The sequence below is a fragment of the Daucus carota genome, chromosome 8, assembly GCF_001625215.2.
Source record: "Daucus carota subsp. sativus chromosome 8, DH1 v3.0, whole genome shotgun sequence".
NCBI classification, from domain to species: Eukaryota; Viridiplantae; Streptophyta; class Magnoliopsida; order Apiales; family Apiaceae; genus Daucus; species Daucus carota.
Window position 1 is genome coordinate 20,617,789 of NC_030388.2, and position 72,089 is coordinate 20,689,877.

General features: G+C 33.3%; 5 protein-coding genes across 13 annotated transcripts; 3 read left to right on the top strand and 2 right to left on the bottom strand.

Moving 5' to 3' along the window:
• Positions 1-684: 684 nt before the first annotated feature.
• Positions 685-5,558, bottom strand: LOC108200029 (flavin-containing monooxygenase FMO GS-OX-like 4). Its single transcript, XM_017368086.2, has 7 exons — positions 4,921-5,558; positions 4,418-4,488; positions 3,887-4,036; positions 3,692-3,774; positions 3,434-3,569; positions 3,147-3,320; positions 685-1,112 (listed from the first exon to the last, which is right to left on the bottom strand). The coding sequence occupies exons 1-7, from the start codon at positions 5,519-5,521 to the stop codon at positions 906-908; spliced, it is 1,422 nt and encodes a 473-aa protein (XP_017223575.1). The 5' UTR covers positions 5,522-5,558; the 3' UTR covers positions 685-905.
• Positions 5,559-10,272: 4,714 nt separating this feature from the next.
• Positions 10,273-15,104, top strand: LOC108197445 (uncharacterized). 6 transcript variants are annotated; one of them, XM_064083512.1, is made up of 7 exons: positions 10,273-10,464; positions 11,781-11,942; positions 12,516-12,698; positions 12,998-13,040; positions 13,128-13,529; positions 13,634-13,801; positions 13,903-15,104. In XM_064083512.1, exons 2-7 carry the CDS (start codon positions 11,832-11,834, stop codon positions 14,940-14,942), a joined length of 1,947 nt encoding a protein of 648 aa, XP_063939582.1. In that variant the 5' UTR covers positions 10,273-10,464; positions 11,781-11,831; the 3' UTR covers positions 14,943-15,104. The 6 variants fall into 6 exon arrangements, with proteins under 6 accessions (XP_063939582.1, XP_017220557.1, XP_063939580.1 ...); XM_017365068.2 differs by having other exon boundaries at positions 12,998-13,490; XM_064083510.1 differs by having other exon boundaries at positions 10,274-10,464; positions 11,670-11,942; positions 12,998-13,529.
• A 12,841-nt stretch (positions 15,105-27,945) lies between these two features.
• On the top strand, positions 27,946-35,034 carry LOC108197743 (adenine phosphoribosyltransferase 3). 3 transcript variants are annotated; one of them, XM_064082382.1, is made up of 6 exons: positions 27,948-28,273; positions 28,394-28,504; positions 30,536-30,628; positions 30,860-31,009; positions 32,577-32,635; positions 33,257-33,594. In XM_064082382.1, exons 1-6 carry the CDS (start codon positions 28,192-28,194, stop codon positions 33,260-33,262), a joined length of 501 nt encoding a protein of 166 aa, XP_063938452.1. In that variant the 5' UTR covers positions 27,948-28,191; the 3' UTR covers positions 33,263-33,594. The 3 variants fall into 3 exon arrangements, with proteins under 3 accessions (XP_017220929.1, XP_063938452.1, XP_017220928.1); XM_017365439.2 differs by lacking the exon at positions 33,257-33,594 and adding an exon at positions 34,775-35,034 and having other exon boundaries at positions 27,953-28,273; XM_017365440.2 differs by lacking the exons at positions 30,536-30,628; positions 33,257-33,594 and adding an exon at positions 34,775-35,034 and having other exon boundaries at positions 27,946-28,273.
• Positions 35,035-54,890: 19,856 nt separating this feature from the next.
• Positions 54,891-64,078, top strand: LOC108197244 (oxysterol-binding protein-related protein 2A). Of its 2 annotated transcripts, none has more exons than XM_017364806.2 (11): positions 54,891-55,509; positions 57,331-57,693; positions 58,471-58,552; positions 59,548-59,981; positions 60,956-61,111; positions 61,487-61,654; positions 61,745-61,885; positions 62,042-62,263; positions 62,374-62,487; positions 62,960-63,149; positions 63,637-64,078. In XM_017364806.2, exons 1-10 carry the CDS (start codon positions 55,129-55,131, stop codon positions 63,137-63,139), a joined length of 2,241 nt encoding a protein of 746 aa, XP_017220295.1. In that variant the 5' UTR covers positions 54,891-55,128; the 3' UTR covers positions 63,140-63,149; positions 63,637-64,078. The 2 variants fall into 2 exon arrangements, with proteins under 2 accessions (XP_017220295.1, XP_017220296.1); XM_017364807.2 differs by having other exon boundaries at positions 54,892-55,509; positions 57,334-57,693.
• A 141-nt stretch (positions 64,079-64,219) lies between these two features.
• Positions 64,220-67,911, bottom strand: LOC108197246 (protein NRT1/ PTR FAMILY 6.3). Its single transcript, XM_017364809.2, has 5 exons — positions 67,797-67,911; positions 67,521-67,698; positions 67,146-67,185; positions 66,447-67,018; positions 64,220-65,107 (listed from the first exon to the last, which is right to left on the bottom strand). The coding sequence occupies exons 1-5, from the start codon at positions 67,909-67,911 to the stop codon at positions 64,231-64,233; spliced, it is 1,782 nt and encodes a 593-aa protein (XP_017220298.2). The 3' UTR covers positions 64,220-64,230.
• Positions 67,912-72,089: the final 4,178 nt, after the last annotated feature.

Consider the following 72,089-nt stretch of genomic DNA (forward strand, 5'->3'; position numbering starts at 1 on the left):
ACTATTTATGGTAACGTAAAGAAATGAGAGGGACATCCCAAAATAGTAACGGTAAAGAAATGAGAGAGACAGAGGGAGTACTAGTCTTAAGAAAGAAGTAATTATAAATCTTATCCTCGATCTCTAGTACTGATTTTGACATTTACGTGAGTATAGTGTGCTCTAAAAGCAGTTAGCTCAACTACTCGACTGCGCAGCCTTACATACACATGTACTACTAACTACGCCATGTAGGTCTTTATTTTTATTTAGATTTTCTGGATCCGCTGCTAAATCAAGGTCAAGTGCAGTGTTAATTTAGTTTGATGGCACAATACAACTGAGATTATAGTTTTGGACAAGAGCCCACTTTTAAAGTACAGTAGCTTTTAAGAAATGAGGATAAAAACTTTTTCGAGATTGGAATCAGTATTAATAATGGACCCCCTGCATATAATATAATCACATCAATTAAAATTAGTCAAAAATATAAAATTTAGTGCTTAACCGTGCTCATATGCACATACTAGACAAACTCAATCAAAACTAGTCAAAAATATAGAATTTAGTGATTAGCCGTGCACATGCTACTATACTAGACAAATCCTTTAATGAATTTAACGGTACTAGTAGAAATGAAATAAAATTTACAAAAAAGAGAACCTTGTTGGATATGTGTACGAGCTTCACTTACTACAACTCAAATTTTCTAACAAACACACACTTTTATATATACGAAATAAGGGTACAGCTTAATGTTATGTTACACAGTAGCCAGGCTTCGGCCTTTCGTGTTTCACACAGAGCTTCAGCTCTTGTTCTTGGGTAAAATTTTGCAGCAACCTATATGGGGTCATGGCCATTTGAAGATCCCACCCCTCGTACAATTCACAACAATATACAATGGTTTATTGATGACATAATGATCATCCCTTAATAAGATTCTTTGCCACCTTGAAGTTCTTGTTGAAGTCTTCATGAGCTTGCATGATTAAGTGTTCGTCATCCCATTCATCGCGATATGTTTCTGGTCGAACTATCTTGCTCTTTGATGCCGAGACATACATTTCCTTTCTCCATTCTTCAGATGGTGCAGATTTGCACTCGGCAGCAACCCAATCATTATATTCATACTGTAAGAAATTGGAATTAAAAAGTTTAAAATGTCTGTCATGTAATACCTCGGCTTTTATATTCAAGAAAACAGATTAAAAAGTAAAAAACAACAAATTTAAGGAATGTATGATGCAAATATGTAAATGCACCCAACAAAGTTGGTAGACAGAAATAAAATATGATGGATGATATGTTACTGATTATTGAGCAAAAGCAATCAACCCCTGGAGTAAGGAGTAAAAATGTAGCAGGAAAGTCTTGCTCAAATAACTATAGCTACAAAGCTAACTGCATAAAGTAACTTCAGGTGTGCGCTATCAGAATGTTTCAAACGAAAAGATTCCGAGGGTTTGCCACACTTAGGAAAAGAGGTCTTGTGACTACTTCTTTCCTGCTAATTAACTGTAGAAATTAAAATACTCACACACACTATAACTCCATTAGAGTACACTTTTATACTTATAGAGTGCTGGTGCAACTGTATGCCACAGGGAACGTGTAGCTAATTGGTTGGAATGCATACTGCATTCAGTAATCACTTGTCTCTAAGGCCTATATGTATCAGTATCTGCCAAGTAAATTCCCTTCTCTTACTTTGACTACATTGGGATGCCTTGCTCCTCAGACAGAGTTAGGTACACGTAGGTGAAAAAAACACAAATGCACAAGTATTGTACTTTATCTTGAAAGCAATATATAAAACAAAATTAACCATGGATAGAGCTTAATACTTGCTAATTGCTACATTCTCAAGGACGGTGGCGCTACAAATTAACAAATCTACATTTGAGCAGCGTTGGACATTTGGCGAATCTAAATCAAAATTGTTGAGTGATTCTGAATGTCCAACATGCTCAAATATCTTTCCATTGTTATAATTTATGGCAAGATCTAAATGTATTAGAAATCTGAATCTTGATATAGATATAGATATATATTACCATTGTAATAATCTATATTCCTAGAAACATAATCACTGTTACAATACTCTGAATGTATATAACTCATGCATTTAGAAGTTGAAGTTAAATTTTGACGTTTTATGGACCCGATAAAAGCCCATTCATTTTGTAAAGAACGTTTGTGCACTGTATTTCCCCTACATTTATTCAATTTAACGAAATCTAAAATAATTCATTCATTTCTTAATAAAAAAAAAGTTAAAAACTAGAAGCGTGCGAAGCGGGCAATAATCCTAGTAATCTATATTCCTAGAAACATAATCACTGTTACAATACTCTGAATGTATATAACTCATGCATTTAGAAGTTGAAGTTAAATTTTGAAGTTTTGGAGATGTATTAAGAATAAAATTGTCACAATCATCAGAAGTACAAAATATACCTCTAGTTCACAAAACATTCCTTTTACATTTAGTCAGTATTACAGGTGAGTACCAATGTTCTAAAAGTCACGACTAATCGGGATTAATCGCTAGATTTTAGCTCACTGACTAGATTAAGCAAAAATAAGCTCAAAATTCTTTTGTTTTAAACCCGTCAAGAATCGGTCAAAGACTCAAAAATCTCCCAAAATCAGCCCGATCAGTTTTAATTAGTAGAACTTGTGGGGAAAAAAAATATAATTAAAAAGGTAGAAACTTGAATAAAAAGATAAGAAAAGTATTATTCTCGTATATATTAAGTCCTATTCCCGCTTTTAACAATGGGACTGTAAATCAAACAATAAAAGATTTATAATTTTTTATATTTAAACATTAAACTCAACTAAAGAGTATACTTAACTACAAGAGCAAAAACTGTGTATAATTAACTAGAAATGAAAAAGCTGAAGGTCATAAATACACAGAATACATCCATGGATTTTTGTTTGCCTTTTATTATTGTTATATACAATTATAATCTTTTATGCTTATTATTATAGTTATATCACGGCTAGCTACATATCTACTTACCAAGTGACATAAGATATTGAGATGAACATTCCTATCAAAAAGAAGTTTATTTCTACCGCTTGCTTTCAATCCAAATATAAAAATGTTCACAGCTAAGAAGATAACTTGAGCAGCCTCTATTTTAATGGAAGCATACCTGACAACTAGCCAAGTTATGGGTGTATCGTTTGGGAATGCCAGCTGTTTCCATTGATGAGTAGAAATTTTCAACATCTTTCATCATCTCCTCCGGAGAAGGAAGTGAAAATTTGCCAGATAAAGCACCTGCTATCCACTTACTCTGATATTCAAACAATGGAAAAGGCACAACCTGGCACAAAATTAAAAAAAATGTAATTATTCTCATTGAAAAACATAGTGCAGTAAGCTGAAGAAATCAAACAAACTCTACGTAGAACAAGATAATGCAAAGAAGAAATTAACCTTCCAAGGCAGGCCAACAAAAGATAGCCAAGGGGCTAATGTAGGTGGGAATATGTGCTTGTAAAGTGGCCCAACACGATTGTCATCAACAGTCACAATGTTATTGGTTTTAAGGAAAGGAAAATGATACTTGTACCTAATATTTATAAAAAAAAAACTGCAGTTGGCCTCTAAACACGTGTGCGCAATAAATTCACAATTCATCCAATGTATACAATAATTGGCAAGCTTAACCGCTGCCTAGTGATTAAGACATACCCAGTGCAGTGCAAAATAATGCTTGCACGGACTTCACTTCCATCTTGAAATGTGACACTTCCTTCTTCTCTCACACTTTCTATCTGCAGTGGCATGGTCGATATCAGCTATTGGTATCAAGTGATGTCCTGGCATCAAGTTTCAAACAGATATCCTTTATAGTCTTCCAAATTCATGTGAGTATTAGACTAATACCATTGGATGAAGCCAAATATTGTTATGGCCGGGCAACTTGCTCGCCCCGTTGTTATATGATCTAGATGCTATATGGACTTCTTTAGCAACCGTGGAAACATCACGAGAGATGTCAACAGCACTTGCAGCACTTCCTATCATAATTACAACCTGACAATGCATCCAGATAGATTATCCACCCAAATAACATGTTGGCTAAGAAAACTTGTACCATAGATTCATAATTACAAATGAAACTAAGCGTAGCTCATAACAAAACCCATGCATGTATCTAAACGTCATGCGGCCCACTTTCCTACATGATAAGCATGAGCAGGAAGCTCGCTGGTTGAGTATATTCAGTTGTGATAGAGGTAGTCATTTTCTACATCATTCTTATATTTTAAAATCAACTATCAACTGATTATGGCAATCAATCTCCAGCATGGCAGCATCAAACATCGGAGGTGACTAATAAACATGTAAACTTGAAACATACAAAATCTACATAAAACAGGAGGAAATTAAAAAGGAATATGACTAGATACCTACCTGATTCCGATAGGGATCAGGAACGCGATAATTGTGACTATGAATTTGCTTCCCCGGCCAAGAATCAATTCCTAATCAAATTTTGGTATAAAACAATTAAAAGGCAAATCGATGTATGATAACCAGTGGCAATATCATCATACATACTGTGACAACTTCACAAATTCAACTGCAGTACCATATCCCCGGAATGACTCAATAACACAACTCGGTTTCGACACAAATGTGGAGACGATTCCAAAATGAGAGCTAACATTTAACCGGACCATGACCCCCCATAATTTGCTTTTAAAAATTTTACCTTTCAAGATCACATGTTCCTTTATAAAATTTTACTATACTAGCTTCTAAAACAACGCGAAACTGACACATTACAATTTACAAATATCAAGCAAAATTAACAACTCAAACAAATATTTAAAAGCTCAATTTCAAAAAAGACATCTTCCAAAATTAATCATACATTCAAGTATACTAGTGTTCATCTATAAATAAACATATACCGGGTATATCCGCGATCCGGGGCTCCGTGTAATGCCCATTACACACAACCACAGCATCATAAACCTCATCATCAACTTTCCCATTTTTACCATATTTTACTTTCCACTTTCCATTTTCTACAATCCCCACTTCAAGAACCTCAGTTTCGAATCTCACCAACTCACCGAGTCCAAACTCGGTAGCATAATCATTCAAATACTCCATCACTTCCTTATGACCCGGGTACCTTCTCGGATCCCTTCCGGGTCGGGTCGATGCCACAAACGGGTAATCTCGATAACCCATCACTTCTCTCGGCAAATTTGTCCTCAAAGAGGCGTAGAGACTGCCGTGGACTATGTTCCGGGTCGGGTCGGGTCCTAGAGGATCCGACTCGGTTCTTGGGTCATAAACCCAGGTACCGCCGATATTGTTTTCTCGCTCAAAGACGACGACGGTGTGGCCTTCGCGTCGGAGCTCGCGCGCGGCAGCGAGACCGCCGGCTCCGGCGCCGATGACGGCGACGTGGCGGAGCCGGGTCGGGTTTGGGATGGGGATGGGCATGGTTGGGTAAGTTGTGAGATGAGAGTTAATCGGAGGTGGTGATACATGGGCGATCATTGTTCAATCATTTTAATAGATTTTGTTGTTTCTAAATTCACGTTTATTATTGTATTTTTTTGTTTTTTATGATTTACTTTTCTGTTTCTCAACATTGACAGCTGAAAAAACAGCTTTTAATACGACACAGCATTGTCATCTTCCAAAGCGTTTCTGAATCAAAGACACACATGTGGTGTTTGTTTGCAAGCAGAAGTTGTTTCTGCCTTTTGCTTTTCTTGACCTGTTTGTATAAAGAAGTAGAAGCATATTTAAAAATAAGCTGAAAATGTTAGCTTATCTCTCACAGCTTCTGCTTCTTTTCCAAACACTTTCTTTATTTATTTACTTATCACTTCTACTCCACTTCTTTACTATAAGTAAGAAGTCACTTCTTTTAAGTTAACCCAAACGGCCCCGTAGTTAAAGAATAATTATGAGAAGTAGTTTTTCAAAAGAGAAATGTCCAATTACTAGAGACATAATAGTGCCTATTTGGGGTTAAGAAGTTAAGGGTTTTTTTTAGTAGAAGCTAAAAATAAAAGTTTTGCTTGCGTTTGGGAAAAAGAGCGGAGCGCTTAAAATGGGCTTCGGAAGCGGAAAATCAGAAGTTAGAACAGGTCCAGCGTGGGCTTAACTCCGCTGAAGTGGACAAAAGTGTCAAGCCGCTTTTCATTTTTACCACTGCATGATTGTGAATTAGTTGGCTAGGCTCGGGAAGGTGGGCCGACCAACTTTGCTCCTTTCTGTTCCTTTTAAATTACTTTTTAATTTTATATGTTTTGGTTATCAGCTCACTTGCTTGAATGTATTGAAAGATGTATCGAAAGAAATATCCAAATTCGCGACAAACAAAAATTTCGTCAGCTACAATCTGATTTGGTTGAGCATATTTCAAGGTTTCACAATAGTCGTTAATTTGTTTGAATGTAACCTTTTTTTATGTAATGCATTTAATTTGTAAGACATGTTTTATTTTAATAATTAATTTTTTTATTGAAAAATAAAAAACATGACAAAATTATAATCTACTTATATATAATATAAAAACTATTTGAAACAATCACGTAAAAAAAGGTATATTTACTACTTAAATATAGTATATAAATTATTTTGGTTTAATAAAATGGGGTCTACTAAAAATGGGACTTGGGTTGTGTGCATTGGAGTTGGTTGTCCAGTTTTTTAAACAACCCACTTTTTGATGAGTTGGCCTGCCGAAAGTTGAGCTTGCCAGTGGACTTGGGCTCGTCCACTGGACTTGCTCTTAAAAATCCATGCTTCTTTTCTTCACTTTTCACCTTATCCAAAACATATCCGGTACTAACAGACGGGCCTGTAGTACGTCAACTGCAGCTAAACTGGTGACATAGATTGCTGGCTGCAGAAGAATATAATGAATAAACTAATTAATCTAATGTCATAATCAATATGCCCATGACAGCCTCTTGTCATATGGGCCTAGGCCATGCGAGTACGGGCCTCACTTGACAGCGGCTTTCACGGTCCTACGGGCCTGGACCCTGATGGTCGGATTGACACCTAGCCCGCGCTAGGAAGTTTGGCCCGAAAGAACAACGTGGTAGCTTGAACCCCTATAAATAGGGTACGTAGGCCTCTTGTGCCTCATAACTTGATTCTTGCTGAGAAATGTCTGAGAACACTTTCTCTCTGTCTCTCAAGGATCAAACACAAGATCAGCTACATCATCCATCGCTTCCCGTCCCGTGTTCTTCGCAATTCCTCCTATAATCACTCGGATACCCACATCTATTGTTAACCAGTTTCTCCCGTTAACACTAATATTATCAATTTAAACTCTTTTAAAAATAATATCACAATGTACCAAACACTGCATGAACTTATAAGTCAAATCATCCAAACACTAAAAAAAACTTATAGGTTTAAGTAACCAAACACTTAACAACTTAAAAATTTTATTTCTGCTTCTCACTTCTACTCCATTTTTTATTTAAAGTATAAAGTCATTTTTTTAAAACTTAGCCAAACGGCCCCATAATTAAGGAATATCATATTTTATATATTGAAAATTTTAAGTTTTAGATTGAGTTAAATCTGAATATTTTACCAATTCTTGAGCACCGGACAACAGACCTATGCCTTTAAAACACCCAAGTTGTATCCCAGAAAATATAAGTCTTGTTTAAAAGTTAGAGATTTTGTACAAAATTATAGGCTTGAGGTGATTTAGAAGTTTGACCACTAAAATCTGATAATATTAATGTTTGGTAGTCAGTGGATTGAAATAAAGGTTTGGATAAAAAGGCTGTTTTGAAGAGTTTTTAAATTAGAGATTTTGGTTTGTGTTGAAAAAATTAATGAGTTAGTTATATATCAAATAGTTTTATGAGAAACTGCTGATACAAACCGCTAATTAGAATATTTATTTCAATCAATTAATCAAAACATCTAATTCAATTCGCTAATCGTTAATCGCTAATTTCGGAATCATAATCTCATAATCGCTTTTTGCAACATAGTCGCAGAGATGCCCAAAACTGCAAATGTGACAATGTGCTTGTGCGTGCTTTTTAACCTTGCAGGTTTTTCCAAGTGTACGCGCCTATAAATATTTTTACGCCAAACTACTTTAGTCAAAAGTCTGTAAATTAATTGCTTATATTTTATAGGCTTAAATCTTGTGAAGATCATGTTTCTTTGGAATATTGGAGACTCTCATCCCGGTCCTCCATTTTGTTATAATCTAATGGCGGTCATAATTGATATTTATTTTTTAAAAAAAAATCCTACATCAATATACATTTGTATACACAACAGTTAATACTTTTAGGCAGTTACAAGCACACAACTGGAAATCAGGGCGTGTTTATTTAGTTTTGTACTTTATATAATATTCTGCACTTTCATGCATATCATCCTAGAGTTGTTTATATTGTGTTTTAATCAATTATCGTTCATCTTTACCGCTTGCAGAACACCCAACAATAAACGTGCTGCTTATACAGTGGTTAATTTAATTGGTGCAAACAAATTTAATATGATTTATGTCGAAAAATCGTCAGGTTGGTCATGAGCAAAAGAGATGGGCAGAGTTTTCCAACTTACCTCTAAACATGATAGTTGATGATGAAGAAAAAGCCCTTTGTCCCCAAATCCGGGTGAATAAGATGATCGTGTTACACTAATCTCTCTCTTTGAAGGATAATGATTGTTCTGTAACTAATAATTTTGAATTAAAAACAAGAACTCGTGTCAACTGTCTTGCAGCAACTGAAGCCCTGTTGTCCCGAAAATCTTTCCTACAAACTACAATGTTCTGCAATTGGTGTTTACCAGAAATGCTGGACATGAACAATGTAAATTATAGCAGTAGTTTTGATTTAAAAACTAGCACTCATGTCCACGGTCTTGCAGTAATTAAAACCTTGCTATACCAAGAATCTATCTTACAAACTACAATGTTCTGCAATTGTTGTTTGGATGATATATCTGTAGTGTTTGTTATGATTATGTCACAGAAGGAAGTACGGAATATGCTTCCCAAAATATGTCGTATTTTAATACGTATAGGTATAAAATTGTATGTATGGATCAGTTTTTAAAAATTGCATATGGTCTCTTAATTATGTGACTTCTGTCCATTGATTGCTAGATTATTTTAACGGTAGATGTTGCGGTCTTTAAGAGCAAGTCCAATAGGTTACCTATCTCATTACTTATTAATAATATAAAATAATGATTCCTAGTGAGTCTTAGTGATTTAGGTAATCTATTTTTAGTGTCAACTCCAATAGCAATCCCTGTATTTGTTCTCCTAAGATTATTTTAATAATAAATTTGAGAGAGAAAAGGGGAAAGTGAGGGAAAAGACAAAGAAAGAATGAGAGAGATGATTATTTTATTCATAAATATTAAATAGGTAATGGCTAGGGGTTACTTATAAATAGATAATGGCTAAGAGATTTGAGATTTGAGGTTGTGCTAGGGTTTAGGTAAACTATTGGCCTGGCTAAGGACTCCAAAATTTTGTGGTCTCCGTAGAGCTCAACTCTATCCGATTCAAGCTTGACTTTAAGAGATTTTATCAATATTAAAGGAGGAGTTGTGGTCTATCAAAACATTAACGGATTTTCTGGCACACACTAACAACAATTTTTTAGATAAGTGTTGCATTTCTATTGGTTCCAATCTTAGTAAGAATAATAATGTCACCGCACAAAAGTTCACACCAATCAAAATTTTCCACCTAAATTAAAAATTGTTGTTAGTGTGTGTTCATGAACACGTATTAGAAAGACCCAAACATTAAACAACAGTAGGAAGATGTATTCAGTTTAAATGTTTAATGATAATTTATGATTTTGCATAAATTGTAACTAATTTTAATTTTATATGAATTTTATATTATTAAAGAAGGAAAATATTCGTAAGATTCATTGATAATATTTTAAAACCTCATGATTTTGCATATATCTCACAACACATAAATATACTGACAAATCTAAATATCTTATATCTTGTAACATACACAAAGACTTCTCCTTTTAGATATTATCATATTCTAATAAATTTTTAATAATTTTAATTAAAAATCTCCAATAAGTAAATATCATAATATCTCCGCGTTTCAAATATTTGTATGGGTATAAATTAATTCATCAATTAAAAATTCATTGAAATTCGTAAAATACTATCCGAAGCCTGTAGTGTATGTATGCATGTAGATACACATCCATGTATGCATATGGGTATGGGTATGATAAGGATAATAGATCCAAAGTCGTAAAAAAATCACACCAGTGTTGTGCACATTAAACAACACTACAGACACACCCTCGGAGAATTACTTCCTCTCTCTCCTCAACACCTCTCTCTCTCTCTCTCACCCTGTGTAACTACATTTATTTATACAGAGAGAATGGGGAGACGAAATCGTTGATCCTCTCCGGAAAATCACCACAGACAGCCTTTTGTTCTTCCAGGTGAGAACTTTTGTGACGCTGCTGTGTATCTTTTAATTTTTCGTTGATAAACCCGAACTTTGACAAGGTTCGAATTCTCGACATCTTCGTTAGAGCGAGAGATACCATTGAATCAAGAGTGGTATAAATATTTTTGTTGATATTAATGTTTATTTTTCATGATTTTGTTTTAAAAAATTTGTTACATGTGAGTATTTGTTGTTATATATTTCTCAGTTTTCGAGAAAAGACTCTTGTGGAGATGGGTGTGATTGAAAAATTCATGAAAATGAATTTCTTGAATATAATTGAGTTAAAAATTGGATCTTTTTTCAGATACATTAGATTTTAAAAGCCACTTTGTTGTCATTGATATGCATACTTTGTGGTATATATAGGCTATTTCTTTTTAATGTCTGTAGAAATCTACATGTTCTTCATTTTAGCATTGCATGAAATTTGCATTTGGTTTTTTAATTTGTTGATCATGGAAATAAATTTATAGTCGATGATGATATTTGGTGTGGCGCTAAGTGTCAGTCAATTATTGGTTCTCTGCATTGGCATTGCGACACCGAAGAGGATATTTTGGGTCCTGAGCAACTGTTCTGTACCCCATTTGTATGAATAGGAGATTTCTGGATCAAGATACTTCATATATTAGTCATGGTTCTTTTGTGATGTAACGCGATTATTCTAGCATTTGTCGATTGTTAAAAATTTTTTTGTCAGAAATTCTAATGTCAGCACTAAGTAATTGTTAACAAACTAAAACAAATGTACTCTTGCTATCTCACACGGAAGTAGGGTCAGTGGAAGTGTATCCCACTCAGAAGAAGGGTTTGACGAGGATGAGATGTTTCCATGTGGACCCTGGTTATTGTGAAAAATCTAGGAAATTTTAAAAATGTAGAAAAACTATGTACATTTTGAACTTTGAAGATTCCTAAGATGCTGCAAAAACAAACGGATGGTTAGCAACCAATGTCATCATTTGTATTACACCATGCATATGACACTTATATATAGGGACACTAGCACTGTTCATGTGATAATTGTGATGACATTTTAGCAAGAAAAGCATGCCATGCTGTAAAACAAATGTGGCACTATTAAGCTATTTCATCATGAATGTGTGTTTGGTATAAGGTTGTCATTTATCTTTGCTTCCGGTTCATGTTGAACTTATTACATAATTCTTATGAACCTCTATGATTTTAATTTAGGTAAGTTACAGCAGTGCTGCCTTGTACTGGGGAAATTTGGCTAAAAGCTATGCAGAATTGTGATAACTAGAATTTTTTGAATTTTCACTAAGGTTTTTTTTTCCCCCTTAGATTGCATGACTTGATTTGATATTCAAGAAGGAATTATACTTGGAAAAACAGATGATCATGGGAGGTGATTTTAACTTAAATTCTTCACAAGTCTATACTGATTCTTTTAAAGAAATTTTGAGGCAGACAATGCTCAATCATGAGGTTACATTCCAAAAACAGGTATTTGTACCCTCTGCATTACTCAATCTTGTGGTCACAACCAATTTACTTTCTTCATCTAAGGAATTACAGATATATTCTTAAAAACAATGATTTTAAGGAAGGTTTGAACTTCTGATATTCCTCCATCATTTTGCAGAATCATGGTAATTGACTGTGTTGATTTGCAGTGGTAACATGTTCGGAGACTTTTGAATATAACTCTCCCTCTCTATATAAACATTGAAACTTAAGCTATGATATAGTCTAAAACCAAAAATGCATCTGAATTTTCAAAGCAAAACAAGAAAAAATGTCTCAATAATTTTAGAACAGACATTTCATATGAAGAGAAAATCATCTTTTTTGTATAATGCATTTTAGTACTTCATAATTTGTCTTCCTAAAGATCAGGGAATCAGGGTACGTGACCTCAGAAGTGTAGAAATTCATAGGATTTTTGTTTTGTTTTTTAGTTTTAATAATTTTATACGGATTGCTGTTTTTCTTAATTATAATAATTCTATATAGATCGCTGTAAAAAGTTATGCTGTGGTGCTGCTATAAATACATATCTTGATCTTCATTTTGTAGGTCCATGAACTCCACCGGATTTATATCACGCAAAAGACCCTGATGAAAGATTGTTACTCGAGAGAGTTGAATTGGCTCCAATCAGAAAATGCAGCAAGCACACAGTTGAATCGTCATCCCTTTTCAGATCAACTTGGGCAGGAACCTCATTCGACTGAGAAAACACATTCCACAATCTTCTTGGTAAAAGAATTTTCCAACTTTAAGAAATCTTGTTATAAATGGATATTTCATGCCTTTGGAAATATGCTATTTCAGTGACTAGGATGATGAGGTTGAAAGTTGGCCTTGTTGTAGACTTGTAGAGTTGTGGTATAATCAATCATCAGAACATGTGAAGTAATATGCCCTAGCTTTTTAGGAATCTAAACTTTCTAATGATGCAACTACAGATGGAATAAATATGCATTTTGTAGTTTTTATATTAGATGACTCCCTTAGATATCTTGTCTCCTGATTTTGTGGTGAGCATTCTCTTTCAGGGGGGTTCAACACAATCGTTTCAGCGTAGTGCTACTCAAGAAGGTGGAGATTTCTGCCATAGACTTTACCAGAGGCCAAATTTTTCCACCAACTGCATGAGTTACACTGACACAGACATTTTAGTAGCAGGTTGCAACCAGGATTTTATTGGAAAATCTAATGAAAGAAAAAACTGCTTTTCTGAAGATGGTTCTTGCTGTCCAGATGAGGTAAAGCTTTCCCTGAGCATCGGTGGGAGCAGTAAGAAGAAGGCTGCTCGCAGGAATTTTTTAACTGATAAGAATAGGTGTGTTTCCTCCCAAGAAATCATTGATTTAGAGGAACCAGCAGAGATGTCAGGTTATGACAATCAGCCTGGCTTTCCAATACATGATCAAGTCACTTCTGGACCTAGGAAAGATTCTCAATCTTCTTCAAAATTTTATCAAAAGATCAATGACATCACGGTAAAAGATCCAGCTGATTCGTTCTCGACGCCCCACTCTGGTATAGGTAGCAACATCTCTCAGGAGAGATACTCTTTTAAAATAGGTTGGCATGCTTCGTAGTTAAGCATTTGAAGAAATTATGTTAAGCATTGAAAAAATATCATCTGTTTACTATTTCTGATTTTAGTTGTATACTTGTATTTACAGGACTTAATGAACGCGATGATGATAGGCCAGGTGACAGTATGTTCACCAAAGACAAACTGTTGAGTAATGTTGCTCTAAGTTTGGACCTTAACAAGATCCAACTTGATGAATCTTCGACTCGGTCAAATAATTCACTGTTGGGATATACTTCAGCGGGCAGCTCTACAGGTATTTCTGGGTTCTGTCAGAGGAAGTGGTAATTTTTACGTTTACGTATTGCCTGATTTACTGATTAAATTATAAACGTTTTCTCGTTCCTGTTCAACTAGGTGATGCAATTCTAGGTTTGAGGGATCCCAATGGGAAAAATAGTGCTAATGTATCAAAAACAATCTTCAAGTCAAAAGGAAAGGATAAAAATATTCCATGCAGTACCGATCTTGAGTCTATATCTAAGTTGCTGTCATGTGATCAACCAAGCAATCATTTATTGAACATAGACACCCGCATAAATCTTCATTGTGGAAAAATTAGAGATATTGCTAAGTTTGAAGAGAATGTCAGAAAGTTAAATGAAGATGTTAATCTTGTACCATCAAATAGAAGTCAAAGTGCAACTGGAGATACAGATTGCTGCAGACGTTCTTCTCCATGCGACTTTGATTGCGTTGTTAATGACACTCTGGACGCTGCCAGAACCATGCATTCTGGAACTGATTTGGAAAGAGGTCTTTCTTCTTCCTGTCTAATCCAAAATGCTGAGTCATCTCAGGTAGCAGAAAATGCTTGCCAGCTAGACCTGAGCTCTTCTAGCATCAGCAAAACAGAACTTCAAGTCCGTGACAAGATGAAAAGAGAGTCAACAGATATAGATACTTTCATCCAAGAAGCAGCTGCATCGCTAATTAGTATTTCATTGGAAAGTCGAACTGAGAACCATCATAGTCCAGCCAAATTTAGATCAGACCGAATCAATGGTGATGAAGCTGACCGAAACATTATGCGAGACCAGCCTGAGAGTTCTTCTGATTCCTACGAATCAATGGTGATGAAGCTGACCGAAACAGGTGCAGACGATTATTGTGTTTCATCGAATCCTTTTGAAGTGCATGAACTGTGTAATAAGGATACTGGAATTAAATTGAGAAGGGGAAGGAGGCTAAAGGATTTCCGAAAAGACATACTTCCCGGCATGGCAACTCTTTCACGGCATGAAATACGTGAGGATATAAACATCATGGAAGGAGTATTGAGATCGAGGGAATACAAAAGACTGCGATCAAAGGCGGGCAACACAGGGAACTGGTTTACACCTGTTAAAAGCAGGCGATCGCGACGCAATCACGGTGGCCAGAAAAACTATCAGTAGTAGAAGTTTTACCAATCCTTTTAAATTTTATCCTAGTATTGAACATGCAATAGAAGTTTTTCTCAATCCTTTTTAACTTATACCTTTAAGTTGATCATGAGTATTGTGTTTTTAGATGTTCTTGTTATACTGATTTGGTGGTAATCAAGTTTCTTTGCTGGATTTGTTGCTTAGAAATGGCGTCTGGATTAGACCCTTTCTTGCATTTCAATTGCATATCTTACAGATGCCACCTCATATAAAGTTTACTCATATTGTAAATACCACAACTCCTGTGCTCAATATTCAGTTCTGAGTTAAGAAAGCCGGTCCAGAACATGCGAACAATAGTAGCATACGTCCAGCACGGAAAAAAACGTTTGACATGAAAAATATTAGAATGAGGTAATTTTTCGCTGAATGATACCGTGGCACCCCCTTGTATATCAAAGACTTAGGATTAAGCTATCCGGCACACATTTTCCGCTAAAAATATGCTACTAACATACGTGTGGATTAATATGGACACAGGAGTACGAAAATAAATGAGTCTTGAAGAAATATTATGAGTAATAATCATTTCTTAATAAAATATTTCAATGTGAAAATAACAGATTATGTTTAAGCTGTCGGTTTAGTTGAGATAATCATAAAGGCAGTGACCAAGTTATGGGCTGTGATATGACCAACTAGATTCTGAACTTGTTTCCACCCCACCACGAAATAAATGCCACCATACAAATATAAATAACATCAACTTGACAACCAACAATTTTAGAATCTTTATTTTAACATCAATCAAGTTCTAGAAAAATATATGCAGCATGACCTGTCTGTCTTTTCTGCCGTGGAATTCAAGTTAAATAAATCCCATTTCGACTAGGAAGAGAACAAAGAATTATATTGTTATTTAAATCGAATTTCAAATTGTTAACTGATGAAACCGAACTCAAATGTTGATGAATATGATTGACAGGCCTTTTGCTATAAAATTCAATTCAAATCCACCACAATTAAGAGATTAAATACATATACTCCCTCATTTCTAAAGGTCAGCATTGACTTTTAAAAATCTAACTTAACAAGCTGATCTAAAGTTATCTTCTCCCTAGAACATTAATGGTTTGAAATTTGTCAATCTTTCCGTTTAAATATCAATGTGTCTACTCGCTTGAATATCAAGGATATAAAATTTCAATCCAGGTGTCTTTAATTATAATAAAAAAAAACTTGATAAATATAGTGATGAATAAATAATATATATAATAATCTTTTTATTTAATTACTATTATCTCTGTCCCTCTCATTTGATTACAAATATATTGATTATAAAAATAATAAAAAATGTATAAAATACTGGAAAAGAGGAAGAATACCGATAAAGTGACAAGATCAATTCATATTTAACATCTAGTATAGGAGAGGAAACTAATGGATGTAGTTAAATTTATATTATTAAATTTATTAGTAAAATTTATAAAAAAATGAAAAAAACATCCACAAACTGTAAAAAAAGGGGTCCAGAAAGACCTAGAGGGCCCGACAGCAAATACAAAATACTACTGTATTTGATTTGTGATCAAAGTTCGATAATTTTGACTTTAGAAAGCCAAAGCATAGCAATATTGTCGGAGGAAGCACTACAAATTTGTAAATCTAGGTTAGTTATAGAAATGAATAATACTCCAACATAAATTAAGCAGAATTTTAAAAATATAATGAATAACATATAGGGCTAGTTTTTTGAACAAAAATCACTCAAATTAATATTGGGTTAATAATCGTCACCTGGACTCAATATATCAAGTTGATCACCGAACTCAAAACGGTTTCAAATTGATTACTCAGATCTGTTACATATACCATTCTAAATATGAGTTGAAGGAATAAAAATATTATTCAAGATTTTTGCCGGTTCTATATTTGAAACATTTTGATGATAGATGTCGATCTGTATTTGATCTGTATTTGTGTGAGAGAGTTTTATATATAATATTAACTCGCATTATGGTATTTTAATGACTCTCTCTTAATAATTAGTTGAAAAGCCGCGCGTTGCGGCGGCCTATAAAAATTATATTAATGATTCAAAATTAATATTTGTAGAATAAAATCAATTTGCGGCGACTTATAAAAATTATATTAATGATTTAAAATTAATATTCATAGAATAAAATAAATTTTATATTATAAACATCTCGATGCACTACCAATATTAATATTTAAAATTGCAAAATTAGACTATAATTCATGAGTAAAAAAATGATAATAAATTTTTACATGTAATTAATGATTTAAAGCATGACGAATCTTAATTTTAATTGTGTTTTTTTTTAAAAGTAATCATGTTCTTGACTAACATTGTGAGTTAACTTTCTCAAACACTACTTCTTAGAAATATACACCACTCCCTACATATAAAAGCATACAGCTCTTTGAACTGATTGATGACATCTAGCCATATACATCGATGGTCCAATAAAATAAAACAGACACAAAACTTGCAAACAATAACAAATGCGTCCGATGAACAAAACAAATATTATAAAAGAATAGTTAACAAACATATGTCACTAACAGTTAATTTTATTGATCTTTTCATCCATCAATATCATGTCAAGAGTATATTTTTCTCCCGTGTTTGGATTTGTCAACTCCCACATACGACAAAGTCTTACTCTTGTCAATCAATCATCTCTATCGCCATTAGCGAGTAGGGTGATGGTATTAAGAGAGAGTGTAGTTGTTTTTAGATGATCCAAAACACTACAACTATAAGAATATTTATAGGTGCCGAGAGACTTATGTGCTACTCTTTTTCATAATTAAATAATCTGAAACAAAATCAGATTAAAAAATTTGCAACCTACTATATTTCATAAATAATATGAAACACAATCAGATTAATATTTGCAAGGAATACTATATTCCATAAATAATCTGAAACAGAATCAGATTAATTTATGCCAAGATATATACCATATCAATTAATCTGAAATAAAAAAAGCAGTTTTTATTTTTTAAAATCTTTCATCCAAAAATTCCAGAAAATTAGAAATATAGAACGTATCTATCCGAGAGGCGCCACATACATGAAACACAATCAAGTTAATATTTGCAAGGAATACTATATTCCATAAATAATCTGAAACAGAATCAGATTAATTTATGCCAAGATATATACCATATCAATTAATCTGAAATAAAAAAAGCAGTTTTTATTTTTTAAAATCTTTCATCCAAAAATTCCAGAAAATTAGAAATATAGAACGTATCTATCCGAGAGGCGCCACATACACGCCCTTCGCTTCTCCTTTATATAAATATATCGATTGTAAGCCGATTCTAAATTATTAAATAAATAAAAATTTTCTAGTTTAAAGTTCAAATTAATTTAAGACCCGGATTGCTCACACAATAAGATACTGCTGCAGATACAAAGAGTGGCGGAGGCCGAACAAAAAGAGCATCTCCAATTTTATAGAAGGGCAGATTTTAGGTACCCAAAATCATATTCTTGAGAATGTTTTGAAATAGGTGATGTGTTGGTAAGGCGGATGTAACCGCAAAGGATCCATGTCAATTTAATGACTTGATATCTAATCAAAAGATGACACATAAAATTTTGAGAAAATTTCCTGAAGTACCTAATATTTTCCTTTATAAAATCACTAGCTGAGAAGCCGCGTGTTGCGACGGCTTATAAAAATTATATTAATGATTCAATATTAATATTTGTAGAATAAAATAATTTTGTGGCTGTCTATAAAAATTATATTAGTGTTTCAAAATTAATATCTGTAGGATAAAATCAATATATATTATAAATATCTTGATATAATATCAATACTAATATATAAAATTGCAAAATTGGACTATAATTCATGGTGAAAAAATGAAAATAAATTTATACACGTAATTAACAGTTTAAAGCATGACGAATCTTAATTTTTTTGTTTTTTTTTGAAGTAATCATGTTCTTACATTGTCACCTTTCTCCAATTTTTTTGGATTGATTGTGCACAAAAATATCTAACTTAAATCTGTGAGACAACAGTCTATAATTACCATTGCTTGTAACGACCTTTATTTTTAAATACTGTATAAACAACCTTTACTTAAAAGTTGCTTGAACGGAGCAAACCGATGATGCATGAATAATTTTTTCCTTTAAACAAAGTAAATCATATAAAAATTAACAACAAAAAACATGTCCGATGAACAAAACAAATATTATAAAATAATTGTTAATCAGACAATTCAAACAATAAGTTAGATTGTAGAGGGGGGGTTGAATACAATCTACAAAAATTCAAACTCTTTTTGTATGACAGATCATATTCAAAATACAAGAGAATATAAAAACTAAAACAGAAATTCCAAAGAACAAGGATCTTAAAAATTTCAGGTGGATTGTTTGATCCACCTGAGAGATTTTTATATCAAGAACCTTCCAAGTAAGAATACTTGGCTGCTTACAAAAGAATGAAGAGCAGAAGCTTACAGTTGCTTGCTAATTTTCTCTAAAATGCTTTGCTCTTCAGTTCTTGGTGTTTGATACATTTCAATGTGAAATCACAAAGTGAATATATACTACTACAAACAAAACTAGTCTGTAAAAGTATTTTCCTACACATTTTCTAGCTGGTACAAATATAGAATTTCTTGGACTTGATACAGCATTTGGCAGCTTGAAATTCTTGTTGCTTTGCCAGAAATGGTAGGCTTCGAGGTTCTCAATATTTGACTAAACTCCTTTTGGTTTAGCTTCCAAAGCTGGTGCAGCACCTGTCACATCAACCCATGTGACCTTTGTCTTTTGCCTGACTTTCAGTTGTCAATTGCTGATTATCAATTGCTAATTTCATCAATTGATGATGCACTGAAATAGCAGTCGACTGTCTCCTTTGAGTTATGGGATGATCATGATTTTGATGTAGCGATTGATAATCTTCTTTCCAAACAGCCATTGATACTTTATGTCATCAATTGATCTTCACTTCACTTGAATAGATTACATGACTTCTCATATTTACAATTATGTCACCCTATCTAAACATCCATTGATAGATCAACTGCTAATGTAAAAGTATGCATTATTTCTACATCAACTGCTAAAATGCTCCAGCTTTGTTACAGTACCTCATCATCCGTTGATGGGTTAATCTGATCAATTGATACTGCCTTAGCATACTATCAATTGATCAGCTACATTTAATTTTATTCTAAGTAAGAATAAAATACCCTGTATCATCTATGTAGACATTGCCTTTTCTATTTCCAGTTAGAACCACTTTGTTATCTTTCTTATCAGAGATAACACAGGCTTCTGTTGAGAACCAAACTTGATGTCCTCTGTCACATAGTTGACTGATGCTAAGCAGATTGTGCTTAAGCCCTTTCACTAGTGCAACATTATCAATGATGACATTCCCTTTTGAAATAATGCCATATCCCAAGGTGAATCCTTTGCTGTCATCTCCAAAGGTTATACTTGGGCCAGCTCTCTCCTCAAAATTGCTGAGCAGGGTAGAATCTCCAGTCATGTGTCTTGAGCATCCACTGTCAAGATACCACAGATTCTTTCTATTTCCCTGCACAGATTCAAGATAACTTAAGCTGATTTTGGTACCCAAGCAGTCTTGGGTCCAGTTTTATTAGACACAACCTTAGGTTTAGAAGAGTTATTCTCTTTGGATTTAGAGGGTTTAGAAACAACTTCATCCTCAGAGTTAATCTTCTTAACTTTAGGGATCACAGCAGAGTTAGAAGAACCAACATTGGTAGAGTTCACAGAAAATTGATTTGCACAAGCATGATTCATACTATCATGATAATTGGGCATAGCAGGCATGTTAAGAGCATTAAAGAAAGGATTAGGCATGAAAGGCATATTAGCATACTGAATAGGAGTAGCAGGAAACATAGGCATGTATGGCATGTGAGAGTTCATCATAGGATTAGGCATGCAATAATCAGGTAGAACATTTTTGCAATTAACAGCAAGATGATTAACACTACCACATTTGGAACAAGTTTTTCTGACAGCATATTTGTCAGGAGTGTAATCATTCTTTTTGTTGATTCCAACTTTGCCATTCCTAGAGCTCTTCTTCTTCCCTTTTTCAGCCTCCATTCTTACTTCACCATGACCAATTCCTTCTCTTTCAATTTTCTTGGAACTACCAGATTCCTTCACAAAGTTCTTTTTGATGGGCCCATATTTGTTATTCAGTTTTTTGAGTTTGTCTTCATCAACTGCTGTTTGATTCTTCGATGGATAACTTTCATCCATTGATTTAGAATCTATCAATGGATGATCACTATCCACTAAGAGATCAGATTCATCCAACAACTTTTTGTTCTTTCTCCAGGCACTCTTACAAGTTTCCTCAAGAACTTGTGTGGAGCACATGTTCTCAAGAACATTCCTAGAGTCCTTCCATTTAGCAATAATCTCTTGTTCCCTTTCCAATTGCTTTTTGAGAATCTCTTCTCTTTTAAGAACAGCCAACAACTCATCTTTGGCAAGCTCAGAATCCTTTTTGAATTTATCCATTTGGATTAATTCAGTTTCTAGCTTCCCATTTTTCTCAGTAAGCAAATCATTAGACCCTTTGATTCTAACATTTTCTTTTGTTAGAGACTTAAGAGAGACTCTAAGATTATAGATTTCATTAGACATGTCATCTATGATTTGTTTACATTCAGATTTAGTCAAATCAGCTGTGTTGGTTGTTTTTACCTGTCCATTGCTGGTGATAGAAGAATCAGCATCATCTCCAATTGCCATCAAGGCAAGGTTGACATGCTCCTCAGTGTCAGAATCACCTTCATCAGCAGCCCAATCACCATCCTCAGTTATGAATGCCTTTTCCTTGCTTTGCTTGAGTAGATCAAAATATTTTCTTCTGTAATCCACATTATCTGAGGAGGATCCTTTCTTTTCAGCAGAAGGTCTTCTGCACTCATTAGAGAAATGTCCAGGTAGACCACAGTTGAAGCATTTGAATTTTGATCTGTCAACCATACCAGATGGTTTAGACAGATTTCCTCTGTTGAATGGTCTAGAGCTAGCAGCATTTCTTTTGAATTTGAGTTTGGAGAATTTTCTGGCAAGAAATGCTAGATGTTCATCAAGATCATCTAGCTCATCTTGAGCTGAGAGTTCTTCATCTTCCTCAATGGCTTTTCCTTTCTTCTTTCCATCATCCTTCTTTCCATCACAGGCAGAGCTGCTTGAAGCTTTTCCAGCAATCACAGACATTAATGTCTTCTCCTCTTCCTCTTCCTTTTCTGCTACAAGAGCCACAGTTTTCTCCCTTTTGGAATTCTTTTCCAGTTCTTCATCTTGCTGTATTTCAAGCTCATATGTCTTAAGAATACCATATAATTTGTCAAGGGAGTATTCATTAAAATTCTGAGCCTGTCTTAGAGCAACAGTCATGGGTTTCCAATCTCTTGGTAGAGCTCTCAAGAATTTGAGATTAGAATCTTTGACCATGTAGATTCTACCATACAACTTTAATCCATTTAACAGTTTCTGAAATCTGTTAAATAAATCATTTAGAGATTCACCAGATTTAGAGTGAAAACTTTCATACTGTTGAACAAACAGCTGCATTTTGTTTTCCCTAACTTGATCAGTGCCTTCACATAAAGTTTGAATGGTATCCCATACTTCCTTTGCAGTTGGACAATTGATAACACTATCAAACATGTCATCATCAATACCATTGAACAAGATGTTCATGGCTTTGTTATCCTTGTGCACTTCTTTTTCATCTTCCTCAGTAAACTCAGAAGGGTTCTTAGGCACCTCAACATCTTCAGCTTCACTTCCATCAAGTCTCAGGGCAGTGTTGATCTTGACTGGAACATGTGGTCCTTTCTCAATACAATTGATGTAGCTAGGATCCAAGGAGAGCAGATGCATCCTCATTTTTACTTTCCAGTGAAAGTAGTGTTCTTTGACCAGCATTGGAATCTTGACTCCTTCATCTCTTCTTCCCATTGTTGATTGTCTTTAGGACCTGAAACTTCTTGTATGTTAGAAGCCCTGCTCTGATACCAATTGTTAATCAGACAATTCAAACAATAAGTTAGATTGTAGAAGGGGGGGGTTGAATACAATCTACAAAAATTCAAACTCTTTTTGTATGACAGATCATATTCAAAATACAAGAGAATATAAAAACTAAAACAGAAATTCCAAAGAACAAGGATCTTAAAAATTTCAGGTGGATTGTTTGATCCACCTGAGAGATTTTTATATCAAGAACCTTCCAAGTAAGAATACTTGGCTGCTTACAAAAGAATGAAGAGCAGAAGCTTACAGTTGCTTGCTAATTTTCTCTAAAATGCTTTGCTCTTCAGTTCTTGGTGTTTGATACATTTCAATGTGAAATCACAAAGTGAATATATACTACTACAAACAAAACTAGTCTGTAAAAGTATTTTCCTACACATTTTCTAGCTGGTACAAATATAGAATTTCTTGGACTTGATACAGCATTTGGCAGCTTGAAATTCTTGTTGCTTTGCCAGAAATGGTAGGCTTCGAGGTTCTCAATATTTGACTAAACTCCTTTTGGTTTAGCTTCCAAAGCTGGTGCAGCACCTGTCACATCAACCCATGTGACCTTTGTCTTTTGCCTGACTTTCAGTTGTCAATTGCTGATTATCAATTGCTAATTTCATCAATTGATGATGCACTGAAATAGCAGTCGACTGTCTCCTTTGAGTTATGGGATGATCATGATTTTGATGTAGCGATTGATAATCTTCTTTCCAAACAGCCATTGATACTTTATGTCATCAATTGATCTTCACTTCACTTGAATAGATTACATGACTTCTCATATTTACAATTATGTCACCCTATCTAAACATCCATTGATAGATCAACTGCTAATGTAAAAGTATGCATTATTTCTACATCAACTGCTAAAATGCTCCAGCTTTGTTACAGTACCTCATCATCCGTTGATGGGTTAATCTGATCAATTGATACTGCCTTAGCATACTATCAATTGATCAGCTACATTTAATTTTATTCTAAGTAAGAATAAAATACCCTGTATCATCAAGCATCACATATTCCTAACAATAATAATCAACAAACATACATCACTAATAGTTAATTTATTGATATCAACCATCAATATCATGTCAAGTCTATATTATTTTCCCGTGTTTGGATTTGTCGACTCCAATATAGCGGTTCATAACTACCTTTACTTGCAACAATCTTTATTTTTTTAATACTGTATAAACAGACTTCACTTATCGTTGTAGAAGAACGGCACCTCCGAGTTAGAAATCGAGCAAGAGAACTATCACCGTAGAGAGGTAGAGTTGTGGTATCGAGAGAGTGGAGGCTGTGTTTAGATTATCCAAAACCCTACAATCTACAGGGGTATTTATAGGTGCAGAGAGACATGTGTGCTATTCTTTCCCATAATTAAATAATCTGAAACAAAATCAGATTAAAACTTTCAAGCTATTATATTTCATAAATAATTTGAAATTCTGAAACTTACTTCTAATATACCCGAAACTAAAAAAGGTAGTTTTAATTTTTGATATTTTCATCCAAAAATTCCAAAAAATTAGAAAAATAGAACTCCAAAAATTCCAAAAAATTAGAAAAATAGAACGGAGCGATGTGAGAGGTGCCCACCTACACGCCCCTCCCCTCGCTTTGTGGTATTGAGAGAGAGAAGGCTGTGTTTAGATGATCCAAAATCTGACGATCTATAGGGGTATTTATAGATGCAGAGAGACTTCTGTGCTACTCTTTCCCATAATTAAATAATCTGAAACAAAATCAGATTAAAACTTTCAAGCTACTATATTCCATAAATAATCTGAAACAAAATCAGATTCTGAAACTTGCTTTTAAATACCCGAAACTAAAAAATGTAGTTCTAATTTTAGATACTTTTCATCCGAAAATTCCAGAAAATTAGAAAAATAGAACGGATCGATGTGAGAGGCGCCATCTACACACCCCTCGCTTCTCCTTTATATAAGTATATTGATATTGATTTTATGATGTTAACTATTTATTACGTGGGAATTAACCAACTTAGTAATTTTAATATTGCACATAATTTTATTTTTGTTTAGTATGTTGTTTAAGAAAATATATTAGATAAAAGTGATTTTGTAACGGTTAGATTTATATACTTCTAGAATTAAAATTGGTAGGTAATAATGTTTTGGATTAAAAAAGGAATTATAAACATGTAAAAGACATAATTTATTTGGATTAAAAAAAGAGCCATAAACATGCAAGTAAAGAACAAATACTTGTTTGTAAGACATATAAGCCTAAACTGTCAAAAAAAAAGTAGAACTGATTATTAATTGCACATAGTACTTGACCCGTATTTACAAGGAAGAATATTTTCCCATCCAAATAATTTTGTTTTATTGAATCAAAAACTCGTCGGAGTTATTCTTGGTTATTATTAATTAATCCTATAAATTTCTTTTTTTTGATAAAATTAATCCTATAAAATTAATCACCACAAATTTTAGAGCAGATATTGTACCAGTAGCCACCGACTGCCATCATAGCGCTGGAATTTTAAGTTGTAAATCGACAATATTGAATCTTATATTCAACTTCGGAATCATCTTAGTTGGGACAACGTCACAAGAGTATATTCCATTTTCAATTATCAATTTTGGTGATAAATTTACCTTCTATCAAACAAAAACCGTTAAATAACTTTTGAGTCAAATATTAACCTGATGTTGGATTAAGGTGTTAGGATGAGGTTGAATTTATAACATTCAGTCCGGTTAACTGAAAATCATACTGAAAATTCGAAATAATTGCAGTTTGGTTAACTGAAAATTATATTTTGGTAAGCAAATTTTATTCGATTTTTTAACTAAGGTTAACCGAAAATCGAATGTTAACCGATTTTTTTATATATTTTATAAAAAAAATAGTATTTTAATTAATAATATAAATATTATAATTTATAAGTGTGTATTAGTGTATGTCTGTGCCATGCATGATGCAGACTATAGAGTAGGGGAGAGCATATGCCGGTTCGGCTCGGTTTTAGGATAAAATCGTAACCGTAACCGTATATCTTCGGTTTTTAAAATCGAAAACCGCAACCGCTGGTTTGGATTCGGTTTAAAAAACCTCGGTTTCGGTTATAAAACCGACAAATATAAAAATGAAAAATAATATACAAACGCAACAAATCGATGAACGGAATTTAGATATAATTTTTTCTTATGATCAAGAATATATTTCTTCGGTTTTCCTAGTGTGTGCTCATGGGCACATGCTAAGCGCGGAATTTTATAAGTTTGACTCATTTCTATTGGTTCTCATATCTTAATAATGATAGACCCTCGCATATCTAACCACCACACCAATCAAAATTTTCCAAACATATAAAATTCCGCACATAGCATATGCCCATATTGAGCATATGCTCATATGCATACACCAGATAAACCCATGTTTCTTTATAAAAATACAAGGCAGAAAAGAGACTCCTGGCCAGAGGGGACAATTACACTGAAGAGGTTGATGGAATTATGGAAACACTGGGATCTAAGATTACTTGGAGGAAAGAAGATTTGAGCATGCAGCCAAGAAACCGGGCAGATTAAGAAAATGTGGTACCCGAGGGCAGTGAGCATGAAATATTAACACAAATTTTCGTTTTTTTGAAATATTCAAATATGTTTATTGATTTTTAAAAACATGATATAGATTATAAATTTATTATATATTACATATATTATTTAATTATTATTTTAATAATCGGTTCGGTTTTTATCGGTTCGGTTAGAAGGTAAAACCGGAACCCAATCATTTAATTCGGATCGGTTTTTATTTTTTCGGTTTTGGTTTCAATCGGTTACATTTGGATCGGTTTTTTCCGTTTTTTCCGATTTCAGTTCAATTTCAATTTCAAATCGATTTTTTGCTCACCCCAGCTATAGAGCGGTGATTCAGAGTGCAGAGTGCCTGTTTTAGCTACCGTACTTTCTTGTTAGTTGCTTGATAGATTTTTTTTCCTTGAATGTAAAATGTAAATTTAAGCTGTTAAAGTCAGTGATGAATGATGATTCACTTTTATTGCTCTGCTGCAAGAAACATATGATTGTATGTATTTTATTTATAACTATTTTGACAGTTTTTTTCAGATTTTTATACACTATTTAAGAATTTCGGTCTATAAATTCAGTTTTCAGTTTTAAACGAAATTTAAATTTCAGTTCAGTTATAAAATCAAAATTAATTATGTTCGGTATTCGGTGAAATTTTTCATAATTTTCGGTTTCGTTTAACCTAAAAAATATTTCTGTTTCGGTTTCGATTAACCGAATGCACAATCCTAACTACCGAGTCTTGGTCGGAAATCGGTGGCGAGCATTCCCCATCCCGCCCCCTCCCTGAAGGAGGGAACAGTGGTGAGAAGTCCGGAGTATTTGGTGATTATGTTTCCGATTAAGAGCTGGCAGCTGGTTGAAGGATGGAATGGTGGTGAGAAGTGTGAAGTATTGAGGATTTGAGGTGTTACTTTTGGGTTTTTCCTTTGAGTGCTTATTATTATTATGTTGTGCTTATTTTTTGATTTACGGTTTCTTGTTTTTTGGGTGATTTTATTTGTGTGAGTTTCTCTTTTCTAACTGTATTGAATTCTTTATTGAAATGAATTAGAATCAATCTATAAATAAATTTTTTTCAGAAATTAAATCAAAATTGCAAGTGAGGTTGCAAAAGCTGCAAAACGTATTTTTAAAAATAAATTTTGAAACCGCAGTATTTTTCAAATTTTTTTAAAAAAATTAGTATTATAAGCAATATTTCTTTATTTTATTAGCAAATTTTGCCAATACATTAATCCAGATTAACTAAATTTTTAACGCCTAATCCAATTCTTTGTTACAAACTCGGTTAACCAAACTGATTCTTAATTCCAATCTTAATAATGAGAATTCTCATTATTATTGATACGAGAGGAGCTAATTATTCATTACGAGCTAAATTTGGGGGAGAAAAAATATGAGAAACAATTTTTGAGTAACATTTTCTTTTCCTGTGCAGCCGATCCGTTGAATTCCTTTAAATACCCTTTCCCCCACCCTTTATTTTTCCCTCCCCTCCTCGTTCTCTTCTCTTCCACCATACAACATGAACAAATAAAATATACACAATATATATACACACATATAATTTTTTTAGAGTGAGTTAACTAGCTCACTCTATTTAATCAACCACAGTACAATGTCAGCTTGTTGCAATGATGATCCCCGCATCCATGACATCAAATCTAAAATCCGGGTTGTTCCCAATTTTCCCAAACCAGGTTTTCATTTTATTTTTATTCTATTTTATTTAAATTCCATGTTTTCTTGAAATTATTGTTTTTTTGAATAAATTTGTGTTTTTTATGTGAGTGATTTTGATGGGGTTTAGTTTATTACAGGGATTATGTTTCAAGATATAACTACACTGCTATTGGATCCAAAAACATTCAAGAACACAGTGGATTTGTTTGTTGAGAGATACAAGAACAAGAACATTTCTGTTGTTGCTGGTAAAAATTCAATCTTTTTCCCTGTTGTTTAATAATTTCTTGGATTAAAGTGTAAAAATTTAATCTTTTTCCCTGTAGTTTAATAATCTATTGGTGTAAAGTGGAAAAAAACAATCTTTTTTATCTGTAGTTTACTAGTTTGTTGGAGTGAACTGTAAAAATTTAATCTTTTTCTCTGTAGTTTACCAATTCATTGGAGTAAAGTTAAAAATTTAATCTTTTTTCTGTTAACCTTTTCTAATAAAGTGGGTCTTAGTTGTAATACATTTCTCATTCTTGGCTAGTTGGCTACACAGACAAATACAGGGGTTTATATATTTTTTATATGAATGTGAAATTGGATTTTATAGTTGAATTAAATTTTTTGGACCCCAGTATCATTGTTGGGTTCATTTTGATGCACATTGTCTTGAATCTATATTTGCATATATTTTGAGTGGCTTTTGTTATGCTCTTATGGAGGTGACTATAGAATTATGGGCCTCAGTGATATTGTGGTTGTTGCCTGTTGGGTGGGTGTGGTCAGTAGTGGAATGTCTTGTGTTTTAGTACCTTTATTTTTGTGGATTACGAGCGGCACAGAGTATTTTCTGGGCTTGCACTGGATCTAATTTTGGGTGGATAATGGTGGTTGGTGAACCCTGCCCACCTTAGGTGGACCCACTTGTGTAATTATGGGGTCTTGGATTGGCCCTTTTTTTAATTATTTATTTTTCATTCTATTATCTTATGATTTCGGGATAACTTCCCTGGATTTATGAGTTTTCCTGAGTGCCATTTGAATTTTCTGATATCAATTATGCTAGGAAGTCGATGGTAATTAGTGGCTTTCTTTTCCTCCTTTTGGCTCGAAATCTTTTTAGATACCTAACACTGCAATAAAATATTTTGAAGATATTTATCATTATTTTTCTGCCTTTGGCAAGCAATATGTATAAAACTGCAAGTGCGATCCAATATTGCAAGGGGAAGTTAAGGGCTGGAGTGTTGTACATACTGTTCAGTTCCTATCAAGGCATATTATTTTGAAGGAAAACATGACGTTTTCTGTCTTGTTTGTACTACTTATATAATGAGCTCACTATCACCTGGGGGATGTAGGCTTACAATCTTGTTATATAAGTATGCATAATATTGTATATCAGAGCGCGGAATGATTTTCATGCAGATATATTGGTCCTCGTTTTTGGCTTTATACTGTATACCATCTTTGTTACGTGGTAATATTTGTCTTATCTTCTTTTGGCACTTACATATTATTATATAAACATTTAGTGAAAAACTTTATTTTCCTGTTTATAAAGATAATGGCATTCGTTATAACATATCCATTAGCAGGTTTCAATAGTCAACATTTGTCTATTAAGTTATTAACCTGATTCTTAGTGCCTTTCTGCTTTAATCATTTCATAGCATGTTTCACGCTTAATAGTATATGCAGCTTGAGTAGCATTGATAGGTGATGTCTTACAGTATATGCAGCTTAAGAAGCATTGATTTGTGAAATAGCATGCAGACTGCCGGCATTGATATGTGTTTTTATTTATTTGAAAAAATTAATGCACCAGTTTTTTCTGTCCCTGTAAAGTTATTGACTATATTCATGCAGTTCATGCCTAACATTTCTAAGATATTCTATTAGTGTTATAACCATATTTTTAGATAACACTGTCCAAGTTCAGTCTTTATGGGTTAAATTTTAGGCAGTCAACATTTATTTTTCATAAAAACTTTTTAAAAGGACAACCAGTATGTTCAAATGATATTGATGCTATATTATTTTTAAAAAAAGTGCTTTTTTGTATGAAACATAGTTTCAGATGATAGAGTTTTAGTTTAGTGTCCATTGGAAGACTTATAGGTTCTTAGAAGGCAATTAGATGTTAATGAATAAATTTGCAAGTGAGAAACAGATATTTATACATCGTTCTTGTCAGAATAGAACACTTTCAACAAGTCTTCCTCTATTATAGTATTTTGGCCTGGATTTTCATACTGAATGCTTAACTGTACATCCTTTTGATTTTCTAGGTATAGAGGCTCGTGGTTTCATATTTGGTCCTCCCATTGCATTGGCGATAGGAGCAAAATTTGTTCCCTTGAGAAAACCTAGGAAGTTGCCTGGTATATCTCATCATTCCGCAGACTGTAGCAAATCCTTATAACACTGTATTACGGCAAATAAGACATACCTTATGTTTATGCTCCTGTGCTCTTTCCAGATGTACACATTGATATATGATTCTAAATATTCGTTTATGTGATTTTTTTTCCCCCAACAATTGTATCAAGTATGTCATAATTGGTGATTCATAAGGTCCTGGTAGTTATAATGTTACTATATTATGACCGCAGGCGAAGTTATATCAGAAGAATATACTCTAGAATATGGAAGAGACTGTCTTGAGATGCACATTGGAGCAGTTGAACCTGATGAACGAGCTCTGGTGGTTGATGATTTAATTGCCACCGGAGGCACTCTTTGTGCTGCTATGAATTTACTGGGTACTTCTTAAAATCCCATTACCAAGTAATATGTTCTCGTCAGAAAAAAAAGTAATATGTTAGCAGATCACATTATTTTTTATTTTTGGTAAATTGGTCATGGCAATGACCTGACCATATCCAATTTAAAACTTAAATTAAGGTTAAATAGTTTCTTATTAAATCTTTTGTGCTTCACAACTTGAAGACATTGTTAATTTTATTGATCTCTTTCGAAGCTGCACTATGTCATTTGAACTTGCTATTATCGTGCATGGTGAACTAGCTTTGGAAGTTTGTCTGTGCTCTGTATATAATTTTATTTCTAATTTTCTGCAACAATATATAGCATCATGCCACATGATGCACAATGAATGTTTGTTCTTTTTATGAATAGGAATTCAGAATGATCTGAGTGTATTTATCAGCTATAGATATTTAATTCTTTCAAGGTCTACTTATCATCTTGGTCACTGAAGTCATGCACATATATCATAGTATCGAGCTGCTCTCTGGTTTTAAATTGCGCAGTTACTCAATCATTTCAGCTAAGGAATGCTCTGCAAATATTTTACCTGAAACAAATAGAAACATGAACAACTGGAACCCTGCCTTAGATGGCTGTGAAATGGTATTTATTTGGTATGCCCAACAAGTAAAAGTGATAGGGAGTAAGAGAGAAAATAGACACTATTAGGTGTTGTACTTGTCATTATTATTGCTCCTTTCTCTAATCTCTTAACGTTGCTCCTGTGAGTACTTATACAAAGATACACACAACACACACCACTACAACAATAATGTTGGTTTTACTACTACTCTGATCCACCCCACAACTTCTTCTTCCTCTTAATGTAATCATATTGTGTAGTCTCCTTTCTTTCTCCCAATCTACACTGTCTCTTCAAATTGGTGTTCATTATTTTGCAGATTTTCTGTTATTAATTTTCAGTATCACTGCTGTTGTGTGTAACTTTCTGCAGTGGGTATGAATTATAAATTTTATGCTTGATCTCGACGATCCTTGTACTAAATTCAGTTTTAAGTTGTTCTTTCCTCACCAATAGCCATGCAAGGGAGTTTGCCAACTGTAAAGTTCCTGTCTATTCAACATGGATGTTTTCGGTGTTCCATGTACTGAGATGAATTAGTCAAGTAAGACCGTTTGGAAATCAAGGACCAGTTCTACTTTCAATTTTAACAATTACTCATTTTACTGTATAAAATCATACAGAGATGGGGGTTTTTGCCTAGTGTTATTTTTTTTTTCTATACAATGTACGAACCATTGCAACTCATTGTTGAGTTTTCCAACCATGAAACTATGATTGATGCCCATATATGGCACCTATATCAAGTGGGGTCACCGGTCACTGATATTTTGTGTACAAAAAATGCTTAATACTTATCACACTTCTTATTCTCCTTTTTTTGAACTGGTTCAAGCTTCTTGGGATGCCCTGTGATATAGATCCTTGTTTCATACTTTATGTGATTAAACATCTTTTAGTGTTATAAAGCATCAATCTTATCTTATCTTTTTAAAAATTACTGATAATGCACACAAATCTGAATTTTGTTTCTACAGAGCGTGCTGGTGCCGAAGTTGTTGAATGTGCATGTCTGATTGAACTACCAGATTTAAAGGTGAATTTGCTATCTCAAAATTTTACATAATAGTTCTTTCTTGTGCTTCTGCTACCAATTTTTCTTCGTAGCCACTAGGACTTATTTAAGATCCAATATCAGTCCAGTAAAACAGATTTTGTTATTTTAGGGAAGGGTTATGTTATAAAATGCACCCACCCACACATGAGCACACACACATTATTCAGTGTTATTGGACAGATTTGAACTCCAAAAAGCTACCGCACTTTATACAGCAATCTCTACAATCTACGTATGTATTTCCTCCTAAACATGTATCGGGTCTCAGTTGATCAATGTCACATTATTTTTTCTAAGAAATTCTATATAATACAATAGTTCATTAATAAACTATGCCTGATCCCCGTACTAGTGTCCAAGAATAGGACAGTTTCCGCTTCCCGAATTTTCAGAAACTCCGAGTTCAATACTAAAGTATATATCGTATACGACTCTCCGTTCCTGAGTCCGAGTGACATACTGGCTATACAGATATCAGGGCAGTAATAATGATGTTAACATTTACACTTGAGTTTTATGATATCTACTTCTGTAGTACCCGCAGCATGGTATCTTTGCCTTATTCTGAAACCCACTACTACATGCTTTTCCACTTTCCAGGTATAACTGAGGATGTCTGGATCGTGACTGTTATCTTACAGCTAAAATGTCAAAGGATAGTAATTAGCCTTAAGAAACACCTTCACCAAAATGTTTAGAAGATACTGTCACCAATTATTATGAGCATATAGTACTGGAGGCTGATCTATATAAGCTAGGCATTCAGAACCAAAATACATATATGAGAGTTTGCATCTTATTTTAATACCATCTTGATGATGCCTTCAAAGCACTATAATGTACAAGATATTGGCTATTTAGAGAAGGTATAGAAATTTGATAGTAAAATCACTTTTGGATCCCAGTTTTTTATATACAAGTGGACTTGCATATTTTAGAATAAAAAATATGTGGATCTATTCACCAGATAGTATTCTAGCACCTAGGCAGCTATGTATGACAATGTATACTGCAAGTGTAAATTGTAGAATGAAAAATCATGTTGCATGAGTTTTCGACTTCTGCTGTTGCTATAATTGCTCCTGAAACTACTTATTTTAACTAGTAGAGAGAAAAATACACTTCATACGCACCAAGTCATGGAACTTGGCTCTTATATTAATCTTAGTGTGCTGTCCCTGTACTAATTAACGTGTTGTAGACTATTTCAATTTAGTCTTTATATCCTGCAAATTCACTCATGATTCATTAAATCTTGAATTGAGGTTAGCATACACATATGGTATAACTAATGGAAGTTAAACTTTGTCTGCCTTTTACAACACATTATTATTGGGTGAACTATCAGGTTGAAATTATTCCCCTATTAAGTTGATCAGTTCAGGTTAATCATATAGTTGGGACTGGGGTACTAGTGAGCTGAAGACTAAGAGAAATGATACAAGTTAACCATATAAGAGGTTGATATGGTAACTTGATGCTTATGGGAGTTTAGACAGCAGTTATTCTGAATTCACTAAAGCTGCTTAGAGTATTATCTAATAAATTTAATATTTGGGCTTTCTGAGCTACAGCTGTCCTGTAGATAATACTATATGAAATGCGTGATAATGCTGTGATACAGAAGCTAACTTTTTGTAAATTAGTTAGAGAGGTTGTTTCAAAAGGCTAAACTTGCCTACTATTGTTTAACTCTTAATTATGAATGTGCACTTTAAATTAACTGTGAAACAAATTAACTTTGTTTCTTGTACGAGCCTTGATGAACATAATTCTGTTTCTGATGTTAACCAAGTAAAACTTAAATTGGTGCTAACTTGTAAATATAAGACTAGCCCAATAGTAATTTCACCAATTTAATCTTTCTGTATATTTGTGACGTTAGTAACTTATTCTGCCGAGTTTGTCCCATAACCGTCTAAGCCTGGATCAAATGCTTCAGACTATTTCTTTTAATTGTATTGTTATAAGCGCGAAAATTTGTTATGCTTGGGGCTATGAAAAGTAGTCTTTTGTAGAGTCCGCAGTTCAGCTGTTACAGACTAATGAAGTATTTGAACTCTAATTATTTCTTGGATAATGTTTTAACAAATTACGTTATATTTGTGCATGTTTCAGGGGCGTGACCGATTGAAGGGGAAGCCATTATATGTTCTGGTTGAATCTCATTAGTACTGGAAAAATGGTTGGTGAAACGGTTTCAATTGACATTCCGCAAGAATATTTGTACATTAGAGGGCCTCAATATTGCCGTTTATCTATATTTATAAATTCCTGAAATTCTAAGTAGTAATGAATTTTAAATCCTTTAGAGCCCTTAAATTTGTTACAAGATAGATTATTAGGGCTCTCAAATGCGATACGAGGTTTTCAGATTCCCTCCATGCCCCATGTTTGCATATTGTGTTGAATTTTTCCTCTTTACCAATCTTGGCTAGGGGGATGTTGCTACTTAAGTTTGGTTAGGTATGGTAAGTGGGGTTTAAGATGCAATCACCATAATTCTTGTGCTACTTCACTGGTTTATTATTTGTACCCAACTCCCCTGTGGTCCTACTTTGCTTTGAGATGTCGATGTGATCCCAACTTTTCTCTTTGAGGTGTTTTAATTTTACTAAATCACACCTCGGGTCTTTACTCCTATACTATATGACATCTAGGTCTATTGCCCTCTTAGATGTTTCGAAACCCTCAAAGTTCAGCCGGAGAGACTAGATTCACTTAATGTGTGTATTTTGACATCATTGTGCTTTCATGGTTGTAGTAAAAACTGATGGGAGGGTGAGTATATGGTAAACATTGAGTAGCATAAAGTTTAGAAGACAAAGGTATGTCCTGAGCTATGAGGTGAGGAGCACTTGTCATGACATGTGAATGGCATTGTAAGTAAGGAATCTTTATAGAAGATAGTAGCGATAGTAAGACAAACTAACCAGCCTTGGCATTTGTCGTCCCAAAGCCCGGGTTCAATTTTCGTTCAACTCAAGATCTATTTTCTTGTTGTTTTCTTCTCCATGGCACGGTGGAGTTGGAAATAGAGTTATAGTTTTTGCGAGGCAATCTACCGTAAGGGAATCAAGTTCCAAATTTTCAATGGAACCAATCTCGCTCAACTTTAATACCATAATAAATTTGTTGATTTCTTTTCCGAGTTCAGGTAACAATAGTGTTAGCAGAAATGGCATGTCAGCATATCAAAGAACCTAAACTTCGGAATGCTTAATTGTCGATGCCAGCCAATACATATCGTGCGAAAGTATTTAGAATTAATAATTGTAAATGAAGTATGTAGTGCCAGCCAATACATATCGTGCGAAAGTATTTAGAATTAATAATTGTAAATGAAGTATATAATGATGCCAATACATATCGTGTGAAAGTATTTAGAATTAATAATTGCAAATGAAGTATGTAGTAAAGTGAAGTAATAATTATAAACGAAGAATCTTATCTTTATGACAAGATATTCATAGATGTGTTATTATATTTTATTGATATTGTTGCGTGTCTAGTTATTCTCGACGGCTTTAAATAGGGATTAATGGTAAGTGTTCAATACATTGGGAGCTTGATATATTTTCTAAATAATAAATTTATGTGTATTTTCTAAATATTATGTTCTTTTTGAAAGTTTTGTTTCCTCTCTAGTAATACTATTCTTTCTCTTGTAACTATACTATTCTTTCCCTTATAACCATTTTATGTGATTGTACTGAGTTGTAAACTTTGTAAAGTTGATACAAAAATGTTCACAAAACATAGTTCTCATGTATGAGTCCAGTTGCTACTTGTTGGTCATTTTGGTAAATGGGCTACGTTTGGGCTAATACTATACTTGGGCTAGGGTATTCAATATTGAATGCTTATGAATTAGGGACTTGCCCACTACTACTACTAATTATAAAAGCTGCTGTTCAAATATTTAATTTTTTTTTTCACAATTCAAGAAATCTAGTAAAATAAAAAATATATTAATAATGATTTCCTACTTTTGTTTTTCAGATAAATAAAATCTTTTATCTTTTATTCTTGAAAAAAGACTAGCAAAATTCGCAACCATTCTTTAAATCTAGTAACCAGGCGTCATCATGGACTATGCAAATTAGTAAATGGGAGATGCCTGATTCTGCACTTCTACCTGATCAGAAGCAAAATAAAATCTACATATTTGGAACTTTATTAAATATCTCTTGTCGTCACGGGTTCGATTCTCGCTCATCTGATGCTAATTATTCAAAGAAAAAAAGATAGACTACCTGGAGAATAAGATGCACGCTTACTACCTTAGTCTTCCATTCATTGTGGTAAATATAACTAGTTACTTGTCGATATATGGTCATCTTGATAGGAAACTTTGTGAGTTGGTATATGTTCTATGCATTTTGTGTTGTCAATATGTTGGTTCAAGAACACTTGAAAGAGATCATTATATTTTCATCTCATATTTTAGAGCACTCTAAGTGATTCATCTTTTGAAGGAGATCTGTACATCAACTCTAACCTACACTTTGGAAAAGAAATTGGTCGCTTATTATTGAACACATCATTTTTTTTAAAGTTGAGAGGGACCTGTATGTGTTGTTGGTTGCTTTAAGTTGATTCATTAGCTTATTTGTCATTTTTTTGTGAATTGATGTTGTTGTCACGAAGTGCTTAATGTTTAACGTTGGTATCTGATGAGGAACATGAAGCACGCGAATGTTCTCGGGCTATGATTTAACCTTTACATGAACGTCGATAGACATATGTGGTCGCTATGTGGTGGCCTCAGTCCTCAGGGGAACAAAAGAGATCCCAATTTCAATTTCTATCAAGGAGAGGCAAGTGCCTATCAACTTCTTTCCTTCAACAACAGTATATGCTTGTATGATTTTGTATTTATCTCCTCTGTCTGTTAGTGAACATAAGTAGTCTTCAAAATTTATAAGAATCTACCATGTGTTATAATGGCCAACATGATGTTGCATAAGTGTAGGATGGTCCCTGATTCAAGATAATGATGAATCTTTTTAATAGGCTTCGTGTATATAGATAACCTAGCTGGTTGATTTACCAGAGCAAGGACATTAAGCATTATATCATTTTATCTTCTTCTTCTTCTGGCGTTTCTTGTAAGCGCATATAATTTGTCTTTATGGCTGGTCCTGTAAATTACTGTCTGTTGTTAATGTAATTTTTCTGTATTTTTGCGGAAACGAGGGTATAGGGTATTGTGTTTTGAATTATTGGATGATTTTTACATATTGGTGCCTTTCAGTTCTTTACTTCTCTTTGATAATTCTGATAAGCCAAGAACCAGACTTCCACTATTTATGCTTTCAGGGGAAATGATATGGTAAACTTCTTGTCTAGCATATATTACTTGGCGAGACCTGTTATTTAGTTTACCAGCATGTAATTAGCAATCTTACGTTTCAAGCACTACTAGTTATAGTTTAGGGATTAATCTTGACAGAGAGCTTCCTTCGTCAATTATCTGGAACTAATTAGATACAGAGGACAGATAGAATAGCTGGATGTAATAAGCCATTTGTTTTTTTAATTAGACACGAGCATCGTGCATTAGGAGGGCGATACATTCCTTAAATATACACTAACTAGAGCGTCTGCTCTTTTGAGGTCTGGTAAGTTCCGTTGTAACAAGCATTGTGCTTTGGGAGGGACGGAGGGTGGTCCATTCCACGCTTTCTAGTTCTGGTAAGTTCCGTTGTAACAAGCATTGTGCTTTGGAAGGGACGGAGGGTGGTCCATTCCACGCTTTCTAGTTCTGGTAAGTTCCATTATACCAACAATAATATCAGTTTGATATATTGACTGAGTCTTGGTCATCTGACTCTGATCACTGCTGTGGACACACATAGAACAGAGCTACTAAATTCCATGACTAGTCTGCATTACGCTATAAATACATCTTCTCATGTCAGATGCAATTTATCTCTAGAAACTATATGCAAAATTTACAAGAATGCTTAGTTATGATTTGATATGCATACCGGGAGCAATGAAAGCATCAAGGCTACGCGAATTCAAACAAACTAGACCTTTTCTGGTTTGTTTCATCGACACATTGAACTGGTTCACACAAAATGGCCACCAGCTTTAATGGTTGGTGTGCAATTAAATGTGATGGACCATGAAGCAATCAATATATTGAGATAAGCTAGCTGTTAATGTCGATTACAAATGTACAGTACTCAGTTTCTTCACTGTTAAAGATAACATGGGCAGGGAAAGTCAGAGAAACATCCATAGATACTCTGAGAGATTTTGTGAAGATGAAGACAGATCAGCCACTAGAAGTTCTGTTGACAATGCCCCACCAATTATGATCCATAAAAGCTCAAGTCCAGGTACTTTTCTTTTTTATATCTTTTTATTAGTTTTTTTTTCCTTTTTTCTTTTATGGTTTCGTTTTATGAAGCAACAAGTTCGAAAACAAGCTCGATAACGTTTCGTTATGATGATTTTGTTACCTCAGATGAGAAATGTTTATGGAGAGAGCATTCATGTTCTTTATACTGGGATCTTGTAGCCAAAATCACTGACTGCATTGATATTTGATGGTCTGCACTCTGCAGGGCAACTAGTATCATTTATACTGTTCTGTTGTGCCTTATTTACTTGATAGATTCCTGAAAGGTGAAAATTATTGCACTCATAATAAATATCTATGTCTACTGAAAATCCATCCAGAAAAATCAATTCAATTTAACTTTGGCTTCTAGTAATCTTGTCATCTAGTTAAAAACGAGTAAGTCTAAATGGTCCGTGTATCACACGGGTTATAATATTCATCTCATGAAGTCGACATTATAGAACGCGTTAAAGCCTTGTTTACGAAAATATAAAACGAATAGGTAAATGAAATATAAATATATCTATCACACACATGGTTGTAAAAATAGGGAATCGAAACTAATCAGACAGGATTTGTGAGGAATTTTTTGGATAAACGGGGATTTTTAGTCAAGTCGGAATGTAATCCGTAAATCGGTGAAACATTTTTCAAAATTAATCATGAATTTTTTTATAAATCGGGAATTTCTAGAACATCGGATTTCAGAATGGTATAAAAAGAGGGTTGCTAGGCTTTGTTTCGGAATGGCATAAAAAGAGGGTTGCTAGGCCTGAGGCTGATGTTGTGCTGGAGGGGAACACACGAATACACAGCAATATGTAGACAAGTGAGGAAGATAAAATAGCATGATCCAGGCATGCAATGGAGAAGAAAACATGGTGGGTGGGGTGTAAGTAATTCTAGTGCTATTATGAGTTGTTTCCCAACTGTAAATCTTAATTCATTAGCTAGAGTTAGGTGGAGACGAGGGTGGTTTCCACACTTTTTGCAGGAAAAATTATTTTGGTTGTTAAGTACTTGCGAAACATGGACTTGATAGCCACTATGTTGCTGTTCTATCTACACTTCTTACAGTCACACAACATTTGCACGTTTGTTTAGCTCCATTTTCTGGACCATAATAGCCTTTTGTTGACATTTTTGTGGCAAGAATCTCACTTTCTTGTTTATAGCTTGGCACTTTCTGAATTCCAATTTGTACACTTTTTGGTGTCTTTTGATTTGCATGTTTCTTTTCCGAACATATTTCTGTGTCTCCAACTATAATTGCGTACGGGGATTTATTAATTATCTCGCTTTTAGGCATCCAGATAAAGGCCTGTCTGTTCAAGTTTACATGAAGTAAAAATTTGAGCTCGTATATATTATAGATAGTTTATAATATATTGAAAATATGATAATAAAATAAATTTGACAAGCTGTTCATTGAAATTTAGATGAAGGAAAAAATTTATTATTAAAATTAATAAAAATAAAATAAATGACCTGAAAACTTATCTCATATCAATTTCTAGTTTTAAACTGTTTTTGTTTAAGTTTAAATAACTTCCTGACTTAAAGATATTTTTTTAACTATTATATACTTATATATAATAAGCGTAAGGGAGATAATTTGGTCGCATGGTCCTATGGTCCAAAAGCTTATCTTGGATCGTATATTGAACAAATAAGCATCGTTAGATTAGAACAATATTAAATTCTGTTGTATAAGGAAACTGACATCTACTTACATGTTTATAATTCCTTTTCTGAGTCCAAAACAAATTCTGTGTTTCATGTGTTTTTGGTTTTTTTAATCCAAAATAAATATTTCCTACAAAATTTAATTGTAGAATCGTATAAATCGCATCGTTACCAAATTATTTTTATCCATCGGATCGTATATTGAACAAATAAACACCGTCAGATTAGAACAAAAATAACATCTGTTTCATAAGACAACTGATATCTACTTGCATGTTTATAATTCCTTTCCTGAATTCAAAACAAATTCTGTATTTCATGTGTTTATGATTTTTATAATCCAAAATAAATATTTTCTACCAATTTTATTTGTAGAATCATATAAATAATTTAAAATATTTCAATCACATTATATAATCTAATAGAAGTTGGCGTCACATATTTTATTTAAAATAATTTAAAATTTGATAGAAAGAATTTAATACTTTGACATGATACATATTATTTTAATTTATTATTATAAAATAATTTTTTTCACATCATTTAAAATATATTTAAAAAAATTTTAAACAATTAAAAAGCTCACGTGCCTTGCACGGGCTATAAGCTAGTAAAGATAAAATTACTCGGCGAAACAGGATAGTTGTCTCGCACGCGAAACTTTATACATGTTTCGACTCAATTTCTATACTATACTGTTATAAGTCAATATATAGATAATTTGTATTACCAAAAATTTGGTTCAATTAACATCCCACATCGGTTAAAATATAAAATATTTTGATTATTTATAAGTATAAGCAGATAATTAAAATGTATCAATTTTTTTTTAACATTTTTGATATTATAGTTAGTATTCAGAATTTCTAACCTTTTGTAGACTTTGATTGACATGTCCTGACCTTTTTATTTATTTACTGATTTGTTATAAATCTTTTTTAATGAGCCGTATCTTTTGAACATGTCTTTTCATCCTCGACACTTTTCGTATTTTAAGTTTTTTTAGAAAACATCGTTTTGATAATTAAAATAGTCGATTGTTGATCTGGACGGATTGAAATCATGGAGACATTTGAAATATAATATGAGATGATTTTTGTTGATTATTAAGAATTAAATACATGATCAAGGATCATGTGAATTATTGGATTTCGGTATTAAGGTAAGTTTCTACCTCATTTTTGTGGTGTTTTATAAATTATGTTATTTGATTTTATAAATTTGGACCAAGTAATAATATTTTGAGCTCATATGTATTCTCGTTTATATGCGGTTTGTAAACAATAATTTTAGAATTCTAATTTATACTGTGATATGTGAAAATAAAAATAAGGGCCGAGTTACCGGGTTGTAGTGATCGTCATATAAATTATGAGTTAAAGTTATTATTATTTATGTGATTGTTGAATCGTATCATAATATTATATTTTTTAGCAAAATAATTTACGTTAATGTAGAAAGCGATTGTCATCCTGACCTATCTATTAGAATAACGTATATTATATTAAATTTATTTAAGTTTTATCTCAATTTCATTATTATTTTTTATTCGATGAATGATTCGTCTTACTTATTTTGTTCATTAATATTTTTTTTAATTTAATGGTCTCAAAGACAATAACATTTATAAAAGAATTATATTATTTTGCCAATCATATTATAATTAACAATTATCTTTTGGCTTGATAAAAACATATATTTCTTATATAAATCGAATATCATGGGTGATCGCAGTGCGGTGCGGTTTTTGACTAAAACCGCAAGCCAAACCGCTTGTACGGTTTTGTCAATTTCTCAAACCGCAACCGCACAACAAACAGTTAAAACCACGTAAACCGCACAAAAAAAAGTGGTGCGGTTGCGATGCGGTTTATGCGATTTATACATTCAAATATTTTGTTAAAATTAAATTATGAATTTGTCAATAATCAAATATTTTCGAAAAATATATAATAGAAACGATAAAAATTAAAATTAAATCATGAATACGTGTCTGGCATAGATTGAATTACTACGTTTAGACAAATTTGCAAACATTGAATAAGATAAATTATGAAAGCAGACTAGGAGCACCTTTCTGCTAGCATGTATTGTAAAATATTAACATAATTAAGAGCAAGTCCAACCGTGTCCTAGCAAATGCCTTATAAATATAATAAAATATTGTGTCCTAGTGACTTAGGACATCATCTTAATGTATCAAGTCCAACAACATGCTTTATTATTGTGCCTTATTATTAAAATAATAATATATATTTGAATTGTTATTGGAGGGAAATGAAAAGGAGGGAGGAGAGAGATACAGTGGAATGATATGAAACTATTTTTTTATTGATAGGGCATTCCTGGTGGTGCCTCAAAAATAAGGCACTTGTTACATGTCCTAGTGTTTTAAGGCACCACTAGGACATTGTTGGAACATTGATTTGCGTCACGTGCCTTAAATTTTGATTTAGGACATCAATATAGAGCACCCTTGGACTTGCTCTAACACAATGTCTTAACAGAGGTGTGGTTGAGGAATAGAAATCTAATTTACACATGAGCTTGATAGTTAATATCGATTGACAGATTAACACATATGTCTATAATATATATATAATATCTTTTATATAATATATTAAATGCGGTGCTTTAACCGCATTTTGTAAAACTAAAACCGCAAATCTCCATTGCATCTTGCGGTTTGACAAAATCTCAAACCGCAACCGTAACCGCACCACAAAAATTAAAAATCACGTATTGCGGTGCGGTTTTTGCGGTGCGGACGTTTTTACGGTTTGATGATATGATCGATAATTTGATAAGAAAAATGAAATTGTGGTCAATATAAACGAACAAGAAAGAATGTTATGATCATATATTAAAACTGGTCCTTGATAAATGACCGGGCAAAAGTGTATAGAGATAATCATTAGATACGCATGTAGAGAAAGGAATATTTTTTTTTTCTAAAAATGAAATAAAAGACGACCTGCGTTTACACAAAAATGGTGTCCAACTCATTTAGAAAATTATGTTACACAGTTAGAACTTAGAAGCACTATTTTATTACATTTTTCTATATTTTAATTAAGGAAGTGGTCAGAAGCTACCGAGTTGGATGGACAGCAAGCCGACTACTTTAAACAAAAATTGAAAAGAACCCCTGAGCTAATATAACTGCAAGCACGTTTATAGTTATAGCTAACATAATTCTAGTTTGGTATAAATCAGTTATCACCACAAGATTATTTCAATCATCTCAACTTAGTGGGGTTGACAAAGATCTAGTACACATATATACACTTAATGACAACTTGGAGTTATTATCACTTACTCCCTCCGTCCCCCTGAGTAGTACTCCCTCCGTCCCAATGAATTGTATACAGTTTCCTTTTTGGGACGTCCCACCAATTGTATACATACCAAAATAGTAACTTTTATAATATAAAATAACATTACACCTAGGGCTGTAATTCGAGTCGGGCGGCTCGCGAGCTCGCCCGGCTCGAACTCGTTTAAGTGGGCTCGGCTCGGCTCGACTCGTTAAACGAGCCGAGTTCGGGTAAAGGTTTCGGCTCGTTTAATTAAACGAGCCGGCTCGACTCGACTCGTGAAATTAAACGAGCCGAGTTCGGGTAGAGGTTTGGGCTCGATTAACTGTAAAATTATACGAGCTGGCTCGCTCGGCTCGTTAAAACCGGCTCGTTTAGCTAAACGAGCCGGCTCGACTCGACTCGTGAAATCAACCGAGTCGAGTTCGGGCAAAGATTTAGGCTCGATTAGTTAATCGAGCCGGCTCGGCTCGGCTCGATTAAAGTTGGCTCGAATTAGGCTCGGCTCGAAACTCGCCCGGCTCGGCTCGAATTACAGCCCTAATTACACCAACTACTTTCTTCCACTATCTCCATTCTATAATAATATAAACACTATTACACCCACTACTTTCCTCCACTATCTCCATTCTATAATAATATAAACACTATTACACCCACTACTTTCCTCCACTATCTCAAATCTATTATTAAATATAAATGGGTCCCACCACTATATTCACTTTTCATCTAACTTTACTCATTTTTTACACTTTTTCTTGGTCTCCGTGTCCCAGCCATTTGTATATAAATGACTGGGACGGAGGGAGTATACATTGGGGGACGGGGACGCGGCACGGACTTTAATGCTCTTGTAAAGTGTAGTTGTGTAATTTATTTTTAATTTTTTTTTTCTGAATTAAAGTTTGGATGTTATATTTTTATTCACAAAAAGAAAATCTCAAAAATAAGTTACAGAACTATATTTTATAAGAGCATTGAAATGCGTGTCGAGCAGTTGAAAAGAAACGTATACAATTAAATGGGACGGAGGGAGTAACAAAAAAGATGTAGGGCTTGGTCTACTTATATGTAGACTTGGTTGTAAAGTTAGATTTATTTTTCTTATAATGTGACACTTCGAATTAGCTTTGGCTTTTATGTGAGATGATGGTTTTGGAAGAGCTTTTGTGGCTATTACTGATCATAAAGTCCGGGAACAAATATTTTGAAATGGTTGAAATATTTACTCCCTCCGTCCCACCCAATTTTTTATAGATTATTGAGTTTGGGCATAGAGGTTAATATAAGAAGTAGTGAAAAAAAATAAGAAAATTGGGTGAAGTGATGAAATCTATTGATTTTTAATATATAAAATAGAGAAAGTTAAGTAAAAGTAGTGTGAAAAGGGAGAAAAAGTGAGAAAATGGTGGGACTCATTAACTATTTTAGAAAAGTTTTGTAATGTTAAAAAAATAAGAAATGGATGGGACGTTCCAAAAAAAACTGCAAAGAATCTGGTGGATGAAGGGAGTAATTATTATCAAACAGTTTGGCTAATTTAAAACAAGTGTATAATATTTATAAGTGGAAGCTTTTTGTAAGAGAAAAATAGTTTTTATTTTATGTGTTTAGATAATCTTATTTATATTTACATAAATATTTACAAAAAGTACATGTTATAAAACTAAATTTTGGATTCAAATTTTACAAAACAAATTTTTACTAGCATTTGATGATAAGCCGGTGATTTGATCATAGATGAGCAAACTTTACATATGGTGTTAAAAAATATAGGATCACGAAATTTCTAAATCAATTATATATAAATTCAAAATATATACAAAGTATATACAAATTAATATTTCGTAAACTGATTTTAACTAGAATCTCGCAGAACCGCAGTGAACAGTGAATATCCTGTATTTACGTGAACCATGTATCACGATGAATTTGATAATATGGACCACTCAACCACCATCAACTCATCAAGATGTAAGAAAAATTAAAAATGCAGGTTAAGAGAAATATAAAGATCGACGCATATAAGTACATGGACACATGGGTAGACGATATTACAGATGGTATTGGTCTCACAAAGTGTTGACACCATTATTTTTGGGAGTGAGTGTTTGTGATTTGATTTGGGATTTTATACTCAATTTACCCACAAACCCTGTTTGTTTCAACTTTGCTTGTTTTTATTCAGTGAGTTACGTACTGTTAATTATCTTGTTTTGCTCCCTCATTTTTCTAGATCATCATTTTTGAATATATTTGATGGGCACACAAATCACATTATTGCAGTTTACTAGGGTATGAAATTGGGCATGGTTCAAGATTCGTTCGATTTAATCCACATTTTTTTGAAATATCATGTCATCCAAATTTTGGTTATAATTAAGATGGAAACATCTTGTTGATACGATTTTATTTTGATATGACGGATATTTATGATTTTTGAGAGAAACCAGAATTCGGAACCCAGTCCGATATGATATTATTGTTGAATGCCGTCAATCCAAGTCCCCACATCGAAAAAAATAAAGAAGATTTGTCTTTAATATAAGTAGTCGAACAACTTCATTAGTATGAGACTTTTTGGGACACAGTCCGTAACGGACAATATCATACTAATGTGAAATTAACGGGTATTGCACGGCCTAACAAATGATATTAGAGCTGATGGTAAAAAGTTGATCTTGAGATTGCAGCTGTATGATGTGAAGGCTCTCCGGAACTATGACTGAGGTCTTGGACGGCTTCAGAGAGTGTCTCGCAAGATGAGGATTCGAAGAATAATACTCCCTCCGTTTTAAAATATAAGTCACTTGACTTTTTTTCACGTATTTTTAAGTCTTTTGACTGCATGCTTAAAATCATTGTTTTTGAAATTTTCTTTTTTTGAATAATAATATCAATCATATATTTTTATTAAAAAAAGAAAATTTCAAAAATAATAATTTTTAACGTGCAGTCAAAAGACTTAGAAACGCGTGCAAAAAAGTCAAACGACTTATATTTCAAAACAGAGGGAGTAGCAATATAAGAATCACAAGATTAGTAGATTAGTGGTTCTTTGATTGAAGGAAGATTATTGAGTCCGTGTCAACTTAAATCCCTCATCGAAAAGATAAAAGACCATAACGAATAATACTCCCTCCGTCTCAATTTATAGGTCCATTTTTGAATAAACACACATATTAAGAAAAAAGTTACTCCCTTTGTTCCATTTAATTCTATACGTTTCTTTTTAATTGCTCGACACACATTTCAATGCTCTTATAAAATATAGTTCCGTAACTTATTTTTGAGATTTTTTTTTCTGTATAAAAATATAACATCCAAACTTTAATTCAGAAAAGAAAAATTTTAAAAATAAATTGCACAACTACACTTTGCAGAAGCATTAAAGTTCGTGCCGCGTCCCCGTCCCCCAATGTATACAACTCAGGGGGACGGAGGGAGTAGTTAGATGGAATCTTATCTCATGTATCATTAATTAGTGCATTGATAAGTGAGAATATAGTTGAGTTTCAAAAAAATCACAATAAATATAGGGATTTAGTGTGTTGAGAAATGAGAATAATGTTGATTTTCAAAAAAATCACAATTAATAGGTAGATAAATTTGTATTGAAAGAAGAGAAGGATAACTATTTTGGGACAATTTTTTTTTCCAAAATGGACCTATAAATTGAGACGGAGGGAGTATCACACTAATGCTGCGAAGAAAGCAAATAGGATGCGTGAATCAATGTTCTTAAATGCCGGCAATTAAAATGTTTGCTGATATATTACTCCTTGTTTATATATATTCACTAGTAGAGTCTCATCAACTCAACAATTTATTTTAATTGCACATGCACTTTGTACACCAATCATATATGTAAGATTTCGAGTACAATAAAAGATTTAGCTACAAAATCTATGGATCATACTAAGATGGATAGTACTATAACTGTGACGTACTGTAAATAAAATATTAAAGTAATCAATAAAATTCGAAAATCTCTGGGATGAACCGTACGTTCAGAGAGCACGTAAATATTGGAGAAATAGGCACGTTCCGTCGTTACCTACTGCGTATCTCTAACAAAATTAGCTACAAATGGAAAAAGAGGCATGTTAGAGTTAATATTTTCGCAGTGGTTAGCTGCAGATATAAATACGTAATTCCAACTGTGCCAGCAGTCGATGCAGTTTTGTCATTTGTGATTATGAAAGTGGCTTGTAAAACAGAGTTACGCTTTTTGAAAAATGAAATCCCATAAGGCCGTTTAGATAAATTTAAAAAAGACAATTTCTTGCTTAAAGTAAAAAAGTCAATTAAAATAGATGAATTATAAATTAATAAAGTGTGTGGAAGTTTTAAGAGAAAAATTAGCGTTCTCAACTTCTCAAAATTGCTTCTACTCCTCACAAAAAAAAGTGGTTTTAGTTATTTACATAAACGGATCAAGAAAAACAGAAGTTAGAAGGAGCTTCCGTTTCTCTTAAACAAACAAACGCTAAGTATGAAATATATACATATATATATATATATATATATATATATATATATAAAATTTTTTGCGCATGTTGGGGTCATTATCATTACAGGATCAAAATCAATAAAAATTTTCATCATCTTTTTAGAAAGTGATTGTTAGTGTTTACGAATAACACATACTACAAAATTCGTGCTTTAAATCACTTGTTTTCTTAAATTTGTTCTCGTTGGTGCCAATTGAATATTTCGATTAATCAATGTTATATGCTAAATTCACGAGACTAATACAAGAGCAATGCTAGGATATCACATCATTTCTAGTGAGGCCTACAAAAATTGGACGGTTAAATTGGATATGTAAATTAGGGTTTTGAGAGTCGACTCTCAAAATTAGCCGTCACTTCTCCATTCTTCACCTTCATCCTCTACATCCACCAAATCATTTTCGCTCTCCCATCTTCTCCATTGTTTACCTGTTTTTTATTTTTCAATAAAATCGAGTGTTGATTAAACCTCGAAGATTCCAATCGAGTTTTATTTTCAGATCTGTTTCGGATTTGAGTTTGGACTTGATTGTTTTCTGAATAAATCAGATCTTTTGAAATCAAAGGTCTGATTGTGTTTTTCCGTCTCGCCTTTTGGCGTGTGTTGATTTAGTACCCAATTTTTGGGTGTTATATTTGTGGTTGTTATGTCTTCCTGCATTATCAATGAGAATGATTGGGATGGAGTTTTGGGAGATCTGGTTTATCGCATCATTAATACTTTCGGCATGTCTATAGCTGGCTCCCGGCATGTAGATAGTTGGGGTATACTTGGAACGGTGGTGATCGCATGTGCTCACCTTTCACAAATTATAGTTGTTCATTATTCGAGGATTCTTGTTCCTCATTGCGTAGTTTTTACAACTGAGTCGTCTGAACACCGCAACAGCCATGGAACTATTGTGAAGGTCAATTGTGAAGCTACCATTTTCGGGATTGATGTAGGCTGGATTACTCGAGAAGCCTTTGTATTCATTTTCAATTTCAAGAATCATTGGATTCATTGTGTTAAGCAGTCTGGAAACAATGCGGCTATTTGTTTAGCTCGTTTGTTGTTTATTAACCTGATTGCATTGGGATCTGTCCCGACTAGACTTGTTTTAATTTAATGGAGTGAATTTGCATTTTGTCAAAAAAAATAATTGGATATGTAGAATATTGTGTAAAATTTATTAAATTAGTAAGATATATTGTATTTCGATGATATTGATTATATTGATCGGTTAGATAAGTTATTAATATTTTAGGTTGTTATGAATAGAATATATAATAATATTTTAATGTAGAATTAAATGATAGTGGAACCTTCTTACAAATTTCTTACAGATTTACAGAGGTTCGACAAATATAATCAAACCGGGAAGTTGACTATTTTTATAAACAAAATTATGTAAAATTGAAATTGGATTATTTTGCATAATATTTGTATTATTTATTTATAATATGTATTAATATTTTTTAGCTCATATGTCTGCATAATGCTCTGAGTTTATGGTATCGCTAAAACAAATAAGTTTCTCTTACCAACATTTTTCGTGTCAATAGATTTCTTATCAAGCAATTGAATCGATGTCATGATCAAAGAGTTATTTTTTGTCAATATAATTGAATTATTATATATGTTTTCAGTATTATAGTTAGCCGTGTTCACTTAAATACAATGAATTGAATGATGAATAAAATGTTTGTGCTCTAAATGTGATTATAGAAAATATTTATAATTTTCATTTGTTCAATTATTCCATTGCAATTACTTGAACTAGAAATCTAACTCATATATATTGGAAGGAATGTTCATTTCACTTATTCATAATGTTTCCATGCATCTTTTATCATAAGAAATTAAAACTCACTCATATTTAATAATTATTATTTCTTACATTTTTTATATTATAAAACATTTTTATAATTTTTTATTCAATTCTCCACTCATTCGGTCATTCCATTCTATGCAAGTGAAACGGTGAACACAAACTTAGATTAATCATAATACTACCTCTCTCCCTATCATTTTTTTATCCTTTTTTTATTGATCGACATGTATATTAATGCGCATATAAAACATAATTTCATAATTTTATTTTGAAAATTTTCATTTTTATATTAAAATTTAGATATTTAGACAAAAAATTAAAATAATTTATCAAACTATATTTTATATTTTATTAGAGCATTAGAATTCTTGACGATGACGAGTATCGTCCCCTAATTTAAATAACTAGTTGAGAAGCCGCGCGTTGCGGCGACCTATAAAAATTATATTAATGATTCAATATTAATATTTGTAAAATGTAATAATTTAGTGGTTGTCTATAAAAGGTATATTAATGATTAAAAATTGATATTTGTAGGATAAAATAAAATTTATATTATAAAAATTTTGATGTAATACCAATACTGATATATAAAATTGCAAAATTGAATTATAATTCATGGTGAAAAAAATGAAAATAAATTTCTACATGTAATTAACAATTTAAAGCACGACGAATCTTTATTTTATTTGTGTTTTTGTTAAAAAGTAATTATGTTCTTACATTGTCACCTTCCTCTATTTTTTTTGGATTGATTGTGTACAAAAACATCTAACTTAAATCCGTGAGATAGCGGTCTATAACTACCTTTGCTTGTAACAATAATACTGTATGAACAATCTTCACTTAAAAGTTTCTTGGACGGAGCAAACAGATAATGCATGAATAATATTTTCCTGTGTACAAAGTAAATCATATAAAAATTAACAAAAACAAACATGTCCGATGAACAAAGCAAAAATTATAAAAGAATAACCAACAAATATACATCACTAATAGTTAATTTATTGATATCATCCATCAATATCATGTCAAGACTATATTTTTCTCCCGTGTCTGGATTTGTAGTCTCCCATGCAACAACTTTTATTTTTATAATACCGTATAAACAACCTTCACTTATCGTTGCAGAAGAACGGCACCACCGAGTTAGAAATCGAGCAAAAGAACTATCACCAGAGAGAGGTAGGGTTGTGGTACTGAGAGAGAGTAGTTTGTGGTTAGATGATCCAAAACCCTACAACCTATAAGGGTATTTATAGGTGCAGAAAGACTTGTGTGCTACTCTTTCCCATAATTAAATAATCTGAAACAAAATCAGATTAAAACTTTCAAGCTGTCATATTTCATAAATAATCTGAAACAAAATCATATTTTAATATATCTGAAACTAAAAAAAGTAGTTCTAATTTTTGATAATTTTCCATCCGAAAATTCCAGTAAATTAGAAAAATAGAACGGAGCGATGTGAGAGGCGCCACCTACATGTCTCTCGCTTCTCCTTTATATAAAAACAAAATCAGATTAAAACTTTCAAGCTACTATATTCCATAAATAATCTGAAAGAAAATTATATTCTGAAACTTGCAAACTACTATATTCCATAAAAAATTTGAAAGAAAATCAGATTCTGAAACTTGCTTCTAATATATCCAAAATTAAAAAAGATAAAACTAATTTTTTGATATTTTTCATTCAAAAATTCCGGAAAATTAGAAAAATAGAACGGAGCGATGTGAAAGGCGCCACCTACACGTCCCTCGCTTCTCTCTTATATAAGTATATTGATTGCGGGGGCCGCGGGGAGTAACTGGTTTTCTTTACTGGTACTGGACGTAAAGCTTGGATTACAATGACCAGGCGGTACTGTTGTGTGCAGTTGAAGGCAGTGTTTTGGTGTATGGCTGACACATATTCAGACCGCGGCTCGATTTGTTTTTAAATACTTTGTTCAGTCGGTCCAAGTTCCAACTAGTCTCCAAATGCTCCCAATTTCAGATTCTCATAGAATAAACAATAACTTAAATTCCAATTTTGAACTATATTTGAAGCTAAATTATTTTGAATTTTGGTTAGGAGTGTGCATTCGGTTCGGTTAACCGAAAACCGAATCGAAATTTAAATATCAGTTTGGTTTTCTGTAGCTAAATTTTGATTTTTCGATTTTTCAGTTTTTAAACTTCGATTAACCGATTAACCGATTTTTTTATATAATTTATTAGAAAATACTATTATAATCAATAATATAAATATTCTAACTTTATAAGCATGTATCTTTTCCTAAATACCTGATTAGACACCAGTTCATTAACTACAAAAATACCAATTAGTCTGCGTCATGCTAGGGGAGACTCTGAGCTGCTCAAAGCCTCAAAGAAAACCTAAACACGTCCACTCATCTAGTGATCCAGCCTTCCGTTAAACATCCTTGAATCGATTCAGTTTTATATCTTTAATTTTGAATCGATTTCTGGTTATTGTTTCTTTGCGTGTCACTGCCAATTGGGAGATTTCATACTTGTGTCATGTGTATTTCAGATCTGTGCGTACTCCAGTTATAACTTTTTAATTTTTTTTTTGAAAATTTCGGTTAAAAATTTTGGTTTTCGACGGTAACCAAAATTTAAATTTCAGTTCGGTTATAAAACCGAAATTAATTCGGTTCAATATTCAGTGGAGGTTTTTGTCGAATTTCGGTTTCGGTTAGCCGAAAAAAATTTCGGTTTCAATTTCAGTTTAAGTTAACCAAATGCACACCCCTAATTTTGGTTTGTTAAAAAAGTAAGTTTTCATTCATATAATCTTATGTAAGGCTGAGAAAAGTGTAAGAGCATCTCTAACTAGGGGTGAGCAAAAAACTGAACCGAAACCGAAATTTTAAAAATCGAACCCGAAACCGATTATTCGGTTCCGGTTATAGCTAGGAACCGATCCGGGAAAAACCGAACCGATCCGATTTTTAGAATTTATATCAAAATATCTGTATTTTCTTGCTATAAACACATGTGGATCCATATAAAAATGTTGAGAACTTGCAGATGTTGAGATGTTCCATTTAAATTTCATGTTTCATAAAAAAAGAACTCATTTTAGCCTTTTGGTTTCATTTTCCATGGCTTTATGCTTCTGAATAAATTACCAAGTCTTGCAAATTAATGTTAATCATGTAGTCCTGAACTCTGAACTCTGATGCACACCTACTGGATTGCATGTTAAAAAAAATCCTGCATTATAGCTCTGGATCCTTTGAGTCTGACCAATAAAATCACATTTTGTTTCTTGTCAAAAGATGCCTTGCTTGTATCTTTAAACTGCAGATATATTACCATTCTTATTACTTCACAGTTATTTTCATGCACATCTACTGGCATCTGCATATTTTTGGTTGATTTTCACACCTTTTAAAAAGTAATCTAATTTTAAATACTGTCATTTTTATTTAAATTTTATGTATAATGTTTCTTTTTCTTTGATGCGGTTTTTTAATCGAAACCGAACCGACAAAAACCGAATCCGAGGTTTTGAAACCGAAACCGAAACCGACAATGAGGTTGCGGTTGCGGTTTTTTATTTTTAAAACCGAGGGCATGCGGTTCCGGGTGCGGTTTTATCCAAAAACCGCATCGAAACCGCACCCGCTCTCCCCTATCTCTAACCCACCTCACCTATTAGCTATAATGTTGTGGCAGTGTGTATAAATATTATGTAAAAAAAACAATCCTCCATTAAAACTATTAGCAACAAATTTAGTTATCCTTCGTATAGTCTTGTATATTTGTTGAGCCAGTAACCAAACATTATTTTCACTAAATATATGATATGTCTACATATGATAATGGTACACATATATCAGCAACTGTTTTTTATTACTATCTCCGTTTCATTTAATTGTTTTTGAATTTTTTACATGTATTGTAAGGTGTTAAAAAAAGTATATATAAACATAATTATTCTTTATAAAATTTATATCAAATAAAAGTTTAGAATCTGAATTTTTATTTGATATAAGAATTGAATTTTTTTATTAAGTGTAGAGATTATTTTTTCACATTTCAATATACGTGTTAAAAAGTCAAAAATCAGCTAAAATGAATTATATATAAAGTACTTGCTAGTAGCTTCATGGATTTAAGTACTAAGTGTATGATTCAATTCAATTGAATCTACTTGAACTTATAAACAATAATTAAAATTATTATTTCCTCCGTCCCTTTTTAATTTTTATATTTCTATTTTTATTGGTCAAATTAATTAAGTTTTGACCAAAGGTTATAAGTACTCTTTCATTATTTTAAAAAACTGATAACTACATCTTAAAGTAGATCAAAAATTATTTCCGATGACATATTTTTTTTCTTTTTTTCAATTAATAAAATATTAATAAATTTCAGTTAAACTTTAATCAATTTGTTCGACATAAAAATCAAATGTAACGAACTAAAAAAGGACTGTGAGAGTAATTTATACTTTGGGGCATTCCCAACTACTTTTTTTGACAAAATATATTGTAGTAGTTTTTTTCTTCAAAATTCCTTATAAATACAACAACCGGCACTGTATTTTATTCTCTTCTCTCTCGTCGTCATTTCTCCTCTCTCCTCTCTCGTCGTCATTTCTCCTCTCCTCTCTCTCCCAAGTTGAAATGGCGGTACAAGTCTGTTGATTACACACACATTTACACAAATTCGCTAAAACTCTCTTTCTCTCCTAATGCGTAAACATTTCAATATACACACCGATCTCATCAACTTACTAGAATCAATTTGAGCAATCCAAACCCACAGCAATGCGTGTAAAGCAAATGCACCCTCTCTGCTGCATCCCGCTCGACGATTCCCCGATCGGAGATCACTCGCCGGACCTCACACTCTCCGACGTGCCACGCCATCTCTCCGACGCCAATGCCGGATCTGAGTCGGCCAGCTGCTTCGCTGGAGTGCTGTATAAGTGGACTAATTACGGTAAAGGCTGGAGATCTCGCTGGTTCATTCTCCGCAACGGTGTCATCTCGTACTCGAAGCTTCGTGTCGAGAATCGCAATGTTTTAACTTCCGGCGAAGATGTCAGGATCATAGGTGACGCTTCTTCCGGCCGCTTGTCGCGTCTTAACAGCACCTCCGGTGGAAGTAAAGTTCAGACTAAACCCCCTGGAATTGTCCATCTCAAGGTAATATTGCAGAATCTCGCTAATTTTACGGGATGTCAATGGTTCGAACCTCGTCTCGAAACAAGACAATGTCTTATTAATTAAAGAAAAAATATTTTCACATATACACAATGTATTTTTAATATCGATAAATTTATGATTGATATTTGCCAACTATTCCTATAGATATGGCTAATATTTTTTCCGTGTTTGTGGTGAAAATTAAGAATCACATTTAAAAAATTTCGGTGGAATAATAAAAATGCTCGAAAAATTAGTTGGTTGTAACTAGAGTTTGTTGTGAACGGACTGACAAACATACACGCTCAGTTTATTGTCTGCGTTTGTGTTTGGCACTATGAGAAATGTACCTAATGAACATATTCAAGTACCACTTGAATCATGAAAAGGACTACTTATGAGTAATTTGTAAGTTTGATTTCTAGATATCTGAGCTTGGGACTCCACTAGCTATTAACCACTGGTTTCTTCAGGAACGTGTATGTAAATTTTGTTTTACTCTACTGTTTAGAATTATAATAATGCCCACATTGCTTGTTTAAGGGGTAATTAGCCTGTAAAGGTGTATAAACAAGCTGTTGTTTTACAGTGGCTACTGGCCAGTGGCCAGTGGGTGACATCAACAGGTGAAAATGTGGCCAATGAAATATGTTGGTGCCTGGCTCTTTAGATGGTTTAGGTTTCTTTGTTTTTTCTTTCGGTTTTACAATATAATCAAATTATATCTTTCTGTGACCTGTTTTTTTTTTTTTTTGGATCAGGAATTGTGTTTTTGCTAATGTTCTTGTTTTCAGAGACCTGGAAATGAAAAAACCACAATTTTTTTCCTTGAACACTGTATTTTTTTTAGTCTTTGCCTGGCAAGTTCTATCTGGCACAGGTATATGTCTATGAACTGAACCCTTGAGCAACAGAACAAACGTTGGACTGTTTTGGGGTTTATTCTTGAGTAACTGAGTATTTTCTGCTAACAAAAGAGTCACCAAACATATCTCTTTGCCTTCGAAACATCGAAGATAGATTTTGGGTTTGGTCATGTTGTCTATTTTATAACATTTTCCTGGCTGTGGCCTGTGGGTTTGGATTCATTTGGGCTATTCGCAGTTCCTAGGTGACTTAATTAATAGTGATATGCCGCATATGGACTGTTCATATGGACTTTTCAGACTTATGCTTTGAACTTTTTAAGTCATTGGTAAGGTGTCAACTTTTTTGTCTATGGTAGAAGGGACTTGGGAGGTATAGTTGAAGGTCTGGGATATTTTCACCAACTTGTGTACTCTAATGAATTTATAACCAATAATGTTCATTTGTTTAAAAATTATAAAACTATCTGAATTTATATTTTCGATAAGATCATCAATACATATATCACATATTTTTACAAGACTATAAGTTCATAGTCGAATTTATATTTTTTGAAGACCAGATTTTTTTAATGTATAGGTTGGTTGTGGGTGGACGGAAAAAAATTTACATAGTTTTTTAAAATTTTAAATATATTTTAAAATAATATTATGAATGTCCCAGACTTTCGGATGGTGGCCGGACCTAACCATAGTTCTGGTTTATTTTTTTTCTTTTTAATATTGCAAATATAATTTCTGATTTATATGCTGTCTCTCTAACATGTAGCTTTTAAAAAAAGTTTTAACATTTGTACATATCTATTTGTCAGCCTTAAATGGGGTTTTCCGTTATTTCTTGATGCGTTTTATTATTTTGAAATTTGTATTAAATCATACCGAACATCTAAGGATTACATAAAATGTGCTGGCTTTTGTAGTTTGCTTATGAGATCCTTTTCTTCAATTTTCTTAGCAGATCTCTTCATTTAGAGAGAGTAAGTCGGACAATAGAAGGTTCTACATTTTTACTGCTACTAAGACCCTTCACCTGAGGACACATTCCAGGAAGGAGAGGGTGGATTGGATAAAAGCTTTATTTTCAACTAAAAGTCTTTTTTCACTGAGACCATTAAATGAAAATTTCTCTCTGGTACCAAATGACATATCTATATCCACAGCAAGGCTTAAGAAACGGTTGCTTGAGGATGGGATCAGTGAGACACTTGTGAAGGACTGTGAGCAGATTATGCTCTCAGAATTTTCAGAGATAGAAGGACAAGTTAAAGTTCTTTGTGAAGAGCGCTCCAATTTGCTCGACACATTAAGACAGTTGGAGGTAAGTTTTCGTAAAGCAGAAATTATAGATACTAATTTACAAAGTTGTATCATATGTTTTTTTTTTAGGTGCATCATATGGAATGTAACTGCTAAAGATTATAGTCTTATCTTATTATTTATTTAGTAGACTTCCAAACAAAGTACATCATATGGAATGTAAATGCTATTTGTAATCCAACATTCTTTTTTGTTATCAAGCCATAACTATTCTGTGTTGTTTATGAGCTAATAACAGCTTGGATCTCTTAATTTCTCCATACATGTTAAAAAATGTTAACTCATCTAAAACCTTAAGGTGTCAAAGGAAGGCCCCAAGAGTCCCCTCCTAAATCGAGCTTTCTGATATTATGTTTTAACAAGCTCATTTAAAACCTTAAGGTGTCAGAGGAAGGCCCCAAAAAAACGACAATGCCATTTTAATTATAAAAAAGAAGAAATTTGAAATCTCAACAACTCTAGCTTAAATTAAAAAGAATGCTAGATTAGATGATAAAATTATGTTTTGGCTAAAGGCTTACTTCAGTTTCAAAAACATTACACTGATATCTGCTTCAAGTTCTACATGCACCTTGTCAAACTAGTCAGTTCTTTCTTTATACAATTTCATATATCATTATCAGCATGCATGCAGTATATATGAAGAGAGTATCTACCCTTCATCATCCATTTGCTTTTGCTTATACTAATGAACTACATCCTTGAAATTGTTAAGTTGTTTCCTAAATGCAAGATTCTTTGTTCACCCATTGCTAAGCATCTATGTTTTGCATGTCAGGCGGCCAATTTTGAAGCTGAAACCTCCGGTATTCAGGATGGTGAATATCACCTACCAAAGCATGACTATGGAGTAGGGCGTGGTAAGTAAATAGGTGTGTTATAGAAACACACACACACACGCACACACAGGGCAAGAGAAGAAATGGGGGAAAAGCCTAGCATAAACTTGAATGCAGTATCTGCCAACTTTTATCTGGTCAATTTTGTTAGCATTTTCTGATGACTGCTAATGCTCCCAATAAATCTTACATCTTAGATCCCCAATTTATTTATCCGTCCACATTACCTTCACTGTCAACATCTATATGTCATAAATTTGTAGTCACTGTGATACCATGCATTTATTAAACATTGACTAAAAAGTTTCTAGTTGTCAAATCTAGGACCCCTGAAATACTCTTTTATTGCTATGTAGCTGATGGTTAAGTCATTATAGGTTTATAAATTTATTTTACCTTTCATTTTAAATAGTCCCTGTCTTATTGGATCTAGGGGGTAGATTAAATTCTTAGACTGAAGTGCATCTATGGCTAAAAATATTATTAACTTGATATTGATTTAGAGTTATGATGCTTTCCTTTCTGATAGGTAAAGTTCTAGGTAACATTCCTTTAACTTTCTTCCACCACCTTGTCTCTAAGCTTATGTCTCTTATCAGCACATGGAAGATTCAAACTAGACAATAAGGCCATTGGTCTTCCCAAATCCTGTTACATCACATTTAGTTTCCTAACGGCAGCATGTATCAATTTATTTCAATAAGATTACTCTTAATTAAGTAGTAACATATTCTGTCTGTACCATTAGTATCCTCTCCCTCCACTCACAAGATACCGGTTTATGTGAATATTACCCAAGTACAGTCAAATTTATCCGGGGTAATTTGCATCCTATTTACATATTATTACATTTAAACAGTCCAGTTACACAAAATATACCATGTCGTACCTCCAAAAACATCCAACACATTCTAGTCATTTGCATTGAATCTCTTCTAGTTAAGTTGAATGATAAGGATATGGACTGGTTTGTAGTATAAATTCTTACTGTTGAGGTATATGACTTTGGCATGCAGAATACAGCACAACTGAATCCTCAGATGATGTTGAGAAACAAGAACTTGATGAAGTGTCAGATGAAGAGGAAGCATACTTTTTTGATAGCAAGGAAAATTTTCTTGAATCGACCACTAGTTCTGGCTCTATCAGTCACACGACGAACAGTGGCAAAAATGAAAGTCAAATTAATGATACCCACAAGATGAAAAATAAAAAAGATACTGGCGCCTCTAGATATCCTCACATTGAGAGGAGAAAAAAGCTACCAGATCCAGTTGAAAAGGAGAAAGGAGTTAGTCTTTGGTCTATGATCAAGGATATGGTGGGAAAGGATCTTAGTCGTGTTTGCCTGCCTGTATATTTTAATGAACCTATTTCTTCTCTCCAAAAATGCTTTGAGGAATTGGAGTATTCATACCTTTTAGATCGGGCGTATGAGCATGGGAAAGAGGTACAATCCTTTACTTTCCTACTTGTTGTGTCTTGTTCAATCAAGTTTCTTATGCATTTGTATCTTCCTAATGTAAGATATCAGTACTACCTTCAGAATTTCGTACTCCGTCCACTAGTATCATCCTTATATTGCCTCTCAGTTATCCTGTAGTAAATAACTACCAGTTATCCTGTAGTAAATAACTACAACGTGCACCACTTCCTGGTGTTAGCAACCTCTATGAATATGTAAAAATTAATGATAACTGAAACAAATTTTGCTGACATATATCATTGAATGCCCCATCAGTGATATGTTTCTAGGTTCATTTTTGCCTTGCTATTTCAGAACTTCTAAAGTAAGGATATGTTAAGTTTAGAAAGGCCTTATGATATGGTATTTAGAAAGGCTTTATGATGTGGCTTTTTTCTCACATTTGAAGTCCATGTGATGCATCTGATCTCCTTGACTCCATTTATAAGTAGTCTTGAGGTGAATTCAATTCGTTAGTTGTTTGATGTATATGATTTGCTTAGGGTAAATTGAAATCAAGGTACATAAAGATAATCAACAGAATTTAAGTTAAGGCTATAGAGGATGCAGCTTTAGGAAGATAAAAAACCTATTGTAATTCATCTCCCTCTCCTCCAAAGCATATATGGTCTTTAGTTACTTTTGTGGTATATTAGTCAGACATTGTTGCATTGGATAGTGAATCCCATATATTTTCTGTACATGTGTACTTGTCACCATTGATGAACTATTGCCACATCTGACATATCGATGACTGGTTTCTGCGAAAAGTATAACCGTTAAAGACACTGGTCCTTCTCAGTTGTTATCTTTCAGACTGAAACATATTAACCTTTTTCCTTATCTGATATATTTATTGTGATAAATAATGTAACAAATATTGTTCTTAAACATGTGTTATGTGTTTGACTCATTTATTATTTTTCACAATGTCTGATCTATCTTTATTATGCTTTTAGGGCAACAGTCTCCTTAGAATACTGAATGTTGCTGCTTTTGCCGTTTCGGGATATGCGTCATCAGATGGCCGGCATTGTAAACCCTTCAATCCTATGTTAGGGGAAACTTATGAAGCAGACTATCCTGATAAAGGACTGAGATTTTTCTCCGAAAAGGTATTTATGAGACAAGAAAGCACAAAAACTGTAGCCTTCCATCCCTCTTCAATTTTATTATACAATAAAGAAATACTGGAGGATGATTTTCATGAAGCACATTTGTGCTCGATCTTGTTTATTTTTTAATTTGAATAGAAAATGGGGTTGGCTTCCTTGAAGGATTATCACACCTGAAGCAGAGGCACTCATATCTACTTGCTTGTTTTTAGCACAGATTATTGCATGCTAGATTAAATGCCCGAATGGATTGTAGACAAGTTGAGAAAGAAAATCTTACGTAACACATTTGCAGCATGCAGACTGATTTAGTGAATTTTTTCTGTACTACTCTTGTTATTTCTTACTGTAATATGTTTTGATTACTTGAAACAGGTAAGTCATCATCCAACCATCATCGCCTGCCACTCTGAGGGTAAAGGGTGGAAATTTTGGGGGGACAGCAACCTTAGATCAAAATTCTGGGGAAGATCAATTCAGCTTGATCCTGAAGGAACGCTTACTTTAGAGTTCGATGATGGTGAGATATTTCAATGGAGCAAGGTTTGGATTCTCTGCTCTAGTTGCTCTTTTTTCCGATTTCATTTTAATTTTATAGTTGAAAATAATCTTAAATGTAGTATGATTTCTCAGGTTACAACTACCATTTATAATCTTATCCTGGGGAAGTTATATTGTGACCACCATGGAACAATGCAAATTAGTGGTAATCGCCAGTATTCATGCAAACTCAAGTTCAAAGAGCAATCTATTCTCGATCGAAATCCTCGTCAGGTACATAAAATATTTTCCATTTGTTATTTCCTTCTGACATCCTTTTTACAAAAACCTTAGGTGCTTGAAGTCAGTAAACTAAATAGCTTCTGATGGAAATATACCATCACATTTTTAAATGCTCCTGCAATTTTAATTTTTTTACCTCATCTACAGGTTAATGGGTCTGTTGAAGATGTTTCTGGAAAAAAAGTTGCTTCACTTTTCGGCAAGTGGGATGACAGCATGTATTATACAAAAGGAGACGGGAGTATCAAGACGAAAGATTTTTCTGATGCATCTTTGCTATGGAAGAGGAATGAAACACCTCCTAATCTTACTCGGTACAACTTGACGCCATTCGCGATTACACTAAATGAGTTAACACCCGGACTACAGGTAGAGATGACATATTGAACAATGATTTCATATGCATCTTCTCTTTCCTCTTATATATCCAATGTCTTTTTTAGCTTTGTCTGATCCCGGGTATTTGATCACGGATATAGGAGATGCTTCCCTGTACGGATTCAAGACTGAGACCAGATCAACGACATCTGGAGAATGGTGAGTATGACAAGGCAAATGAAGAGAAGCTAAGGTTGGAAACACGACAGAGGATGGTATGTAATAAAGCTTTTTTTTTTTCTGTAAATTAGGATCTCTGATCCTCAGATGAAACTCAAACTATAATTGCAATTATATTAGCCGCAGTAGGCATTTAAATGTACTTCTAAAATAGTAGTATACGAGTTTTTATATTTAGTTAAATCACTCGTTGCCCACAGAAATATTGTAGTGCATTCAAATTTATAGGTTTAATTTCTCTGAGGGCTTTGAATCTTAGGAAGATATTAGTTATTTAGAATATACCGACTAGTTAGTATTTAGCATCCATTCTCCAGATTGTGTTCTTGAGCATCCATAATAGTACTTGTCCATACTTGTATACTGGACCTGTTTTTAGTAGTTTATCAGTATATGTACGGATCATGTTTCTAAATTCTGTTTTTCTAGTAAATTTAACTAGTTTCTGTTATGCTACAGTCAAGGATTGTTACCAAAATTTTTTCCCTTGTTTCTGTTATGTTGCAGTCAAGAAAAATACAAGAAAATGGCTGGAAACCCAGGTGGTTCAGAAGAGAAAGTGAGGATTCCTCCTTTCACTATGCTGGTGGTTACTGGGAAGCACGGGAGATGGGTAAATGGAATGAATGCCCAGATATATTCGGCAAGTTCAGCGATGCTGCGGTTAGTTCGAATAAGGTGTCCTGATTTCGAAGAGGTAACTTCTCTGTTACTTTTCAAACTTAATGATCAATTTGAGTGTTCGGAGTAGCTAACTGCTAGCCCTACAGTTTAATTTTACATTGAGCCAGTCACTGAAATTGTGCAAATTATATACTTTTTGTGCCAGCTAATTTTTGCAGTTGTCAAGTACAGACTCTAACTGTTTACTACCCCTTAAGGCACCAACATTGCATTTAAAAGAGTATAAAAAATTATGCAGTAATGTGACTACGTTTGTATAAAACTTTGAAGGTATATGTGGAGGTTATCTGTTACACTAAAACTTTTAGAAGACCAGTATTAATTGTCCATTTCACAATACAATTCAGGAGTCTTAGTATTTATTAAATTGTTCTGTAGCGTTATCTTGGTTGTATTGAATTGTAATATTGTGATTTGTGGGGATACAAACCATAGAAAAGTTTCATTATAAACATGCATTTCTAAGGATGTATCCTTACCCAATTGTGCACATTTTTCAGCTGATGCAGTACAGAAAACCCTTTAGTACAAATTAAGTGGTAGCTCTGCATATTCAACCCCAATCATCATGTTGTTTCATTGGTGTATAATGGCCTGAGGCGGACAAAGGTAGATTCAAATGAGATTTTACATCAGTATCAAGATTTTCGTGTCATAGTTTTCTGTTGTGATATATTTAGGGTATTGACAATCTTTTCGCCTATTGATTTGTTATAGTTCCTAACTGGACTTCATTTTATTAGCCTTCGGTTAATCATTTATTTAGATCATCTGTTGTATTTCCATGCTAGAAGTAATTGAAATGTAATACTTTGCAGATAGAGAAAAAGAAAAGAAAAGAAAAAGTGAAGCTTTTTTTGGTTTCACCGTACTTGTATAATGCTACTACAATGATTGTATATATATAGGCTGATCATCTTCTAGCTTTATGCTGGGAACTAATTTCTTCCATGATTCTATTGCATTTTTACATATGCACTATGGTCACAACTAGCTTCGCAAGTTGTATCCACTTTTTCTATGATAAATTGCGCGCGCACACACACAATGAATATAACGGGTAGAAGATGATAATGATCTTGCCATGAAATTCCTCATGCATGGCAAGTTTCTGTATCTTCCGCTACAATTCCCTCAGTTAGACTTCGGTCGTTGTACTTGTACCATTTAGCACAAAGCAGGTATATACCCAGGTTGAAAACATTCATTATTGCCAGCAACCAATAGAAGTTATAAAGCTTCCCTTGGTTAAGATTATTAGCTAGCCAAGGCTTATTAGCTCCAGTAACCATGTGAACTATGGTAACTAAAATGGAGCTCAAGAAAGACCCTAATGATAGTGTACTCAAAAACAGCCCCGTGCTTATAGTCTTCATTCCTTTAGGACACTCCCTTAGGAAAAAATCAAGCTGTCCCGTATACATGAATGCCTCCCCAGATCCAGTAAGGAAAAACTGCGGAATTAACCAGAAAACACTCATGGGAAGAATGGCAGCCGGATCATCAACTAAATCATGCGATTTAGCAACATTTAGTCTCTTAATTTCAGTTAATGCTGCCACCACCATTGCTAATATTGATAGAACAAGTCCTACTCCGATACGCTGCAATGGTGTGACGCCTTGGGGATTCTTTAGTATTTTTCGAGCCACTGGCGTGATGAAAGCATCATAGACCGGGACAGTTATGAGGATGCTACCAACAGTAAAAGCAGACAAGGAGGCTGCTGGAATTTCGAAAGATTTTCCGATCTGACGGTTCATGGTGGTAGCCTGTGACACTGAAAATGTGGTCATTTGTGCGTAAATTGTCCAGAACATGATTGTAGTTGCCCATATTGGTAACATTTTAATCACTTGCTTCACTTCTTCAACATCTGTTAAACTTGAAAGGTACCATTTACTCATGACATGAATTTTGCTACCAGAACTTTCATCTTTGTTATCAATGAGAGCTGCCCTGTCCAAGAACCTGTAATATGTTCAGAAATCAGAACCGTAGTTATATTAATACGAACATCTATTCAAGGCCCGTTGGAAGTTGCAAGTTTGGAAAAAAAAGTTGAAGTCGGAGGCATGTTAGAGGTTTGACTATTTGACCATGTTAATCATATTATTGGTGTTTGATAGTTGGTTACAGGTTGCACTCAAAAAGCTAATATTAAAAATGTACTTAAAGAAGTTTCTTTGATTAGAGGATTAACACGTACATAGTTAAAATACAAAAAATTAATCAAATAATTATTTATCAAATAATATCATTCAAAATATTTAACTCAATCCTCAGTTAACAAGCTGGTAAAAATAGTCGTTATAATCGGCTAGTACAAATAACTAATTTCAATTTGCTAACTACTAATGAACCATTACACAAAATTGAGCCAAATCTCGGTACATAAAAACATCTTGACAAATAATAAAACCTCAACTTATTAAGAATCATGACCATACAACATCTACAAAATAAGATTTTATAACAAAATGTAAGGATGATAAAGAGAGAATTGTGGATAATTATTTGTTTCAATGTTCGCTACGTCCAACTCAAATTGAAAAAGTGGATGAAAGTCGTAGATGGGTTAAATTTTATATTATAAAAATATTATTTTTCAGAAGTTTTGAAAAATACAGAATAGAGAGAACTTTAGAAACAAATGTAAAAAAGTAGATGAGACTTTGAGTAAGCCGTCCACTTATTATGGGAGTGACATATTTGTAAACGTATATACATCAGATCATTTTTATTAATCCGTGATTCGGACGACACTACAATGTTGATGTAGTTTTGAATGGACAGATAAGTTGAGTGCCGCTTGTCAGGCACCAACCCTACTTAATACTTACCGGAATACTTAACTATCTTCATTGCTGGCCGAAGAGTTAGCTATGTACACAAGTAACTCTGGACAAACCCCTTTTGGTAATAATATACTTAAATGAAGTTTCCATTACTTTTCAGAAGACACATATCCATCCACTACAATTATGGGGTATTTGGCCGGGCTTATAAGCCTGATTTTAAGATTTATAAGTTAAAAACACTTATTCGTACTGTTTATGTCAAAAGTCAAGAAGTATTTATAAGAAATTGACAATACTATCTTATTATTAATGGTTTTTTACTTATTTCTCAAACACTACTTTAATCTCTTATAAGTCTTAACTTACTCTTAACTTCTAATTCACTTCTTTACTTTAAGTAAGAAGCACTTATTTTATGATTACCCAAACAACCCTTATAATTTATGGCTTAAAGTTGAAATTTTGACAGTGAAAGTAATTTGGCATGAAACGAATTAACTGACACTTACAAGAACTGCTTGCTATGTGGTAGCTTGGGCTTGGTTTCTTTCTCACCATCTTCATTTTCGATGTCATCACCGTTATGTAAACGCGACAAATCCAATGGTATTTCCATATGTCTCTTCCTCCAAGCACCAACACATACACAGGCAATCTGTGTGAGAGGGCTTCCCGTGAGTTTCTTGAACCTGTATCTTTTAGTACCTGATAAAAACACTAAAAGGCCAATGACTATTGCACAAGCACATAATCCATAACCCCAAGGCCTCCCTAGTTTATCTTGGATGTAAACAAATACGGTCACAGCTGCAAGTGATCCGATGTTTATAAAGAAAAAGAACCAGCTGAAGAAATTGGTCATCAGGGTTCTTTCTTCTTTATCCGTCTCATCGAATTGATCTGAGCCAAACCCCGAAACACTTGATTTCAAACCACCGGTGCCTAGTGCAGTGAGGTATAGGGCTGTGTATAAGACTGCCAGTTGCATACCGCTTGCTGCAATACATGATGGTTCACCAATTTCGCATTTTGTTGGGCGAAGGCTAGGGATTATAGTTGAGATTGATAAAATTGTCACACCCTATATGTTAGACATGTTAGACAGAACAACTTTAATTTCTCTCAAAAGTTCTTTACTGATTTGAAGAAACAAAAGACTGATTAAACATGCAAGCAACATTTTTAGTGCTAGAAAATAAAGTACTTACAATTCCTTGGACTGTGGCAAATATTGCAATGTTCAGGTACCTATTAAGAGATAATCTAATAAGTAGAGGTACATGTATGGCGGAACCAAGATTCTGAAAATAGTCATAGCAAAAATAATTAGGGTGTTGGCCCTCGTTATCACTATATCAATCATTAATGCCCTAAATATGAGGATCCGAAAAAGTAAAAACGCTAGATTATCGGGTATTAATAACTGATATTTGAGGTTATTTTTTTCAACTCTGTTATTCTGGGCATTACTTCCAGCTGAGTTTGTGAGATCTGGTGTCATTTTTCATATAATTATCACTAGTTTTTCGATGTCAGCCAAATTGTACTATCTGTGCATGTGTTTATATGTATGCGTGAAATACCTTCCAAAGAAAGTATCAGCAACAAACCCGCCGAGCAAACAGAGTATGTAGGAGGTTCCAAGAAAGTTGGTGACAATGTTGGCGGAGATAGCATTACCTAAATGCATGGTTCTGGTTAAGTAAGTCACCAAATTAACAGCAATGCCCACTGTAGTCAGTCTTTCACATGTTTCAACCCCTGAAAGATGATCATGAAATTTAAGTAGAGTAAAATCTGTAACATTAAAAAAAGATTTTATTATAGCTGCAGGGTTGAAAGAAGAAGCTCAAAAAAACCTAGAATCAAGGCGGCGCCGGTCCAGCCTCCAGTGGTGGATCTGCTAGCAGGACAGCTTTTGTAGTCCCAAGCATCTTGGAGAAATGTATCCATTTGTGATTCTTCTGGTGCCATTTTTGTTAAGTTTCTTTCTTCTATGAATGGCATTACGCTGGGAGCCTCAGTGATCTATTGTTTAATAGAATTTAACACCTAATGTTTAAGTTAGCACCTTGGACAAGGCTATAAATATATACGAGGAAAAGAAGTATTTAGGCGAAACAATTGCCAATTTTTAACCGATTTTTCTGATTTATTTGTAAGCAAAGCTAAGGGCTGTATTCACTGTAGATTGTGTACGCCGAATAAGTATTGGTTCCATTTATATGCCATATTTAACAGATATTGATATTAAATTAAAATTTTAAGATGTTTGCTATAAGAAAAGGATAAAATAAATTAATAATAAAAAATGTTAAATTTAAAACCGATCAACTATATTCAGTTGGATGATGTTGTTTTGATGACGTGACTAGTTTATAACTGTCGACCAATAACTTGTCGAGACAAAATTAAATCGACCACTTTTATGATCAGTTATATCTTTTCAGACTAAATTAATTAATGTTCGAGCAACATTTGTAAATTGAGATGGATCGCTTGTACATTGGATCCTCAATTTTGACCGGCCAATAATCAATATTAAATGATCTATCACTGAGCCGTGTATGGATACACATGGCTTAATTTTTCTAGTGACACTCCTGGACCCACTTCTTTTAACAGGTATAAACGAAAAATAAAACTGATCACATTATCATCGCTTAAATCTCTTTTATCTCACTAAAAATCCTCCAAACTGACCGCCTTATTTTTTCTGGTGACACTCTTGGACCCACTTCTTTTAATAGGTATAAAAAAAATAAAACTTTCCACATGCATATATGATCGCTTAAGTTTCTTTTATCCCATTAAATCCTCTAAATTGACCGGTATAAAATCGGACACAACACCTGTTCAGTTTAATTTTACAACACCGACTATCGTGCTCCCAACAATTATACCAATCTACATATGCCTTTCTACTACCAACCAGTACTATTTTAATTAACAAAAATTTCCCTATTTTTTTGGTTTGATGAGAATGGAGAAACGAAAAAGGAAAGATCATTGATGTACTAATTGAATCTGTCGGAACCGACGAGGCTCGAACACGCAGCTTCCGCCTTGACAGGGCGGTGCTCTGACCAATTGAATTACAATCCCAGGGAAATAAGAATAAGGGATTTACAAAGGACATGGGGTTCAGGGTATATTAAAAAATTGTTGGGCCGAGCTGGATTAACCAGCGTAGACACATTGCCAACAAATTTACAGTCTGTCCCCATTAACTGCTCGGGCATCGGCCCAAACTGAAGAAGAGTTATAATATATGATTATGATGTAAAAAAACTTCCCTTTGGAATACTCTATCCTCAAGGGAGGTTGAATCCCTGCTGCCTCCTCGAAAGAGAGATGTCCTAAACCACTGGAAGATGGAGCAGACATATTCTCCCAACCAATTTTGACGGTCGATTTTTATCATATTTCTTCGTAGTGATTAATATTAGTGATATTTGATGAATATTACAAAAAATTATTAAACGGAATAGTAGGATTTTAAGCGATTTTTGTATATAATACTTTTTGTTAAGATTATTCACCAATTTTTATGGATTTCCGTAGAAAATGATTTATAAATTTTATATTTTTGTTAGACTTTTGATCAAATATGTCAACAAACTTTTGGATTTCTATTAAAAATGATATATTAAATAATTAATATAGACTATATTAATATTAAAATTTTGTCAGCATGGCATTCGAGAATTTAATTTTCTTTTCATGCTTTTATATGTTTTCTTCAACAATAGTTTTCTGAACAAAAGTTTGTTTCTCTGGTGTATTAATATTAAGCAACTTATGCTAAACTGTAATTTAGGCTAAATCAGGTGGCTGGCCTATACTCATATGTCAGGTTTGGAAGATGCTAATTTAGGTCACGATATCATTAATACTATTTGCGTTTATGATAGACAATAAACATCTTGCTCGATTTGTATGTGTTTGGCGAGGATTTGAACCTTCTTATTCTCCCATTAAAGATAACGTAATATTAATGCAAGCCAATGACATTTTCCTGATCATATAAGCAAGCAGAAGGAACTTAAAATGACCCATCCGCTAGCTGCACACTTTTTCTTTTTCCGGAAAAAAAAAGCATCTTTTCGTTTTATCACGTACTTTCACCATTTTAATATATATTTTCATTTTTAACTTTTGATTGGACAAATTTACTCAACTTCAAATGAGAATTTATATATACTATACTATTACAGAAAGTTTAAGAAATTATATATACAGTCTATTTTAAAGTACAAATTTGAGATTTTTGAGATATTTCAAAAATAATTTTCAAATTTTAGTTAAAATCTAATAAATCTGAACCGTGAAAATTTGAAAATGAACAAGTAATTTCAAACAAAAAGATAGAGCGGAAGATGAAAAAAAAAAACCGTCACCAAAGATAAAAATGAGGGGGAGCACTCTTTTTTCTTTGTCTTGGAAGCCTCGTTTTTAGCGCCTTTAATTGTTGAATTTATTGATATTTTTGATTCTTAAAAAAAGGCCACAACGTATAATATCACGCCATGCTATAAATGTGAGTGCTTCAAGTGAATATATTTTTCCATGAGTATTAATAATCCATTAGAGTATAATTATGTTATTTTGAGTTTGTGCTGGTTCACCATTCAAATTACTTTATTCAATTGTCTCATGCTTTAAAGAGTGAACTAACACACATTAAGACGACATATTATATAAGATGGTCTAATGAATTACTAGAATACTTCATTAGACTAAAAACACTAACCTTCGAGCATAACCAGATCTAGTCATCTAGATAAATTATGAGCTTTTAGAATAAAAAATATTATTAAATTCAATATCTGAAAGGTTTGAAAATGATACGAGTAAGATAGAGAAACATCCCATAAAAAACTTATTCTAACATAATAGTTATTTCACCCGATCAAAGGGACACGGAAGTCCACTGAACACTTCCGGCTCATATAAATATATTGCTCGCTACACGGAACGCTTCCATCTAATTTTACCTCGATCAAACACCTCTATTGATTGCCCCAAGGAAGTTGTATAACAACTTTTGAGGGTCCTAACCTTGCTCTACAAGTAGGCATCTACAATTCGTTAAATATTTTGACAATTAATATATATGCTTTGTTGAACATTTCAACTATATTAGACTATATTTTAAAGAGATTCGGGCGATCTTTTCAGCATAGTTATAATGAGCTTTGATGATCAAACACATTAAATTTAAAATCTTATTGTAGATTTACATATATATACCCTACATGACACATTCATTTTTGACAAAATATGACACTGACGTTCTTTTATTGTCCTTCATGCAATATGAAGGGGCTCCAATTGAGAGTAAAGAAATTCTTAGGCTCCTTACACTACACCAAATTCTCATTCACACAACTGTCATGAGACAACGGTTGAAAATATACCCGTTGTCCCAAAAAATAAACCACGGGGTTTTCTTCGCTATGGAAAAATTGTTGTCTTGCTTTCCATCCAACAACGTTTATAGAGGTTTTTGCACACTATTGTCTAAACGGTTCGATTTGACTTATTTAGACAACTGTGTTTTCATGGACGGTTGTTTATAACTATTTTAGACAAGGGTGAACCAATGTTGTATGTTCAAAAATTCATTCTATCTTAAGACAACTGTTATTTTACGAGCTGTTGTTTGTAACCCTTTTACATAATGTTGCATGCATGTTGTATGTACAAAAATTCATTCCATCTTAAGACAACAGTTTTTGACAACTCCGTTGTCTAATTTAGACAATGATTTACTAAAACTGATATCTTAGACTCTATCAAACAATGGACATAAAATACCATTATAGAAAGCAAAGTTCATAGACAATAGTTATTAACATTATGGGATAATAGGGGTTCATACAACAGTTTACTGATTAGCAAAAGAAATCGCTGTCTATACAGCAAAGATGGAAAAAAAATTGACTTGCACAACCCTGCTGTACACAAACCAAACAATAAGATGCCCGATCTGAATAAACCCAAACCAACAGATAATACCATAAATCAGCCAAAGGTCCAACCAACAACAAACTAGAGATCCTCAATCAAAATTGTAAGCTATTCCTCAAAATTGGCAAACCATACACTTTCAATTAAACAAGACAGAGATTTCAAATTACATTGCTCAA

Excerpts from the sequence above, each read along its gene's own strand:
- LOC108200029 (XM_017368086.2), bottom strand. The coding sequence starts at position 5,521 with ATGATCGCCCATGTATCACCACCTCCGATTAACTCTCATCTCACAACT. Across the intron at positions 4,037-4,417 it reads CTGATCCCTATCGGAATCAG|GTTGTAATTATGATAGGAAG; the intron begins GTAGGTATCTAG and ends ATGCATTGTCAG. Across the intron at positions 1,113-3,146 it reads ATAACTTGGCTAGTTGTCAG|TATGAATATAATGATTGGGT; the intron begins GTATGCTTCCAT and ends AATTTCTTACAG.
- LOC108197445 (XM_064083510.1), top strand. The coding sequence starts at position 11,832 with ATGATCATGGGAGGTGATTTTAACTTAAATTCTTCACAAGTCTATACT. Across the intron at positions 11,943-12,515 it reads AGGTTACATTCCAAAAACAG|GTCCATGAACTCCACCGGAT; the intron begins GTATTTGTACCC and ends TTCATTTTGTAG. Across the intron at positions 12,699-12,997 it reads CACATTCCACAATCTTCTTG|GGGGGTTCAACACAATCGTT; the intron begins GTAAAAGAATTT and ends ATTCTCTTTCAG.
- LOC108197743 (XM_017365439.2), top strand. The coding sequence starts at position 28,192 with ATGTCAGCTTGTTGCAATGATGATCCCCGCATCCATGACATCAAATCT. Across the intron at positions 28,274-28,393 it reads TCCCAATTTTCCCAAACCAG|GGATTATGTTTCAAGATATA; the intron begins GTTTTCATTTTA and ends AGTTTATTACAG. Across the intron at positions 31,010-32,576 it reads TGCTGCTATGAATTTACTGG|AGCGTGCTGGTGCCGAAGTT; the intron begins GTACTTCTTAAA and ends TTGTTTCTACAG.
- LOC108197244 (XM_017364806.2), top strand. The coding sequence starts at position 55,129 with ATGCGTGTAAAGCAAATGCACCCTCTCTGCTGCATCCCGCTCGACGAT. Across the intron at positions 61,886-62,041 it reads TCGATCGAAATCCTCGTCAG|GTTAATGGGTCTGTTGAAGA; the intron begins GTACATAAAATA and ends CCTCATCTACAG. Across the intron at positions 62,488-62,959 it reads TGGAAACACGACAGAGGATG|TCAAGAAAAATACAAGAAAA; the intron begins GTATGTAATAAA and ends GTTATGTTGCAG.
- LOC108197246 (XM_017364809.2), bottom strand. The coding sequence starts at position 67,911 with ATGGCACCAGAAGAATCACAAATGGATACATTTCTCCAAGATGCTTGG. Across the intron at positions 67,186-67,520 it reads GCTGATACTTTCTTTGGAAG|GTACCTGAACATTGCAATAT; the intron begins GTATTTCACGCA and ends ATCTCTTAATAG. Across the intron at positions 67,019-67,145 it reads TTGCCACAGTCCAAGGAATT|GGTGTGACAATTTTATCAAT; the intron begins GTAAGTACTTTA and ends TCTAACATATAG.